General features: G+C 46.0%; 1 protein-coding gene across 2 annotated transcripts; it reads left to right on the top strand.

Annotated features, from left to right (window-relative positions):
* The first annotated feature begins 1,074 nt into the window (after window positions 1-1,074).
* LOC119186108 (2-Hydroxyacid oxidase 1-like) lies at window positions 1,075-51,922 on the top strand. Of its 2 annotated transcripts, none has more exons than XM_075869425.1 (12): window positions 1,075-1,146; window positions 1,270-1,430; window positions 3,709-3,812; window positions 18,796-18,915; window positions 19,812-19,989; window positions 20,687-20,838; window positions 22,573-22,828; window positions 39,766-39,929; window positions 42,580-42,671; window positions 45,841-45,999; window positions 47,153-47,222; window positions 51,155-51,922. In XM_075869425.1, the coding sequence occupies exons 4-12, from the start codon at window positions 18,852-18,854 to the stop codon at window positions 51,283-51,285; spliced, it is 1,266 nt and encodes a 421-aa protein (XP_075725540.1). In that variant the 5' UTR covers window positions 1,075-1,146; window positions 1,270-1,430; window positions 3,709-3,812; window positions 18,796-18,851; the 3' UTR covers window positions 51,286-51,922. The 2 variants fall into 2 exon arrangements, with proteins under 2 accessions (XP_075725540.1, XP_075725539.1); XM_075869424.1 differs by having other exon boundaries at window positions 1,270-1,369.
* The last annotated feature ends 11,647 nt before the right edge of the window (window positions 51,923-63,569 follow it).

The following is a 63,569-nucleotide window of genomic DNA, read 5'->3' on the forward strand; positions in this document are numbered from 1 at the left end:
TTTTGCGTGGCTATACAGTTACACAGTTACATATATGATTCCACGGTTACAACGCAATGCCCGACGCATCATATTTGATACACAAAGCTCGAAGATGCACCCACTGCTACCAATTGAGCCTGAAGGCACAAAAGCCCATTATTGGGGCTTAGGCAAAGGGAACGTTAAAGATGCTTTCAAGTCTCGATAATGTTGTAGTTCCTGCCGCTGATACTTCAGTTTGCAAGACGACAGCCTAGCGTACTGCACGTCATACGGTATTTCACCTGGATTGTTATACTCGAAAAATATACATACAGCATTTATTATCAATAATTACTGTGAGCTTTTTTGCCTACATTTCCCGAGGAGGCATAGTTTTATGACAATGAAATTGTAAGGTATATACTTGAGCGTATCCTTGGGAATGACGAAAATGTCTTGAACAAATAGGGTAGGGTACCTATGACTACCTAGCAGACAACAAAAATAACCCTCATGTTACACGAGATTTCCGCCTTTGCAGCAAATGTATGAAATCTTTATTACCTATCAGTTGTCAGTCTGCCAAACTGTTTTTATGTGAGCGTAGTGCATATATCGCGGTCCTGTCATGGCACCTGATTGTGCCTGCAAAAAAAAGAAAAAAGAAAAAAGACAGCCACCTATCTTTGTCATCACTTCCACAAAAAGAAAAAAAGTGCTCTACTGACCTATCCCAGTGTGGAAGTAAGGAAATTTGCAAGCTATATACACACTATACTATCGATACAATCAAGACCAACGATACACACAAATATGTACCATGAGTTCCACTATACAACCTTCTGTTAATATATTCACTTGGGTCTCATGAGTCAACAAATAAAATGTGCGGCTTTTTGTATAGCAGTTGATGAAGGTGACCATTGTGGGGTTACTCTGAAGCAAAAAATCCAACTGGTGGCAGCGGCGGTAGAAAAGGGACGTTCATATATTCTGCCTTTTTTTTTGCGTACCGAGACTATCTGAGAACTACTGCCATAACTGCGGAAACACATCCTCACATAACTCAACCCGCGGAGGTGTTTTCGTGTTTCCGGCGCCGGTATCACACCTCGACACACTGGTGGAAGCGGTGGTAGTGAATGAACGTTTGCCTAATCCATTCCTTCTTTGCTTACCCAGGTTCGTGTCGTGCGTCTGGGTCGGGGGTGCTTCGCGGCTTCAGCGTTGCTTAAATTGATGCACTTGGTCCTATTTTACTAAGCGATGCTCTTTCTCAACATTCTGTTTTTCTTCACTCATCAGACTATACCTGAAACCTGGTGCCGTGGCTGAGGAACCACATCTTGGTGTCACTGACAGCGCAGAAGAGTTGTGGCTCGACGCCGATATTTTACTCAGACAGGTGAGCAGGAGTGGTGGTGGGGAAAGCACATTCACCTAATCCGCCTATTTATGCCTACCAGGTTGGTAAGTTTTTGTATTTTCTTAATAATGATGCTTCACGGCTTCCGCTGTAGTCACCGTGGCTCAGTGCGCTGCTCAGTACTGTGTGATAAACGTGATTTTCGCGGAGCTCATTACCACCAAACCGAGTAGGAATTAAATGCTTGGATGTCAAGTTCATTTCTGGACCACGCATTATGGTAAACATCTGTCATTCCGTTCATTAACTCTGCCATGGTGATAGACCCATTTTTAAATAATACTAATTTGAGTTCTCTGTAATATTGGTGTTATACGCAATTAACCGAATCGGCAAAAACTTTAAATAAATCAGGGTATATTACTTCTTTCGTAGTTGACTGATTCGCACTTATATTAGAAGGAACCAAAGGGTATGAACAATAGATTTTTTCTGTTGAAGGGATGCGAGCCCACGAAGTTAGAATTACGCGCCCGATGCTCTACCACTTGAGCTACGACCGACGGAACTTCCGTGTCCCCCGTTTGTAGACTATTTATGTGTGCCTAATATCTGGGACTGTTACCTAGCGCCACTCGTTGCCCTGACGGCGAGTGTGGAGCACCATTTTTGCCAGAGGGCATCGCGAGGCACTTGGTCTTCGCTAGAGGTGGCGGCGTACCAATACACCATCGCATGCTACCTACGACCTCGAATCTTCTTGAACGAAGCCCTCGCTATAAAGCTACAAAAATGGGAATGACCTGAGGGTTTCGCTTTCTCATGAAACCGACAGACAATTAGGCAATGGAAATCATAGAAGTCATTTTTGTGGCCCCTAATCGTTGTTAAATAAGTTTCACTCGAGTTGAAAAGAAATAAAAAGAATAAAAAATCAAATTCATGTTTGTGGGATCCCTAACAGCACCTTTCTAATTGCACTAAAAGCTCTCTAATAAAGTTTGGTCTGCCAGAGGTGCTGGCTGAGATACATAGGTAATAAAGACACATGTATTCCCTACATAAAAGTGCACAAAGAAGCACACTCAGTGCAAGTTGAAATGGCAGAGCATCGGATGCGGAATTCGATTAATGCGTGTTCGCATCCCATTGATTCTAAGTATTGCTCAAGTTCCTCTTCATTTCATTTCTATTAAAGTGAAAGGCATTGATTACACTACACGTAACAAACCACGATACAGTGTCCCCAATAGTTTCCCTGGCCTAATTCTCTATCAGGTTTATTAGTTGTGCATAGTATAGAAGACGACGTCCTCGGAAAATATTCCTTCCTTCGCACTACGATGTTGTTAGTTGTTCTGGCTGGTGGGAGTCAATATACAAAGCTAAAGGCGAGAGCAGACGCAAGGCGTGGCGATGGTCCCCGTTCATCAAAAGCGAAAGGTGTGGAGAAAACTAGCTAACATGCATACGTTTATTTAACCGTTTGCTTGGCCGATACACCTAGCATGATTGGTGTTTTTGCACGGCTTCTTGCTATGGCTGAGGACATATACGGACTCAATTCAGCAATTGCCACAGAGTTACGGTGAAATGATGAGCTGACAAGTTTAGCGAAAAAATCATAAGTTATTTAAGCAGATGCGCAGGGGTATTAGAGACGGACTCCATCTCGGGTTACGTATACAGCAACTGAAGGCGTCAGTGAATATTTTCGAGTTCCAAAGCAGGAGATTAAACATATGACAGGATGACGAACCCGTCAGTGTGGACGGATAATGGCATGAGCGCTACAGAAAGAATTCCATCAAATACAACCCAAACAACTGAAAGCGGCCACGATTTGTCCAGCAGTGAACTAGTCATGAGTGGCTGAAAAACGGAAAGCCCTACGGCATTGATCATGAGATTTTATTTTTTTAGAACAAACGTCTGCATAACCGAAAGCTGCTATGCTGCACAGACGACAGCATAAAAGAATGTCTATCATTTGCCATGGCAATACAACGGCGAGATTCGCGCCAGGAAAAGCGTCGATTTTAGGAGCTTCTCAGGAGTTTCAGGTGCTTCTGGAGAGTCAAAGAAAGCATGATGACGTTATCGAGATAAACTAGGCAAACGTGCCACTTAATACTAGTAAGAACAGTGACCACTATTCTCTGAAAAGTTTCGGTTGCAGAATACAGGTCGAAGGCAAGCACTTTTACTCACGCAGGCCATCCGGTGTAACAAAGGCAATTTTTTTCGCGATGTCTTTCAACAGCATCAATTTCCAGGGCCCGCTTTTTCATCCAATAGATGAAAAATACTTCACCTGTCGCTGTCCAAGGAGCCCATCGTAGATGCGGGACAGTAGATAAATGACTGCTTTCTTTCAGAAAACAACCAGTGACGACCAGGAGTTCTTCGAGGGTTTTATGAGGACATCTTGAAGCATCTTTTCTACAACAAGCTTTATCACGTCACGTTCCTCGGAAACTCGGTAAAGTTGTTGCTTTATGTGTGCAGCGTCTGTGTACGTAATTATTCGGTATATGCTCATTGAGATCTATTGTGCTTTAAAGGATGATGTGAAGCACGATTTGAACTGAAGTAAAAGTTGATGCAGTGTTAGTTGCTAATCCTTGAAGTTTTATTTATTCTTAAAATTGCCGAGTGGTGGAGTCATGTTTCTTAATTTTGATAGAAGGGCATCGTCTGATAGTGTAGACCTGAAACACTCGGCAACGTGTGCTACAGGGTAGTCAAAAGTTATGGCCATGTGACAAAAACTGTGCTGGTTCTCGTTACTCAAAATTCGTCACGATCATCACAGTATGTCCGTCATACAGCGTGAAGCACACAATGGGGGGGGGGGGGCGCACAAGCGTTCCCTTCAAATCACAACCGCTGCAACACGCTCTAATGATACGTTCTACTATGGCTCACTTGCATATATTGTAGTGATGCTGAGGTAGACAGGCTAAAAAAAACAAGCGTCTTTATTAGGGCAAACTTGTACCCACGAGTCTAATGACTATGGTCGTCGAAGTCCGAGTAGTCGAGTTGCACAGATCCAACTGTCTTCCTCTTCCTCGTAGCCCGAGTGCATGAGCGCGTGGCGCATGCCCGCCGGGTCTTGCCTGGTACTCGTGCCACGATGATTGCGGCGGGCTACTTGAACGTGGCCAACTTGCCGCGGCATTATCCCCCTCCTCAGACGCATCGTCCCGATGCGTGAGACAGTGAAAAGATACATGCACACTCTGACTCGTTTTCCGACGATCTGTCATGATAGGGCTTCATGCGGACTACGTGTAGCACTTCCGTGGGATTGTGGCGTCTTGAGTTCACGTGTACAGTGGATCTGACTTTATAAGTGACGTCGCTGATATGGTGGAGTACTTCATAAGGGCCAAAGTGTCGGCAAAGAAATCTGTGGCGGTGCACTGGGATCTATATGCACACTTTGTCATCGGGCTGATAAAGTGCATCACTGCGTCACTTGTTGTACCGACTAGAATCGGCACGCCGTTGGCGACGTATTCGGTATCTTGCCATTTGTCGTGCTTCCTCGGCTCTTTGCAAGAAGTCATCTAAATCAGGTGGATAGCTGCTTTCGCCCCGTAGTGGTTACATTGCATCCAGCGGGTTGGTAACTGTCCGACCGAATACTTGTTCGAAAGGGGCAACGCGGGTTGTTTCTTGAACGGCTGTATTATATGCGAATGTTATGTTGGGTAATATTTCATGCCACTGTTTATGTCCAACATCAACAAACAGTGACAGCATGTCAGTCAGAGTTTTGTTTAGGCGTTCGGTTAAGCCATTTGACTGCGGGTGATACGCCGTTGTGCTTCTGTGATTGGTATTTGTCATGCGCATCAGGCATTGCATTATGTTTGCAGTAAATGCAGTGACCCGATCCGTAATAATGACGATGGGCGCCCAATGTCTGAGCACTATGTTGTTCACAAAGAAATTGGCGACTTCAGCAGCGGTCGCGCTGTACAGAGAGTCAGTCTCAGCATATCGGGTCAGATAGTTTGTGGCTACTTCTACCAATTTCTCGCCTGCACACGATGCCGGGAAAAATCCTGGGAAGTCCATGCCGAGTTGCTGGAATGGGGCATCCAGTCTATTGGCTGGAGAAGGCCGGCTGGTTTTACAGGTGGAATTTTGCACCATTGACATTGACGACAAGTTCACGTCGCACTGCGCTGATGCGAGAGACTTAGGCCAATAGTACTTCAAGCGAATCCTGGCGAATGTTCGGCTCACACCCATGTGTCCAGATGTTGGCTTGTCATGCCATGCATGCAGAATTTCCTCTTGCATGACTGCGGGTACGACTAGTAAAAACGTTTCGCCAATAGGTTCAAAGTTCCTCCTGTAGAGAAGACTTTCTCGAAGGCAGAACACGGAGAGCCCTCTGGAGATTATGCGAGGGACTTGAACGTCGAGACCCTGCAGGTGTTGTATAAGCGCCAGTAAATCTGGGTCATCTTGTTGTTGTTGAGCGATTTTGGATGCGTCGACAACGCCTCAATAAGGGAAGTCTTGCTCTTCAGATACATTCAGATCGACGGGCAAGTATTGGTGAGTATTGGTGAACCCTGTAGCCGTTTTTTAAATTCATCAAAAGCTTTCTGTTGTTCTCGTTCCCATGTGAAGGGCACGTCGTCTTTTGTCAGTTTTGTAAAAGGTTCCGCAATCTTTGAGAAGTTTTGCACAAATCGCCTATAGTAGGCACATAAACCCAAAAATCGATGCCCTGACTTTTTGCCTCTGGGTGTAGGGAACCTCTGAATACGGGCTGTCTTTTCGGGATCCGGAAGAAGGCTATCAGAACTGATGACATGTCCTAAGAATCGCAGCTTTTCTAAGCTGAAGTTTCAATTTTCGGGTTTGATTGTCAAGGTTGCTGACTGGATGGCTTCCAATACTGTGCGTAGTGGCTCTAGATGTTAGACGAACGTTGCAGAAAATACCACCACGTCATCCAAATACACTACGCATGACTGCCATTCCAATCCCGCAAGGACAGTGTCCGTCATTCGCTGGAACGTCGCTAGCACGGAACAGAGGCCGAATGGAAGGATCGCCGCCATCCTGGCCCATTTTCATACCATGTTTCATAGTGGGTGCATATTGTGCGGAATGGGGGAAACGGTGATTTGCTCAATTTGTCGTATTGTCAATCCCTGTTAATTGTCGTCCGCCATGTCCGACGGGATGGCCACATCTGTCATGACTGACCTCCCAGCCTTTGTGCTTAGAGAGGCTTGTGACCTGTGCCCTCTCCTGTGCCTATGAAATCTCCTCAAGTGTATTGTGTATCCTTAGCTGGAGGCGTCATTTCATTTCCGTGTGGTTTGTGATACTGCGAGCACTCTTGATGCCTTTCCACATCATGGCGTTTCGTTTACCTCGCTCAGCCCTCAACCAGATATGCATGGTCGCAACATAGGTTAAGTTGCGCATTAAGAACACACGAATAAGCCTAGCCAGGTTGCCTTCTGCAACACCACTTCACTTGTTGGCGAACCTCCTGATAAGGCCGATGCTGCTGTCGGTATTTTTTGCAAGTTGGAGTAACGTTCGGTTATTGGTCTCCCCTGATTCGATGCAGATCAACGCGACCCTAGAGATTGCATCCCCACTTTGTGTTCAGGTTAATGTCAGTCTCTGCCAGGGACTTGCTTGGCTTATGTTCTCCCCTGATGTTCACAATAGCAGCTCCATTTTTCTCGGTGAGCCCCAGAGGCCCGTGTGCTACAGAAAAAAGTCTGTGTAGTTGGCAGCTTTCTGTAGGACAGATTCAATGTGCGCATCGCTGCCCCCAGCACGCCAGATTGCTATGTCGCCCACGGTTGTCCGATGCCTTGAATCTTTCCCAGACCTTTCAATAGACCAACCACTATAATATTGAAGAAGAGCGGTGAAATCGTGGATCCTTGTGGAGTGCTTGATTTGGGGTACACTGCAAAGGACATGATTTAATTTCAATGCTCAAATCTATTTTCTCCTTTCCATCTCGCCGACCTTGATGAGCAGGGCTCTGGGTCCCCCAAGGAAATATCGAACGAAAGCATGAAAGGCCACACCTAGGCCTAGGTTCGAGATTGCGTTGAAAATGACTGATTTGCTTATGTTATCAAACGCTTTCTCCAGGTCAAAACTGAAAATGACCATCGTGCACCTGGTGTTAATGTCAAGTATCCAGGTCTTGCTGAGCCTCATAGCATGCTGTATTGAAATACTGGGCCTAAATCTCACCATGCTATGACAAAACATCTCGCCTTCTTCGACAAACCCTGTGAGTCTGCAGTGGATGGCAATGTCCTGCCACATTCACCACACAGAATGTAAGAGAGATGGTCCGTAGAGTTTCAAAGATCGGTGACTTGCCTGGTTTAGGAATGAGGATGACCAGCGCTATCTTCAGCTGCCCAAGGACTGTGCCCTCCTTCCATATGCAATTGATTTCGCCAGTGAAAAGCCCACCCGACTGATCTCGAAGTTTCTGAGGGCCTTGTTTGTCATGAATGTCATGATTTACCTTTCATGGTCCTGCAGCTCTTGCGGTGGTTTCGTTCACATGGCATGTTGCAAAACCGGAATAGTATTGCATGATTGCATGGCAAACACAAGCGACAAACCCTAACATAAAAATCATGACATGCGTGTCATGTAACAACATGACTGCATGCCACGCTCATGCTGTGCTCGCGGCCGTTTCGCTAGCGTCACATATACAAAATTTGGTATCACGCTACGTGAATGAATTGCGAAGGTATGTGACTGGTACAAACATGATAATCTCGAGATGTGTGTTATGTAACAACATGATTAAATGTCACGCTCATGATGCACTGGGTGTCCTTTCGCGAGCTTGAATTATACCAAATTTGGTATTACGGGACGTGAATGGATGACATAGGTAAAGGACACACACAAACATGATAATCACGACATGCATGCCATGTAACAACATGACTACATGCCACCCTCATAATCCGCTCGCGGCGCTTTCACTAGCTTTACATATACCAAATTTGGTATTGTGTGACGTCAATGCAAGACGAAAATATGTGACTAGTGCAAGCATGATAATCATGGTATGCGTGTCATGTCAGAACATGCCTACATGTCACAGTCAAGGCGCCAATACATTTCGACTTGACGCGGTGCGCGTGCTCACCAGCGTTCATTTCGTCGGGTCACGCCGACGTTTTCACGCCAGGCAACGGTCCTGCCTTATACTCGCAGGCGCGGGCCGTGCTACGTTGCTTTGACGCATCCGTGTTCCAGCGCGTCCAGCGCCCCTCCATCGCGAAACGAGCGAGGCCCAGTGATGTCTGGGTAACGCATCGGCGCGAAATGGAGCATGTCGCATTTCGCGCCGGATGCCATCTGGCCGCGCCGACAGAAGCTGGTGGCGCCGGTTGCGCCTGGCGTCAGACTATAGAGTGCTCGCGTTTTGCGAACGTAGCGTCGCTGCGCCGAGCGTGCGCGTGCGTCGACGCTACATTGGAGTATATTGAGCCCTTCATGATGCGCTCGCGGCTGTTTTGCTAGCTCCACATATACCAAGTTTGGTGGTACGTGAAGTCAATGACGACGAAATATATGACTGGTGAAAACATGATAATGCTGACTGGCGTGTCATGTGAGAACATGACAGCATACCAGGCTCATAGCCTGTTTGCGGCCGTTTCGCTAGCTCCACATATACTAAATTTGGTATGACTTGATGTGAATAGATGACGAAGGTAAACGAGACATCCGAACCAGATAATCATGACACGAAAGTCATGTACGGCATCGTTTACTTCCACCTCGTAACGTTCTGATGATTTTAAAGTGACATATCAGCATTTCTCATTCGTGCTTCGCATATCATCGATTCTCACCGTACGCGGCATCTGCCCATTCTTTTCTGTTTTCTTTCTTTGGTTGTCATTACTATATATATATATATATATATATATATATATATATATATATATATATATATATATATATATTTTTATATATATATATATATGGTATTCTGCTCGGCAATACGAATTGTTTGTGATAAAAGCCTAAAGAATGTTTACGGTCGTTATGTGTGAGGTTGTCGTGATTTGTCCCTGTATACAATCCGGCGTGTTTCGAAATAACCTTGGTTTGAAGTCAGCGCTTGCGCTTTCAACGTCTCTTTCTTTTGCCCCAGTAGCTAATAGGCTACCCAGTCGAAGCTATGCATCTCTATTAACAAGTCTAACTTTTAGCACGTATTAGGCTTTTCACCATTATCCACTGGGTTTTCCTGTTTCACTACCCTAACTACCGCACCACGCTGTTGGCAATGACCAGCTGCCATATAACTTAGAATAAATTACACAACTTTCCTCGAATACATTGCAGGTACTACGACTACTGCCGTGCTGCAATATAAGATTAAAAGGCAGAACAGTAGTAAATGATAACAATATGCTCGTAGTTTGTAATCTGCATCTTCATTCATAGTTCTGCAGCGGCCACATCCACTTGGCATGTCAAGCGAAACTTCAAAGCTGCTACATAATGTTTTCAGTTATGTTAGTATGCATGAAGGTGCGTTTGCAGCATTATTTTCTTGGTGTGACTGTGCGTGCACGATATATATATATATATATATATATATATATATATATATATATATATATATATATATATATATATATATATATATATATATATGCCCCACACCGAACCGCCAGTGCCCGGAGGGGCCGTCTGATCGGGAGGAATGCGCTAGTGAACGAAAACATACACAGACCGCTGACATCAGAAAGGTGAAGGGGAGAGGGGGGAGAGAGATGAGGGGGGAAGTGGAAGGAAAAGTGGAAAGAGGGCACCCGAGGGGCATCCACCGTATATCATTTTTCTCTTTTTTCTTTTTTTTCCTTTTCTTTTCTTTTTTTCAATTCCTTTTTTTTCCTTCTTTCCTTGCCCTGTAATTTGAGATTGTATAAAGCTGAGCAACGACAAACTGTATCTTTATTCCTGATGAAGGTCAGACTCTAGGCCGAAACGTCGAAATAAACCACGTTGTGACCGCTCACGGAGGATCTACTAGACTATATATATATATATATATATATATATATATATATATATATATATATATATATATATATATATATATATATATATATTGTGAAGTGATCACAGAACGTCCACAACGTCTGTTCACAGGAGCAGCTCTGGACGTCGAGCCGAACCAAACGTTAGAGCACGAGCACACCAACCGTCCTCTTCTTCTTTCACACCATGGCACATACTCGCAGTGGCATGGCTAAACCTCCTTCCATGCCTGTGGCATTACCCCTCCCCCCCCCCTTCGAAAAGAAATGTACGACCCCGATGACCAATGCCGATTAAAAGTTAAAGTAGTCACGTACACGCACAACGACGCATGATGAAGCAGTGTCAGGTGACTCGGGGGTAGTGTGGCTTCATCCGTGGCACATGAACAATGTCGGCCTGCTGGGAACATCGAGATCGCTGAGCTGTGTCTTCAAGCAGAATTTCGTAGTTGACATCTGTGAGGCACCGTAGTACTCTATAGGGACCGAAGTAGCGGTGAAGTAACTTTTCCGAGTGGCCCCTTTTGCGAACGGGGATCCACAGCCAGACCAGATCACCGGGTCGGTAAATGACATGGCGATGACGGAAGTTGTACCTCTGCGCGTCGATTCGTTGTTGTTTTTGGATCCGCTCGAGTGCTAGCTGGCGGGCCGCGTCGGCGAGACGGTTAAGGTCATTCGCATCAGTAGTAATATCGGTCGTGTCCGGCAACAGCATGGCATCAAGCATCGTAATTGCTTCTCGGGCGTGAAGCAACCGGAATGGTGTGAAACCCGTAGTCTCTTGAACCGCAGTGTTGTAAGCGAACGTTACGTATGGCAAAATTGCATCCCAGTTTTTCTGATAACGGTCGACGTACATAGATAGCATGTCAGCGAGCGTCTTGTTTAATCTCTCCGTCAGATCGTTGGTTTGTGGATGGAATGTGGTTGTTTTGCGATGAGCTGTTCCACTAGGTCTCGTGACGTCTTGCATCAATTGGGCTGTAAAGGCTGTTCCACGGTCAGTGATAAGAACTGTTGGCGCTCCATGGCGGAGGACGATGTTGTTGATGAAAAAATACGCAACCTCATTGGCGGTGCCTCGTTGTAGGGCTTTCGTTTCGCAGTACCTCGTTAAATAGTCAGTAGCGACTACGATCCAGCGGTTGCTATCATATGACTTCGGGAAGGGCCCAAGCAAGTCCATGCCGATTCGTTCAAACGGTTGTGACGCGGGTGCAACAGGCTGCAATAAACCAGCAGGGCGCACAGGTGGGGCTTTACGGCGCTGGCAGTGATTGCACGTTTTAACGTAATGCTTGACATCCTGGGTGAGCTTTGGCCAGTAGTAGCGAGTCCGAATCCGGGCAAGGGTATGTGCGAATCCTAGGTGGCCGGAGGAAGGCTCGTCGTGGCAGGCCGAAAAAATGTGAGCACGTAGCTCTGGTGGAACGACGAGGAGGTACTCAGTCGCATAAGGTTCGAAGTTCTTTTTGTAGACGATGTCGTTTCGGAGACAAAATGACCCTGAACGTGCGAATGCCGATGGTGGACTCGAGCTGTCACCTTGAAGGTATTTGATAAGTTGTTGAATCTCTGAATCATTCCTCTGTTGTTGGGTCAAGTGAGATTCACTGACTGCACAAAGAAAATGGCCATCGGTATCATCGTCCCTCGATGTCGTCGCGAAGGGTGCACGCGAAAGGCAATCAGCATCAGTGTTCCTGCGGCCCGACTTGTAGACGACTGTAACCTCAAATTCTTGAAGGCGTAAGCTCCACCTCGCGAGGCGCCCTGAAGAGTCCTTGAGATTGGCCAGCCAACAGAGGGCATCATGGTCCGTAACTACTCTGAATAGACGGCCATGCAGATACGGTCGGAACTTTGTTATCGCCCAAATAACAGCAAGACATTCCTTCTCCGTGGTCGAATAGTTAGTTTCCGCAGATGACAAAATGCGGCTAGCATAAGCGATGGGACGTTCAGCGCCGTCTTGCCACTGGACGAGTACTGCACCAAGACCGATGTTGCTTGCGTCAGTGTGAAGTTCGGCGGTTACATCTTCATCAAAATGCCCTAGTAAGGGTTCACTCTGAAGGCACTGCTGAAGCTGTGAAAAAGCGGTTCTCTGCTCTGGACCCCGCATAAAAGGAGTATCCTCCTTCGTTAAATGGGTAAGGGGTTCAGCGATGTTGGCAAAGCTCTGGACAAAGCGCCTGTAGTAGGCGCAGAGACCCCAGAACTTGCGCAAATCCCGTTTGTTCGAAGGTGGAGGAAATGCAGCAACAGTCATGGTCTTTTCTGGGTCTGGTCTAATGCCATCGTGACTGATAAGGTGGCCGAGAAACTTTAGTTCTTCGTAGCCGAAATGACACTTCTCCGGTTTTAGCGATAGGCCTGCGGATCGAATAGCGACCAAGACGGAATGAAGTCGTTGTAAATGTTGCTCAAATGTTTTGGAAAAAACAACGACGTCGTCTAAATACACGAGGCAGGATTCCCACCTCAGACCGGACAGGACGGTGTCCATCATTCTTTGGAACCTTGCCGGTGCAGAGCACAATCCAAATGGTAACACTTTGAATTCGTACAGGCCATCGGGAGTTATGAATGCTGTTTTTCCCTGTCACGTTCATCAACCTCGATCTGCCAGTAGCCGCTGCGTAAATCCATTGAGGAAAAATATCGGGCATGTCGAAGTCGATCCAGTGAATTATCTTTGCGTGGGAGAGCGTAGACGTCTCTCTTCGTCGCTTTGTTGAGCTTCCGGTAATCGACGCAAAATCGAAAAGTGCTGTCTTTCTTTTTAACAAGTACGACGGGTGACGCCCATGGACTGTTCGAGGGTTGGATGACGTCGTCGTCGAGCATCTGTTTCACTTGAAAACGTATTGCATCTTGTTCTTTTTGCGACACGCGGTAGGCGTGCTGTCGTACAGGCCGTTCGGTAAGGTCCGTTATAATGCGGTGCTTCACGGTTGGGGTCTGCTTGATTTTGGAGGTGGAGGCAAAGCAATCACTATACGTACGTAAAATCATGCGTATCTGCTGTTGCTGCACACATGACAGCTGGCAATTCACGTCAACTGTACTGGCTAATGCAGTGTTACCTTCGGTAGCAGTGGCAATCGGAGTGATAGTGGAACATTCTTCGTCATCGATGGCTTCAAAGTTCGCGATTGCTGTTCGCTTTGCCAAGTGTTGGTACTGGCCGCCGAAATTCGTGATCAGAAGCTGGGTTCTTCGATGTTTCAGTTTGACGATAGCACGCGCGACACAAATCTGCCGAGGCAAGAGCACCGAGAGGTTAATTTCTGTGATGCCACTACTCTTGTTGTCACAGTAGCTCTCCACAGTTACCAACATACTGGCTCGCGGCGGCAGTGCGATGGTGTCGTCAGCAATTCGAAGTGCTGTGGTCGACGCAACTACATCCTTTCGTAGGGCTGTATGGTCGTTAGATAACGTTATGAGCAGGTCGCGAAGGTTAATAATGGCTCCCTGCTCGCGGAGAAAATCCATTCCGAGAATCAGGTTTTGCGAGCATTCACGCAATACAATGAAGGAAACAATGTACGTCGACTCACGAATTCGGAGGCGTGCAGTGCACATTCCTAGCGGTGTCAATAGGTGACCTTCCGCAGTCCGGAGGTAGGTTCCATGTCCCCAAGGTGTCGTTACCTTTCTTAGCTGTGCAGCGAGGTCAGCGCTTTTAACAGAATAATCGGCACCCGTATCTACCAGAGCGGTCAGCGGGTGGTTGTCGACAAGGACAGAGATATGAGCAGAGACCCGTTTGTCGTCGATGGCACACGTCGGTGAAAGAATGTCGTCGGATGTCGGCAGGCAAATCGGGTGAGGGTCTTGTAACGGTCGACCAACAGCGGCCTCACCCCCAGAGGTCGCTATTCTTAGTTTCTCCGGCGCGGGCTTGTGGATCTAGGCGATGTTCCTGTAAGGACGTCCGCAAAGGTCGATTGTTGGCCAGGTGAGGTGGAACGCCGTGGAGATGGTGAGCGGGATTAGCGACGCGGAAGGGTTGAGGATCGTTGGCTTTCCAAGTATTCAGCGATAGCATGGGGCCGCTTACCTTCTCTGGGTCGACGAGCATCCGGACGAAAGCCAGGAAGACCCATGTGCCTGTAGGCGCACTCACGGTAGATGTGACCTGGTTCACCACAGTGATAACATAGAGGCCGGTTGTCGGGAGCACGCCATACACTGAATTTCCGTGTAAGGGGTGGGTTGCCGTACTGCGGTGGTCCCGAGTAGAACGACGGTGCCGTCTGCAGGGTGGACGGACGGGACGGATAGCCAACAGCCGGTGCAGGAGTACGTAGTGCTTCCGCGTACGTTAACAGCGGAGCTTCGGCTGGACGCGGAGCCGTCATGGGTTGGACTTCGGCTGCACGCAGAGTCGTCATGGGGTGCACCAGCTGCCGGATTTCTTCGCGAACGACATCCGTTAGAGCAGCAACATGGGGCGGAGAAAACACCACGTGCAGCTTTTGCAGCTCCTCGCGCACAATACCGCGCACGAGCTCCGTCAGGTCTTTTACAGTCGTGACGTCAGGTGTTGGCAGGGCCGACGACACTGACGAAAGACTGCCAGGATGCTCATACTGGTATGAACGCTGCCTTAGCATTCTCTTCATTGTCGTAGCTTCGCGGAGGAAATCCTCTACAGCGCTGGGAGGGTTCCGCACTAGCCCCGCGAACAGCTGCTCTTTCACTCCGCGCATTAGGAGGGGAACCTTCTTCTTTTCCGTCATTGAGGAGTCGGCTCGCCTGAACAGCCGCGACATGTCCTCAACGAACATGGCAACACTCTCGTTCGGACGCTGGTTTCGGGAATTGAGGAGCCGTTCCGCTTGCTCCTTTCGATCAGAGCTTCGGAAGGTATTTCGCAACTGGTTGCAAAACTCTGGACAGGTTGTCATAGTGGCTCCATGGTTTTCGAACCAAGTGCACGCAGAGTCCTCGAGATAAAAGTAGACATACCGAAGCCTTCGCTGCTCGTTCCACTCGTTGACGCTGCCGCAACGGTTGTAGTCGTCAAGCCAGTCGTCGAAGTCCTCGTAAGGGTCACCGTGGAACGGCTTCGGAGTTCGCGGGAAGTTGAAGAACCATGGAGGAGGCAGCGTTGATGTTTCTTGGGTTTGCGTTCCCGCACTAGCCAGGAAATGGTCCGAATTCAGGAGGTAGGCCAAGTTGTCGCCTGCTACGCCGTAGGTCAGCTGGTTCTTCCAAGTCGCGACTAGTGTCGGGACCTTGCTGCAGATTGCAGTGCATACAACACTACCCAGCACCTCCACCAGAAAATGTCACGTGATCACAGAACGACCACAACGTCTGTTCACAGGAGCAGCACTGGACGTCAAGCCAAACCGAACGCTAGAGCAGGAGCACACCAACCGTCCTCTTCTTCTTTCACACTATGGCACATACTCGCATTGGCATGGCTAAACCTCCTTCCTTGCCTGTGGCAATATTGTCATGACCAAGAAAGACGCTGGCGCTTCGGCGCGCGGGTAACTAGAGCAAAGAAGAGAAGAGAGAAGAACGAAGTCAGAATGACTTCGTTGTTTTGACTTCGTTTTTAAGAACAGCTGGCCCAGGATCGGGTGTTGTCTCTTGTTCTCTCCGTCACAATGGCGCAGTCGACGAAGAAGAAGTCTTACGTCCTATATTCGTCATGCAGGACAGCCGCGATAAGCGCTGCTTGAGGACGGCGTCAAAGCCTCCTCGGCAGCTGTTCACCTGCCGCCACTGCCACCACCATTCGGGGACGGCGTCAAGGCCTCCTCGTCGGCTGCAGTACACGTTACCGGTACCATTTCACAAGGGACGCCATCCACGCATCCTTGGCTATGGATTCTGCTGTCAGCGCAAGCCGACAAGTGAACCCTCTGCGGGAAGCCACCGGTACGTGTCTTCGTGGTTCGTCGGCAGTGCGAGCTTCTCCATCCAGGAACGACGTTCACGCTTCTTTGGCGATGGAGTCAACAACCCGGCCGCCGCTTCAGCTGCCCATCGGACCATCAGTGGACGGTGCCCATGCCTCCTCTGTGGTACCAGGGCATCACCCAATGGACACTATGCTACCACATCGAGGCCGTAATACACATGGGCTCCTGTCCTTTGGGAATGCTGTTCAAGCTTTTCACGGCCTGAATTCCCTGTCCGGAACTCTTCCAACACTTGAGCTGCGAAGAAACGCTGTTCATGCTTCCTTGGACGTGCGTGTCACCACCGTGAGTACTACTACAACCACGTACATCATGGACGCGAACCAAAGTGGTTCAGAAGCCTCGTGCGACAGTGCCGTGGAGCTGAGGCGTACCATCACACTGCTCCGCGCTGAGACTACCAAACTGACAGCGTTGATCGCCGAGCGAGCTCCTACAATGTTGCCAGCATTGTGTGACATTAACGCAGTGTTGGATGTAGCTGCCTCCTACGACCTTGAGGCAAGCACACCGGGGCAACGCAGTGAGCTTCGGTCTTCTCTGATCGATCTCTCAACCAGCTCGACTGCTTCGCGTCGGTGATCTCTGCGTTGCCACCTGCCAATTACCAGCCGTCTACGAACTACTGGAATTCCACGGGGTACGGAACGACGCCGACAGCTGGGTGGCAACCGTCAATGCGATAGCAATGCGCGAGGCCTGGACGGAATCGCAGAAATAGACCGTGGCTGTAGAGCGTCTTCGGGAAGGTGCAGCGGCGTGGCACCGGTATGAAGGCTGGAAGCAGCAGTCATGGGCGGAGTGGAGCTCCGAGCTCATAGCTGCTTTTGGTTCTAATCCTTACCACCTCTGCATCGACGCACCCCCATTTGCACACCGAGCTGAAGTGGAGCAACACCTCGAAGGTTCCTCGGAGACCTCCAGCCGCGCGGCAGAGTGCTTCTCCGCCTGTCCTACGAACGACGTCAGACGCAGGGGCGACACGCCACTGCTGCTCTCAGTACCCGCGCCGGTACGCGACGCCATCATGTCAGTGGAACAGGCTGATACCAGTCCTCATACAGCTCAGTTAGAGAAGCCAGCCCCAATATCATCTTTACTAAGGCAAGTGGAAACACCAGCATCACCTATGCTTGAACCGCCTACGGTCGAGGCACTGGTAGAGCCCAAGGTAACCACTGCTGGTCTCGCTGACCAAGATCATGAGGAGAAAGTTGGCGCTCAAGATGCAGACAGCAGCCAATACAATGACAGCTTCACAGAATGTCCTGCCGCAGATGCAAAGACCGACCGTGAATTATGTTTTCTGCCACACATCACAGAATTTGCGTACCCACTCTCGACACCAGTCAAGGCACCTAGCGCGTCTTTTGGGATACGCTTTCGGCAATCCTCGTCCGGCATTTTACGTCAGCCGCTGATTTTGCGGCCCGTCCAGAACGCGCTGTCAGGTGCATGTTTGGCTGCTTCCCACAGAGAGCCTCTGCATGGCCGAGACCTACCAAAACGATGCAGCCAGTCTCGACCTCCCGATAGACTTGTGGCAGACTCCGGCACCCAGTTTCCAGAGTGGCCGAGGCCGACCTCCGAGATGCAGCCAGTATCGACCACCAGATCTACTTCTGGCAGATACCCGAACCAAATCGCAGCATGGCCGAGAGCGTCGGCCGCAACGGGGCAGCCAGTGCCGGCCGTCTGAGTCCACAGCGCTTTTTCAAGAGACATCGTGGCGTGCAAAAGAGCGAGCGGCTCGAGGCAGCCAGTGCCGTCCACCAGAGACGCTTTTCCCAGACCGTCGCTCCCTGTTGCATTGTGGACCGGGCTGACCACCACGATGCAGCCAAGCCCGGCCACCAAAAACTTTGCCGCCAGATCCGTGCGCGCGCAGTCATGGCCGAGTGTCATGACCAAGAAAGACGCTGGCGCTTCGGCGCGCGGGTAGCTAGAGCAAAGAGAAGAACGAAGTCAGAATAAGAACAGCTGGCCCAGGATCGGATGTTGTCTCTTGTTCTGTCCGTCACAATATATATATCTATATATATATATATATATATATATATATATATATATATATATATATATATATATATATTATAAGTACTTCACATAATACTACTGTTGCACCTTCTTTTCCTGGTAGACAGCACGGAACTGTTGTTTACTTCCCACCTTTCAGAGCCAAAACGAAGTCTGAAAGCACCTCGCAGGCAGCTTGTCAGTGGAATGGCTTTCATCCTTCCTGATCGAAGTTGTAGTTTTATAAGAAACTTACGCAAAAGCGCTCAACACTTTAGGGCAGTGCTTCTTGTACTCGTCGAGTAAGCAGTTCTAACAATACAAAAGGTGTGCTGATAATTCCCGAGTGGGCTGCCTACTTTGTACATTCATTGTTTTGCTACCCTCTTTCGTTTCATAGAACCTGCGTGACGTCGAGGAGGGTATGCCTAAAGTACCCTGCGCGGTTGAAGAAAAATGCTGCCAGACACTCAAAGTCGTGTTGTCATCGCTCTGCTGATTCCCGTCTGCCTATTAAAACGTGAGTGTACTGACTCCTGCACCAAAAGCATGTACTGCTTCCAGCCAACTCTAGATTGATCGTGTTAATATGCACTGTTATATAATGAGAATAGTACCTAGGAAGCAACCCGTTGTGAACGAATAAATGAGTAAGTTCGTTTTGAAGATGTGACTGCGTTATTCAAGCGACGCAGGATAGGTCTCGGAGAGAAGATATCTGTCACTCTCTTTCACACCGCATATTGAATTATTTTCAGAGCGCAGTGCATGCGAGTACATTTACAGATAGTTAGTTGGAGGTTAATAGAGACTATATTGCTTGTCGCTATTTACCACTACGAATTGAGCACATGATGGTATACAATTAGCACGATTGGCTTATTTCAAATAAAAACCATAGCGTTGGATATAATGATAAACACCAAAATTATCTCTCACTACTGAAATTTAACGTAATAAAGCATGAAGATTAGTCAAACCATTACACTAGAACTGATATAATGCGCTCAGATATAACGAGTGTATGCAAAATCACTGTGCCCTGATAACCACGCATACGGAAATAAACTGACACGTAAACAATAAAAACGGCCAAAAGTAATACAAACAGATTGTGCAGCCGCCGCATCTGCTCATGCATCTAGTCTATCAGCTCTGTTTTACATTTATGGTTTGAAGCCTTCTATTACTCTTTAGCTTAAGATATTGACAAACTTGCGGTGCATTATGATTTCATAGTGAATAACGTAAGTTTAATGTAACAATTGGGCAAAAAAAAAACATTACCATTAAGATGGCGTAGCACACGCATGAGCCGTATTGCTGAAACGTGATTGAACATCCTCAAATGTACATTTTTCTTGCTCTAACCTGCGAATGCTTTTAGGGCACTCCTTCAATAAAGTATTATTGCAGTGAACTTCAAGAATGTCGACGCAGTGCCCACGAAAGATGATATAGACGCAACAGCGGTTACCATAATCGACATTCAGCGTTTAGGTGAGGCCAACCTGGATGATGCCACCCGGGGATACATCGGCAGTGGAGCGGGCCAGGAGCAGACATTGAACGAAAACACCGCTGCATTCAGAAGGTACGCGTTTGCGAAGCAATATATTTTTAGCCATACTATATATTGTTTTCAAGTGGTGGACAAATGTCTAACCCTGATACGTACAAGAAACGGATAAATTGGTTATTAAGTTGAAAACGAGGAGTGTTCTGTCTGTTCTCAGGTCAAGCAAATGACTTTAATGACCTACATGTATACAGGTAATCATCGCGTAACTTCAACGCGGCAAAATAGGCGCCTAATTGGTGTATACGTACAAGCTACAATACAAAACGTGTACGTACATGCTGAAAACTCTTCTGCGAGGAAAGTGGTGGTAATAAACATTAGCAATCTTGCCGCAATGAGGACTGCGAGACCACTGAGAGATTGCTTTTGCCCTTTTCTGTGCCTTTGACTATGGTGTAAATACATGCATGTAATTTGTACATTGCAGATGTATAATTCTCTCCACCTTTTATAAAGCTTTACTGTGTTGTACAAAGAAATAAAGCTCGCCCGCTCTTCACAGCCTATATTAATGCAGCATTGACTACAATGTAAAAGTCATAGCACGAGCCACTTTTACCCTACCAAACAAACTCGTAATGTCTACCTAAACTACAGCAAATAATTGATGTTTAATGTGCTATGAGTCAAATATTTTGCTACTTTGATGTTGTTGGGGGTGAAGAAATAACTCTTGTGATACAAAATAGGTCTAATTACTTCAATGCAGGCTTCGCTTCAGGCCACGGTCTCTTGTGGATGTGGCGAAGATTCAGACGGCCACTACTGTGTTAGGTCGAAAAATATCTTTTCCTCTTGGCTTCTCCCCTTCCGCTGCACATATGATAGCACACGAGGACGGAGAATTTGGAACTGCAAAAGGTAGGCTCACCAGAATCGTTCACACATCCTTGTCGACAATTGTGGAGAATTTTGAGCAGAACTTCGCTCCTAATCTAGAGACGATTGCCCGCCCGCTTCGATGGGTGGCAAAACAACTAGAAGCCTGCTGGGAAGTTCATCGGGGAGCAGAAGCGTTGCCGACTATGTCACTGATGTTCATTGTAGGCAAAAAGGTGGTTGGATATTCATTGATGAGTAGTTCACTGAGCAGTAGTGTATTGAGCAGCAATACCTTATACGAAACGGCTACCCTGAATATGACGCTTCGCATTAGAGTGTACCTTATTCGGCCTCTTCACCAACATATTGCAAAAGCCCTCATCCTGAATTTATGAATGGTGTTTACGGACGCACATATTGTTGCGTGAAAACACGCGGGAAACTATAGGCAATTGAAGATATATTTACACCGAGCCGAAGCGCAAGCCAAGATGGTGAACGGAAGTACGCCCCACAAACCAAAATCATGTCGTCTTTCTCGGCGCCTGTCTCACTGCTTAAGTGTGACATTGTCACATAACATTATCTTTCAATCAATGGGCAAACTGCATCTTTTGGGTCCCTATTTGTAACTGATCCCACCAAGAATGCTCATTCTTCACTTGCTTCTAGCTGTTGTTATTACAGTATCACGAATATTATCTTTTCGATAGTGTTGATGAAGTTGGAAGATTGCGCCAGCCACAAATATAAACAACTTTATACGCATTGTAATAGCAAAATTTGTCAGATACTGATTATTTATAACTCAAATAATATGAAACAAGTAAAACAAATTGAAATAGTTGTTTCAAATCAATCCCCTCTCGACACTGCTGGAAGAATTGACTTCGTGCGTAGGCACATTGTAAGATATACTTTAAATAGCTAGGCCTCGCCTCTCGTGCACCCACGTACTTTCACGTCGATTCATTTACTTAGTCTAGAACGTGTAAGAAACCAAAAGTGAATTACGACTGAGTTACATAATACCATTCAGAGATACCCTGATCAATTTATATGTAGGGTTTAACGTCCTAAAACCACCATATGAGAGACGCCCTAGTAGAGGGCTCCGAAGATTTCGACCACCTGGGGTTCTTTAACGTGCACCCAAATCTGAGCACACGAGCCTGCAACATTTCCGCCTCCGTCGGAAATGCAGCTGCCGCAGTCGGTATTCGATCGTGCGACCTGCAAGTCAGCAGCAGAGTACCTTAGCCACTAGACCACTGCGGTGGGGCAAGAGACAACCCTGTATACACAGCATTGAACCAGTGGATACGATTATAACGCATGTGCTACGTGCCATCATTGACCTGCACCTGTCACTCTGGATGTGCGTAACTAAATGATAGCCGCATTCGCCATGCGACTTTGACTTTGTCGCTATTTATCTAGCATGCATGCTGACACTGCAAAGTTCGTCCTGGACCGCCTCTCGCAAGTTCGTGGCCTGCACATCCACGTTTGGCAAGAGTGCATACTGTTGACAAGGTGCAAAAAGTACTTCAAGCTTGGCACTCAATCTGAGTGGTTCTTCTTTCACTCATCAAGCTACTCGACTCACTAGAATAAATTTCATGCTCTATTCTTTGAATTCTTCATGACACTGCCACGCAAGCAGTAAAAAATGTCCATTCATAAAACCATTGCAGTAGAATATGGCGAGCTTCCATAGTGCAAGTACCGAAAAATTCAAAAGCCAGCCCATTGTGACTTCGTATCCTGCAGCGGCTCGGGACGCCGGCACCTTGATGATTGTGAGCGCCGTGAGCACAGCCTCGTTGGAAGACATCAGGGCTAGCGCACCGGACTGCCTTCTGTGGCAGCAGATATACTTATTCAAGAACCGCTCTTTGACCGAGTCCATCGTCAGGAGGGCGGAGCGCCAAGGTTTTGCTGCCATTGTGGTCACCGTTGACTCACCCGTCGCTGGACAGTCTGCATTCATCACCAAGAGTATGTTCGAGCTTCCGAAAGGCCTCAGGTGAGAACTTCCTGCATAACGCACGAGGGTTACAGGGAAAGGTACAAGCGTAAAAAATTCATTAAAGGTAAATTCGTGGTCATGTTCGGAAACAAGTCACACGTTTCCATAGGCATTCGCCTATGGTAACTCGAACGCGAAAGTCATTTTCTCTTTTTCTTCCCATTAGGATCTATTAATCCCCCTCCTATGACAGCTTTATCAAACGCACATGCCCTTGCGCTCTATAGTGTATCGACGCACCCTTCTCCAAACGACAATATCATGCTGTCACGTCAGCATCTGGCATCACGTCACGTCACCTCATGTTCACGCAACCATAACATCGCAAATTGTGGCGGCCTGTGGCGCTGCCACTGCGATTACCCATGGTTAGAACACACGAGGGAGCATACAACAGTCCATTAGTGAATGCGTAGAAACGCCCAAGTTCTTTTAAATAGGGATAAGTGTATTGATACTGTGAGTATTCCCTAATAACAGGGGGTGACATTAAGGTCACCAAAGGAAAGAAAAAAACACTTTTCTGCTTATTCTTTGGTTATTTCTTGCTGTTGTTGTTTGAAGTTGGCTTATGGCCTTGTCTTATTCTAATAAAGCTATCTTACTGTAGAAAAAAAAACTAAGTTCCGGTCTCTGCCTCTTACGGCAGACCATCCTTACTTTTCCCGCTATCAATTTTTCGGTCTTTCTTTTTCTCTCCTCGGTGAAGTTTGCTGACTGCGTAGACGTTTAGCCGCCACATGTCACACTCTTGCCACTGGAGTAGCAGCTCACTGTCGGCATTGTTGCTTTGCCTTACCCGGCCGAGAGAGCTTTCACGGTCATTTTGATCCATGCCTGGAAAACAATGTGTGGTCTTGAATATTCGTATTGTTCATCCTGATCAACGTGATAGCAATCATCATGACGTGAAGTGGGTACTATGTGTGAGTTGTGCCGTGATAGCCATGTTATTGTCACCAAACATGCCTATTCTTCATCGTCACCATCATAGCGTGTAGTGGGTGCCTTACATGTGTTGCGCCAGACAGCGTACAAACCTAAACTATAAGGTGCTTCGCCCCTAAAAAAGGTGTGCTAGGTGCAACTTTACAACTTATTTTATCTGCCCGCGTCATATACCAGGTTTGGATTTTACTTCTCTTTGGAGACCAAGATAAGGGAGCATTTGAAAGTGCATAGAACTATGTCTTCTTAAATGAAGCGAAGCACCAGACATGTTCACCTCCCACTGGTTCAATGGTTAGCAATTCACAGCACATTGCCAATCAAGTGGTTTGTTGGAGCTCATGCAATATTATTGGAAGTTCCGTAAATAAAAATGTGCCAACTGAAGGCTTCTCAAGTTTCTTATACATGAAGCTATATTCATTAACGAGTGAATCAAAGTATGACACACGAAATTTTTCAGCTTCGCTGGCTATGTTTATGGTGGGGCAAACTCTTTTTATAATAACTAGGTTGGGAGCAGAAAATTATGTCACTCTGAATCGCAATACCCTATGTATGAAAAGTAGTATGAATAATTTTCACGAGTATTATGGTCGCACATGTGACGCAAGTGAGTGACACTGAGTTTTACAAGTATCACATATCCGAGTGTAGTACACGTTTCTTTAAAACAGAAACGAAAGTTTGTTCCTCGTCCCCTCCCAATTTTGAGACGAGTTGCCGCTACAAGTTACTTTTAATGCGAAAGTAATTCTTTGCGATCATAAAATACCGTTATTTTAAAGAAGGCTATAGTGTCGAACAATTCTGAAGTGAAGTAAAGGGGAAACTCACATGGGGGCACATATATTAAACAAATTTATCATCGCCGACAGCACGATATACGAAGTTAAAAGGAATCGAAATAGGCGTTCCTAGAAGAATTTCTTGCGAGATCACCGGCCGTACCTGCTAGCCCCTCTAACTGCAATTTTAGAGATGGTCGATCTCAAGTGGCACTCACAGGCACCTTCTCAATCAACCTTCAATGGCGCAGTCGGGACTCTGCTCTTGAAGCATTCAAACTGAAATCTCCACTCATGAACTAATAGAACGAAATTTCTGGCATTAGAAACGGCATCGAAAAGGCCAATATCTAGGCGTCAATTGAGAGCTCATTCAATATATCAGTGTGAGTAGAAAATTACGCCCAAGTTACAAACTCGTGCATTACTGAAGTTGCCTGCTCGCCTGCAGCTGACATAGTTCTATCTATTTTTCTTCCTATCTCGTTTTCTATTTTTTTCCTTTCTGTCTCTCTTTCTGTACTCCTTTTCTCCTGCCCTTTTTGTCCTCCTCACCCATAGTACATTTTTCTACTCCTTTGCTATACTATATACTATACAAAACTATGCAATCCTCTGCTAGAATGCGTTCATGTTGCAGAGAAATGGTTAGCCAATAAGTTTCTTAGCACTCCACTTCACTACGATGGCCACTCAGTTGAGTGCTGTTACGAGCGAATGAAAGTTCAGTGCCAGAGATTACCGAGTACTCGGTGTAAGATATCCGCACTCTCCATTTGGAGGTGGTTAGCAAACAACGAATGCACCCCGCATGCTAAAGTGGTTCGACCACAGACTGGTGATAGGTTCATGCCTCATCGAACTCGGACAAAGGACAAGAGTCGGGGGACAGTGAATATAAAAACAAATACACACGCATACTTTACTATACCAAGAGTAAAAACAAACGAGACTAATCAAGATATACATACTACGCCTGACATTCCTCCATGCGACACACAGCGCACACCACGCGGTGACCATATCTCTCTTAAAATACCTCTACACAGCCCACTCACATAAAAAATATACTGGACGTTATACATGAAAACTCGACGCTAACAGGTCAACATAAAACGTGACTTGCTAACATTCAATAAACACTCGATTGAACACGATTATGAAAGTTCCAGCGAGAGAGAAGAGCCGTTGATTGCGGTGCTTCTTCGAGGTTGGTACGCCGTCAAGGGCCCGAGCTGGTGGACGCCGGTCTGCTGTTTCGTTGGCTTAAGTCACTGGTCATGGGGCAGACCTTCGGGGTACACACCGCTGCCATAAGTTCCACATCCTCACGCCATGGGCTCGACCACGAAGGCAAGCTGCCGGCTACCACATTGCCTGGCCTATGACGTTTTGTAGACCGCACGCTTCCACAGCTTTACCAACTATGTTGAGCCCCCCCCCCCTTTCTGCTGTCTATCTGGAGCCATCGAACCGGTATTTTGGTGCGCAAGAGAGCCGTCGCTGACCACCCTATTCCATCTTTGACCACCACATTCTTCTGTCAGTCGAGGCACTGACTCAGACGGGGCCCGTGCACAATACATCTCAATTTGCCTCGTACGCGCATTTTGTGACACTTAGCCATAATAATATTTGCAGTGGTGAAGTGCTTATCCCTACGGCATTTGAATGGTTTGAATCAGAAATTGCTTTAATAAATATATTCGTTAGAGATTATGAAATGAAAAACTTTGTGTTTTACAGGGTGCGCTTAGCGCGTAGCGGCCGTCTCCCACGCGGATACAGACTCTTTATTGCTTTGTTCATCGTGGGCCTCGATTTCAAGCAAAATGAACATATCGGATATGTGTCTTCATTTCCTTGCCCATGATGAATAGATACCATAAAAAACTGGACAGCTCAGTCGTTATGATGCTCGCTTTCGGATCGTGAATAGGGGCTGTCAAATCTCACCGTGAAAAGAATTATCTTCGCCGAGAATGTCCTTCTATTTCCTCCTCTATATCTCTTTCTTTTGCTCTCTTTCTCTTTCTTTGCGGTTTTTTCGCGCATCCATAGGTCGGCAAAGTCTGGGAGCTCAGTCAGACTCATTGATGAAATATATTTCTAGCTTTGGACTCACTCGGACTCAGACTCACAAAAAATTTTTTTCTGAGCCAGAATCACTCGGACTCACACTCAAGAAAACACTACTCACCTGGACTCGAATATAAACAATCGACGGATGTCTGTCTGGTTTGGCAAGAAAGCTGGGAGATGATTAAACTCCAACAAAAACTCATTAACTGCCCCCGGGGGCTTTCAAGACACCGCTGCTACATAGTCCCACTTTTCCCTTGAGGAAGGAACCAAGTTGGTTCTAAAACGTCGAGTTTCTTCCCAAAGTTTTTCATTCCATTCATTCAGAAACTTTCGGTACGAGTTTAAATCATTTACCAGTTTTCATACCCACCAGACAGACATCTGTCGAATGTTTACACTGGAGTCAATCAGCCAAAACTTCAGACACGATACCATGCAGCTCGTCACGCGCTACATACACATCAAGGAAGACATCTCAGTCTTCAAGACTCATCTCGACTTCAACCGCAACTGCAAAGAAAGGAAAGCCGTTCCTCAAAGTCTGCATCTAAAACGACCTCGACCACTGAAGGCTTGGAAGTTGTCATGAGAGCCGAACAACGACCTATAAACGCCCGCCTTCATGAAATTAGTGCCTCCCCAAAGAAAAAAATTGGACCTGTTCTTCTCCAAGTGTCATGTTGAACGCCTCACCCCTGAGTTGATGGCTGTAGTCGACACGTTCGCAGACTCCGTTGTGGTATCGACCACGAAAAAGCACCGGACCACGCAGGATAAGAAACTTTTCTACGTGCTGGACCAGAGTTCCCCACAAGGCATCCAAAATAGCAGGTTTGTCACGAATCTTTCCTCTGGTCCACTCACTGATCGAGAAACTTCTCTTCTGGCAAAGGGACTTGGCTATAACATATCAACGACGCCCAGTGTATACCGAAACTTGTCGTGGCTGTAGAGGAAGCCGTCCAGACCATGAGGCCGAGCGCGAGAGAATAAACTAGGCTGAAATGAAATGGAATCCTTTCAAAATCACCTATACAAAGAACAAATAACTTGACCCCAAAGGAGAACCAGGCACTTCAGGAACTCCGACAGGATCAGAGCATTGTCATCTTACGCGCCGACAAAGACAATTTGATGGTGGTGTTGAACGGTTGGGACTACAAACGGAAGATTTTAGCTCCTTTAGAAGGAGACGCATACACACAGCTAGAAAAACACGCAACGAAGCGAACCCAGACACAGCTAAACAAGCTACTCACGGAAATTTTCAAGCACAACCCAGATTGCAGAACACTTTACCTGTGACTAATCTGCCATAACAGAACCGCACCGGGTTTCTATGGACTACGGTAAATTCACAAGCCTGACGTCCCCCTTCGACCAATTGTAGACTTCACTTCCTTTCCACGCCTAGCTATTTCGAATTTTCTACACCCAATCTTCGCCCCTCCTAACCCAGAAAACTGTAGCTCATGCCCATGACTCCAGCCACTTCGTGAAGCTAACGTCAGAGGTGAGCATCGACGATGACCTGAGCCTGGTCTTGTTCGACGTCGTTTCATTGTTCACCTATGTGCCAGTGCCCTTAGCTGTGTCCTCTACCCGGACTGCACTTGAGGGTAACACACGCCTGAGTGAAAAGACTCCTTTGGCTGTTGACGAGCTCTTACGTCTACTGGAATTCTGCCTGTCTAGGACGTACTTCTCTTACAAAAGAACAATTTTCAAGCAGAACGGTGGAACCGCGATGGGAGCTTTTATCTCCGTCATGATGGCAAACCTACAGCATCGAGCACACGGAAGAGAAAGCACTCAGCTCCTTTTCGCCATGACCAAACATTTTCTTCGTTAAATGGACGATTACTTCTGCGCCATGAAGACGTCTGAAATTGAAAACTTCAGACAGACTCTGAATTCAGTGCACCGAGCCATGCAATTCACAGCCGAGTGTGAAAGCGGCCGCTTCCTGCCCTTTTTCCACGTCGAGGTGGCAAGAAAGTACAACGGTCTGGAGTTCCCTGTTCACAGGAAGCGAACGCACACCAACCGCTACCTTCAGTATGATTCATCCCATTACGCCTGGCACAAGGCTCCGGTTGTGACCACGCTACTTTAGAGAGCTAAGAACGGGTCCTCCAATGACAAGGAGTGAAAGAAAGAAGAAGTCCGCGTAATTGCGAACCCCAAAAAAACAGATACCCCAAAAGCTTCATTCGAGCCACCACCCACCGTGTACAGCAATGGAGGACACGAAAAATTCAATCAGCATTAATTGGCTGCCCTCCGAAACGCGTACCGGTACCATACGTTCAGGAAACCAGTGAAATGTTGGGGCCGATCTTAAAAAAAGAAGGTGTTTGCATCGCGGACGTGCCTTTCTGTACGCTCGGCCATCTACTCCCCCAACCAGAAGAACGGCCAACTATGGACAGCACCCCGGTGTCGTTTACAAGAACCCGTGCGCCGAGTGCCCTTCTTCGTATATAGGCGAGACAAGAAAAAATTGACCCCGTATCTGTTTGTTTCACTGCAAACGTCGTCGAAAGACGATAGTCTTGCGTGTGTAGAGAGTGAACAAAACATTTATTTGATGTTTTGCGCGAGAAAATCGGTGAATTGTATTCTGGAAGCGCTGTGTTAGAGAGTCTCGATCCGTGCAGCGAAGGCTAGTTAGCGCGTCCAGGCACGTTGGACCCGAGCGCCATCTGGCAGTTATCTTCGAAAACAAAAGAAGGCGTGCGTGCCTTCGGATGTAGATGGATGGATAAATGGTAAAACTTTATTTCGTCAGAAAGCAACTGAGGATGATTCCGTGTTACATGGCCATCAACCCAAGGTTGGCAGCGACCTGTGTGGCCCACTCCACGACCCTTAACTGGACGGCTGGGTCTGAGCTGGTCAACACGGCCTCCCAGTGCTCAAGAGAGGGATCACGCATAATATCCACAGGTACGCGCCTGTGGAGAAATATGCGTGCCTTTCACGGAGGCGATAAGGAGTACAACGCAAAGTGACGAGCACGTGTCACCACCGTCCGCCTTAGCAAAGCATTGCAAACGCGTTATTTAGCGTCGCGTTGCACTGTCAGTGCAACGTGATAAACGCTATATGGTCCTCAGAATTACTTGTGCGTGCTTTCTCTAGTATAAAGGCACACATACAAAACATCGACGTGTTGTTATAGTGTCTCAGATATGCGCAATAACTGCTTTTTTTTTAATTGACAATCGCACAAGTATGAACGCTGAAACTTGAGCAATATTGGTGGGCGCTGCGGATGGGATTGGCTGTTTGACAATGATTTGGTGACTTTGGCGCCATAAAGAGGATCGTTAACAATGACCAGAGCTGCCAACTTTAGGGAAAGTTCCCTATATCCAGGAGATTTCGGTTGTACTTAATGGAAAAGAAAAATTTGTTGACATCTGCGGAAATTTTTCGCTCTCACGTGAAGCAAGCTGATCGACAGAGGGAACTCCGACCTGCAACCTCTTTTCTGTTCCTTTTTCCACTTTTTCTCTTTCACATCCCCTCTACGCTCCCCCAAAAGCACTGTGCCATGCACTGTAAAAGGGGCCGTCATTTTGACAACCATCTCTTCATCAATTTAGACAAGTCGTCGGCGTCAAACGCAAAAGACGGGTGCTCCACCGTCATTTACCGAGCGGAGAGAAGCAGGGATAGGAAACAGAAAGGAAGTAAAGCTTCCAGTGGGCTTCGGTTGGCTACCACCCTTCATGTGATACCTCATTCTCTCTCGTTCCCCTTTGAGGTCACCCCTTCACGAGACAGTGGAAAGGAGGCCACCGCTACTGTGCCAGAGAGAAAGAGAGGGCAGCCGAAAGATCTGGTGCATGCATTGCCAACCTGTTTCTTCGACCTGATGGTGGTGGTGAAACTTTATTGCCAAAAAAAGGGGGTCCTGAAGAACACGGCTAGATGCCAGGTGTAGAGGGCATCTCCCACGTCGGAACAGAGAGCCCGAAGCTCTTCGCCGCCTGGCGGGCCTTTTGAGCAGCCCGATGTTGGTCTGCTAGTGAAGCATTTCTTAGCAGTTCGGCCCACTGTTGCTTGTTCTTGGCGTAAGTGTCACTCGATGTACAACCACAGAGCATGTGGTTCAAATCTACACGTTCACGACACTGTTCACACACATGTTGTCCGTCGTAGTCTGGGTTGATATGCTTCAGGCGCCAGGGGCTGGGGTACGAGTTAGTCTGGAGCAAGCGTAACGTGACCAACTGTTTGTGTGTTGCTTTCTTATCCGGGAGAGGGAACTCTCGCCGATCTAGATAAAAGTGCTTCGTAATTTCGTCGAAAGTGAATGACTGATCCCTGTACTCTATGTGCAGTGCAGGGGGGAAACCGGAGTGACGCGGTCGATGAGTCCTCGCGCCACCTCGTGTGCGGTCTCGTTGAGAATCCGCAGGTTGCCCCCTAAGCTGCCCATGTGTGCCGGGAACCATACGTTGGAGTGTTCGGTGATGTTATGTCCACTTAATATTCGCAGTGTCGTCTTGTCTTTGCCGCCTTTTGCGAAAGCTCGAGTGGCTGCTGTAGAGTCAGTGTATATTGTTGTGAAGCTCGAGTCTGTTAGAGCTAGAGCTATCGCTGCTTGTTCAACTACATCCAGCCTCTTTGTGTAAACAGTGTGTGAGCTGCGTGTTCGTTCATGTCCGTCAATTACTACGACCGAGTAGACATACTTTCCCGGGATGTCCGCTGCATCCACGAAAGCTGTCTGGTCGAGAAATCTTGCGGCGTCTGCCGCAAGCGCTCTGGCGCGGGCGAGTCTTCTTCCATAATTGTGGACCGTGTGTACGTTTCTTTGGAAGGGGAGCAGTGTAATTGATTTTAAAAAGACATTGGATAACTTTTGTACGTTGTCCCTTTCCGCTATGGTGTGCAAACCGAGCTTCACAATAATATCTCTGCCCGCTTCGGGGCTGGAGAGGCGTGCGATCTGTGCTGTGTGCTGGGCCTCGATGATTTCCGCAAGGGGATTTTACACTCCTAGCTGTAAGAGGAGAGCAGTTGAGGCTCTTCGACCTTTCCGCTGGCTTTTTTTTTTCGCGTCGGAAAGAATCTTGCAGCTTGGTGCGCCATTTTGCCTTATTTCTCGCCTGGTGTGCTGGAAAGACCAAGGGCCCGTGTAACGCACGTTCTGCTTGACGCTCCAGCCTAAACCCCGGTGCAAGGTGAGTGTGCTTATGTGCTTCTTTCGTCTGTTTAGATCCTTCGGCTGTCCATATTTTTAACACGTCACCTAGTTTGCGAGTAGTGAAGAAGCAAACGCTGGTTTTCGCGGGATGTGGAGTTGACTTCTTTCGCGCGTCTGTGCGAATTGTCTACTTGCAGTATGCATTCGAGCAAAGTGCATGCACCGTTGGAGTTAGCCCGACACCACCGCCTTTGGAGGTGCTTTCTCGCCGAGGCTGAACCACGTGCAGCAATTTTCAGGCGTCAGTTTGTTTATAGATAAGAGAAAAAAAAAGAAGATACTTCTTTCTGCAAACAAAGAAAAAGAAAACATGCGCGAACGAGGAGCACTAAGGCGTGTTTATTGCAGTTATCGCGCACTTTTGATCGCGATTGAAAGTGGTTAACGGTGCACGGATCGGAATCGATTGGTCGAGCGCGTTATCATCTTATGTACTGCTGAATACGTTCAGAGTACTTGATGAAGATGTTTCGTAAGCACTTTTTGATTTTCCTTTTCATCTGCTTGTTATAATACCTGCGCTATAAGTCCATGATGATCCCCACTTTTCTGATGAACTAAATAATGTGGACGATACAGCCGTGAACTCGTAAATTATACGTCAACCAGAAATAGTTTTTTGTCTAGTACTGTGGCTGAAAACTGCGCCTTTTCAGCAATTTCTTACTCTGGTTCTCGACCTCCAGCCGACATAAAAGGCAGACGTTGGTTTCTGATTGCGATCGGGCCATTCTACCCTGATTCGCGAATCGCAGTCAAAAATGACCTTTGCTTGTAAATGCACGCGGAAGCCTCAATGCGTCGCTGAAAAAAAGACCAAGATGGGAAAAACCAAGTGTATTTTGAGAAACATTGTACCAAGAGTACTCATGCGTGTAGGCTGACTGAATTATTTAAAAGAAAAGTTACTGCTTACGAAACCAGCAGATATCATTTCGTAAAAATTGACAAACTGGAGTTAAGTGCAGCGTTATCGACATGTGCAAGCACTTAAAACGCAGTAGGTTTAGGACTACTCTAGGAGATGTGTCAAGTGCTTCCAAGTGTTTATGTAAGTTACTGCATGCAACTGCTTAATAGACATCATTCACTGACTGCTAATAGCTTCAATCGTATTTGGTTCACAGGCCTGGTCTGAAGGGTCAACAGACACCTTCTGGCGTAGACGGGTCAAATTCAAGCATATTTGGTCATCGATGTTACTGCGACTTTCACACTGCAAAGCGAGGTATGTACTCAATATCTCACAATTTTTTATTTAGTCTACTTGTTTCACCATTATTGGTTGCACGTGAATTGCATCTTTAAGGACAGACAAGATACTATATTATGTCTTCTAAACTAATACCTTAAATTTGATGTCCAGGCCAACTCTCCCCATGCACCCAAGCCACAGTTGCTTGGTCTCATTGTGAAGAAGACCTTTATGGATGTCGAAATGCCGTTTTCTTTTTATCTTATATTTTGTCATGTATTTTCTCCTCTTGAACAGTGTGTAGGCTTGTAATATTAACTCTATTATCAGCTGCTTATGTAAAACAATGTGGGGTGGCCCTTAGAAGTTTGGTTATGATGTCTGATTTAGATAGGTATGTCTGATTATTACAATTTATCTCTCGAGTCTAACTAATTTTTCGCTTGTGAATTCTCAGCATGCAGGTGAAGAGAGCCTGGAAAGGATGCCAGCAGCACCTCATCTAGTCGTCATTGGTGAATATGTCATACAGAAATTTTTCGCTCAAAACATGACTTGTGTAGCTTACCTTATTGTTCAAGGCAAAAGTTTTTGGAAAAATAGAGATGGAAAATTCGAGACTGTGGAGTGTCACTGGAGCAAACTTTTTGACAAGTAAACTTGTTTTCTTCAAGACTGCAGCCTTCAAGAAGACAAGTAATGTTGTGGAAGGGCCGTCTCAAGCGACACTGCATGATCATGAAGTTTCCAACCGAAATATTGTTTTTCCATGGCCTGACTTGATCTGTAAACTGTGTTATATATAGATGGTAAAAGGTACTTCCGGCAGTCCCAACCTGCTCCACTAATGTATTACAAGTAGAATGCACTTAAAATTTGAGAATGAGACTACCTCAAAATACAAAACGTCAGTGTTTTTCCATTTATATGAATAATTAGGTTCACTAGCCACTTTAGGTCTGAAAACCCAGCCACACAGATTTCTGTCGAATACGCTCACCTTTAAATTGTGCCAATTAACGCATGAATGGCTTGTTTCGTAACATTGTGCCTATGCCAGCAAACTTGAACTACATTCGGCATTCCTATTTCCTTTCCTAATAAGGATGTCTTCTTCAAGAAGCATATGATAGTTTGTTGCTGTGCAATGTTGCTTTCTTTTTATTCCTCGTGCGATATCTGTTTGTAAAGCTATTTCCACTGACAGGTGTTTCGTGTTTATCTAAGGGTAACACCTGGGTCATTCTAAGCCAAGTGTCCCAACGATTTTGGTGGCCATGTCAAGTGTATTTGGTCATTTCATTTCAAGCGTACCTGGTCGATTTTCGACCATCACCAATCATGCTAAAAAAAGAATCGTGCAGGTATATGTGAATGTGAGTAGTAGTTATTGAGCAATTATATTTTGAAAAGAATATTGTGTTGCCTTGGATGGCACTTAACACTTAAGGCACCCAAGTGCAACTGTGTCACACTAAATAATTCATATAATATTGCTGGTTCGATCAGTTGTATTGATACAGTGTTTTCGTTAATGTCAAGGTGCTACTGTTCCAAGACTCTGATAGGTTACTCATTTTATCTTTATTTTTCGCCTTGTCAAAAAGTTGCAATATGCTGCATGTTTAGCGGTTTTTATAAAAAGCACAACTTCTTCGCAATATTGTTATGTATTAATGTTTTATGTTTTATATGTTTTCCTATTTTCAGAATAAGACAAAAACCATTACATTTGCTGCACAAAATTTCTGTCTGGTGTTCTTTATTTCCTAATGCAGTGTCTAAATCACACAAGTTAGTGCAGTTGACACAATTCCGGCGTTTCACATCTAAAGCCCAAGTATGTGATTGGCACAATTTATGGAGCATGGATTTATTTTGTCATTCTATTTTCGTTCCCAGGTACAAGGGGCAGATCATCCCGACTAAACGCTTTGGTAAAGGCAGAGTAAGCGGAGTAGCCCGAAGGTTGCTGAGCCTTCTCAAAATATTTTGAAGAATAAATGTTCAAAAATTCACAAAAGCTTTCGTTGCATATTTTATGCAGTGCTACCCATGTCAAATCACAGTGGCATGGCGACGTATACTCCACTACAATTCATAATGACACAGAATACACTTGTTCTCATGAGCCATTATCGACAATGCATTGAGAACCTGCTGTCACCTTACGAAAAAAAGGCTACATTAATGGTTTAATAATAGTTTTATAAGCCCAGAAGGCGTTAAATGACACTAATTAGTAATTACTTTCATCCAAAATTAGCAACTTTTGATGGTCAATGGCTGTAAATCAGACAGTTAAGTTGTGTATAAAGTTCACTAAAAAAACGTCAATATGATGAAAAAATGCCAGCATTTGCAAATGACGGCCTTTAGTTATTTTGACGTAAATGTTATCAACTTGATGATTTGCTTGTATTTTGAAATAAGGAGAAATAATTCAAAATAATGAAATTGTGCCTTCATTTGAAAATGACGGCCTGTCGTTATTTTGATGTAAATGTTGTCAATTTGACAGCTTGCTTGTATTTCGAAATAGCACGAAAAACATCAAAATAATAAAACTGTGCTGGCATTTGAAAATGACGGCCTGTCGTCATTTTGACGGCCATAAGCTTGGATATAGAGCCACCGGTATATTGGCCGTCGTTTTGATAAATTTTTTTACAGTGTGCCCAGTAGCGATTCCGAGGGGTGCAAAGGGGCGACAGGGCTGATCACCGTTCCCAACGCAGTGTCAGCTCTCTCCTCTCCGCCACTTCATTACGGCTCATTCTGTGCCATGCGTGTTCGACGTCGTTTGCCCGAATCCTGGTTCAAACCAAATAAAAAGTGCTCTCTCTCGAGCCCGCCAAATATATGCTTTCCTTCACACCAACCTCCCATTTTCTCGCCTTTCACCAGCGGCGTTATTTCTTTGGTTTGTTGACTTTTTTATCGGTTTCACTTCTTTGCGAACGCTTTCACGCTGCTAGTGAGCTGCCCCATGGAGCCATGTGGCCTCGCCAAGGTCACTAAGGTTTCTGTGAAAAGTGCGGCCAGAACAGTAGGCTGCATGTATTCGGTTATTTGCACAGCTGAAAAAAAGAAGTTGAAAAAAAGTGGCTAGTGGAAGTCTGCAAGGATATATTTGAAAAGAATATATGGCAGACAACATTTCAAATAAACATATCTTTTCGTAACCATTCAGCAGGTTGCAAGGAATGAACTGCCACCCGGCATATATGCTATCATGGTTAAACTATTTTTCGTCAAAATATCCTGCATCAGATATCATGACAAAGGTTGAGAGTGCATTTTTCAAAAGGTTGTTTATAAGTTATGCAAGCATGTGTCACTTCATGTTCTTTATGAGCAAATTGCGAATTATTAACAGAAATTTCAAATAACAGAGTTAATGAATTTTTTGAAGCTTGCTCGCCAGAACATTTCACGTACAGCGCTCTGTATGCTCCTACTGGTTATCATAATTATTATTATTATTATTATTATTATTATTATCATTATTATTATTATTATCATTATTATTATTATTATTATTATTATTATTATTATTATTATTATTATTATTATTATTATTATTATTATTATTATTATTATTATTATTATTATTATTATTATTATTATTATTATTATTATTATTATTATTATTATTATTATTATTATTATTATTCAACTTGCATGCTATTACAAGTGCAGTGTGAGATTTCCGTGTTTCGCATTGAACAGCTAGCAGTGTTTGTAAACAATGTTTTGATAATTTATCCCTTCTTCGACCTATATGCAAGGCTTCTTTATTGGTAATTTGTATAAATACAGCAATACGACATATCCTGCCCCCCTCGCCACGTGATGACCCTTCACCTTCGTGATCTTATGGAAGTAATTGTTGTTTAAAGCTTTTCAATTTGTACTGCGACCTTTTTTCACCTTCAGCATCGTGAGTTTAGTGAATATTTTCTAAAGAATGCACCATTATATCATAAAATTGAATTTAGGAATGGTTTTCCAAAGCACAAACGCATTAGTCTTCAAAACACCGCTCTCCATGAAAATCTAGAGAAATCTAGAGAATTTTTTCCTTCCAGGGAGAGAAAGAGTGGCCCCGCAGGTTGGCAGCACTGCCGCGGACAAATAGACAACTGTACAGACAGACATACATACAGACAGACAGACAGACAGACAGACAGACAGACAGACAGACAGACGCGCGGACGGACAGACAGACAGACAGACAGACAGACAGACCAAAGTTTCGGCGTCGAAGGTCCCCAAGAAAGACTATCGTCATTAAAACAAACCGGAACGACTGAAACAACACGCCAACGACGTGCGGAAGCTCTACAAAGAGCGCAGCGCAGTCGCCGAGCATACTGAGACGTTAGATCCTTATATAAATTTCGACGCAACGACCACCCTTTAGAGCGAGACTAACTGGAGGAGAATGTCGAGTCGAGAAAACGGCTCAAAGTATCAACCAGGCTCTCTAAATCCTTCCCCCAGTGTATACACATGGATTGCGCTCCACGGCAGAACAAGAGGGGGGGGGGGGGTCATGAATCACCCCGCAAGTGCTTTGAAGACGCCGCTGCTACCTAGTCCCAGTCCCCCCTGAGGAAGGCACCAAGTGGGTTCCGAAACATCGGGCTTCATCACAAAGGTTGGAATTTAAACCATTTCCCAGTTACTTATTTACTTACTGAGAATCATACTCACGGCTCGATCTTGGTCTGGGTGAGTCCGAGTGAGTTTACTCATGAGTTCTTTTCCTTATAGTTAGCTTCTTTGACCTTGGTGTCAGTGCTCTTTAACAACGTGTCAAGTAATCAGTGCTGTTTTTGGCGCCATTTGATATCGTATCTTCAAGAACAATCTCTGAGCGCTTTCAAACCTGAAAGGTAATTTTTCTCGAATGGGATGACGGCATAAGTCATATTTGTCAAAAACTACCTTGGAAGGGTTGGAAGGAAAGAGGAGGGTCACATCCCCACCCCACTCCTACGTAGTTCAAAACACTGATCAACAAATATTGAAACGGCATATGAACGATATGGCTTTTGGAATATTAGTGAGTAGACGTGAGTTTAACGTAAATCCAAATAAGGCTCATACTAATGCTGAAGATCGCTAGATATGACCTTATGTCGGCATAAGAAACCAGAATTCACTCAAGAAACACATTGTGCTTTGGGCTCACTTGGCCCTCAGATTCACCAAAATTTTCCTCGGGTGAACACACTCGGACTAGCATACAGGGACCTTTTCTTCAACCGCACTCACTCGGACTCACACTCACGACAATATTACTCGCCTGGACTCACTCAGCCTCAGACTCACAGCTCGATCTGAGTCTGACTGCAGTTTGAGTCAGTCGACTCATGAGTGAGTTCGCCGACCTATGCACCCATCCGCAATCGCATTCTCCACTGGATACATCAGCACACGTGTTCTGCAGGAACGAATACGCAGACGAAGAGGATGAAGAAAGCGTGTGCTTGTTCTTTCTACGAAAAGCGGCAAACTTTGAGCATTACAGCCTTGCAGTAAAAGAATGGCAGCATATCCGCGGAGTGAATGATGGAGAGTGGGGCGAAGCACTCGTCCGTTCAATCGTTCTTGCTTCCGTCCATGCGTCCGTCTGTGTGACCGTCCATGCGTCCATCCGCCCGTCCGTGCGTGCGTCTGTTAGTGCGTCCGTCCCTGCATTTGTCCAAGCATCCGCCCCTGGGTGCGTTCATGCGTCCATCCATGAATCTGTCTGTGTGTCTCTTCGTCCATCTATTCAACACTCCAAGTACACCATCTCGCATCTTTCCATCATGTATTCCCCATATAGAAGCACCGCCATCCAGCGGACATTCCAAGGACTAAACGAAAGGTGGCACACGCACACTTTCTTACGGCTTGCGCTTCTAGTCTACTTCCCACCTTTAACCACCTCGAGTTCATGGTATATACTATAGTTCACTGTATTCATGGCACTGTGGCCCAACGCTCGCTAAACCTTTCTAAAACCAAGGAGGTTACGCCCAGCGAGTATAACGTAGCAACCCTTTCTTGTCTTCTGTGCGTTGTTAAACAATAAAAAATTCGCAGCGTGCGCGTTAACTAAAAGTCAAATTCTCCTGTCTCTCAATCCCCCTTAGCAGCCATTGGCACGTACATTGAGCACTATATTTTATTGTTCAACAACCCACAGTAAAAATCTCTCACCGGCATTACCTTGGAGGTCAAAATTTTATACTTGTTACACACTACAACGGCTACGAGGGATGAAGAGGTGCCGCTATAAGAGGCTTTGCCCCAAAAAAGAACTACATCTTTTCATGTAGTTGGTCTCAGCGTTCTCCACAGCGTTCATCCGTTTCTTCAAAAAAAAATCGTTCCTGAAAAGTCAATGCTTGGAACGCCGTTCTATAGAATACTGATATATATATATATATATATATATATATATATATATATATATATATATATATATATATATATATATATATATATATATATACGATTCCAGGAATTCGTACCACACAATCTTCTTAGAGCCTATGCAGCACTGTATGAAAGCATTTTGGATCAAATCTTTTATTGCTACCAATACTGACGCACCTTCTGGCACACAGTTACATGCAGCCGATCGTTATTCTTTTGTGATGCGGTGTCGATAAAACAAGTTGCCTGTTATGTTTCGCAGGTTTGCTAACCTGGAAGCTTCGTGGCCTGGTAGGTCATTCACGTTCGATGATTCCAAAGAAGGCTCCATAGGCAAACTTCTGTCCTCATCGGTGACATGGGAGGATTTCCGATGGTTGGGTTCCATCACGACACTTCCACTTGTTGCAAAGGGTATCCTAACCGGTAAGTATTATCCCATGGAGGTGCTGCCCTTTTCGAGTAGCCTTCGGTGACAGCACTCCTTTTATGGCAACAAAGAAATCGCCAATAATTCTTAAGCCCTAATTCGCATAACAGTAGGCATTGAAAGTGAAAGGAAATTCTCGAAGTAGTTATTCTGGTATCAGTATGCTGCATTTTCATTTCCTTCTTTATTTCGCGCGAACTTAGTTATTTTAAGACCATCGCAGTCCAGTACGCTCCAAAGCGGACAACCTGTCTCTCTGAAAGTACAAGTTTATTGCGCAAAACAACCAATGCAGCACATATCATGCGGCAATACATGATACGACTCGCTACCTGTACGCATACTTTCTGCATGCCCGACGCTGCATCGCGTATATAAAATCCCGTAAGGCCAGGTCAAAGGTCGGGTTACAAGCCTAATACATGGTATAGAGAGAAAATACGCAAAAGATAAAATCTAGTGTGAAATTGGTTAATAGGAAGCGTCCCCATCAGCCGTTGTCATATACCTAATGAAAATCTTCATAAAGACTTCAGCAACGAACATGGTTTACTCAGCGACTCATACGAAGCACTCAAATCAGTGTTGTTCGGGACGCGAGCGCGGCTGGAAATCAGCGTAGAAAAGCGAGTAGATCATTCTTTCGACGACTTTCCTTACTTCCCCTGTCATTACTGTTAGGATGTCGAATTCCTCAGAGCTATTATTGTTGCTTCTTACGATATCAATCTGTGTCTCTGTACAGCTCTCCGTAAAACTCTATACTATGTTATGTTATCTCTATTGGTTATTACATTGCCTTCCTTGTCCCTTAATGCACACATCCGATTTTTGCCTATGCACAAGATTCCCTTTGCAGCTTCTAGGCTTCTGGCACTTTTTACAGTCTGCTTAGTTCTCTCCGTGTTCTACTTTCTGATGTCGGCCACCTTGTACCTATTGATTAACTTCAAAAACCTCCACTTGTTCTATATTCCCAGTTGCAGTTTGCCAGTGTCTTGTCTAGTGAGCCTACCTCCCACTATCATTGCACACTCTTTGGTGATATTAGTGAGATTATCGTTCATTGTGTCAACGCTAACGTCGGTTACTTCGTTTAGAGCTTGGCATCTATTCTGAAGGCAAACCCCGAACTCCTGTACTTTCCCTCTCACTGCCAGCTCATTGATTGGCCTCTTGCGTATCAGTTTATGTCTTTGACTTTTTTTTTAAATTAGGTGAATACGAACTCTTATCATTCTACGGTCACTGCATCATATTGCCAACTATATACATATATTGCCATCATACATATATTGCCATCATATATTTCCAACTACTTGTACATCCTCTACATGCCTGAGTGCCCACTCAGTATAAAGTCTTTTTCGCTCCTACTTTCGCCATTAGGGCTCCTCCATGTCAACTTGCGGTTCACTCGTTTTCAGTAGAAGGTATTCAAGATTCGTAGACTATTGTGTTCTGCAAAATTTACTAATAACTCCCATCTAAAATTTCTAGCACTGATGTCATCGTCCCCTACTTCCTGGTCTCCAGCCCGCTCCTTCTCTACCCTGGCATTTAAGTCGCTCATAAGTATAGTATACTCTGTTTTTACCTTACACATTGCCGCTTCTACGTGTTCATAGAAGCCTTCAAATTATACATGATCATCGCTCTTCGTAGACGCATAGGTGTGTAGCACCTTCTTCTTGTATTACCTGCCACCCTTTCAATATTGCTATAGTATCCGTCTATGTTATCAGCTTTATTTATGTGAATAAAAAACCACACATCCGTTCTCTTCTGTCCGCCAAGCCACGATAGCAAAATGCGTGCCCATGTTGTAGCACTGTATAGTCTATAAATGTCTTCCTAACCTCACTGAGCCCTGTTAAATTTCATTCATATGACATCCCTCGAGTTCCTCAAATAGCACAGCTAGACTTGCCTCTCTAGATAAGGTTCTAGCTGTAATCGTTGCCAAGTTCCAATGACATATTAGTCCGTACCGAGGAATTCTTAGCATAATCTGCTGCGTGGCATATCTGACCTCCGCCGTGGTCAGTTGGTTCGCTGCCGCTGTGAACTGGGGGCCGAAGGTTAGTTGGTGTATCCACAAGACAAGTAATGGCCAGGTACTACACCAGAGAGGCCAATCCTTCTCTAGTGAGGGAGTGCGTTACCGGCGGTGGTCACTGGTGAGGCCACATCCCAGGCCTTTTACTGAAATTCTATCATAACGGGGATAACTTTTTTTAATCCACTGGAAAATCGCGTGGCATCGAGATTCGAATCAAGGACCTCTTGCACGCGAGACGAAGCACTACGCCATCGCTGCACCTTTATCAATATAGTGTTAAAACTTATGGGTGGTCCTTGCTGGCGCATGAAGCGTCTACTCGCTGCAAGGGTTGTATTGCTGACAGTGCGCTAGAGCAGTTCCTCAAATCAGTGCAAAATAAGGTTCGATCTAGTGTTAAACTGGCGATTTTACAACATTTACTGTTTGCTTTTTTTAGGTAGGCATTCAGGCATGCCAGAGTATCAGTTTCACCATGTGCTAAGAATTTCTTTTATTTTCTATTGTGATTTTTCTTTAAATGCAAAGTATATTTTTCACAACCCTCAAACAGACACTAATATAAACAATCTTGTTTTTTTCAGCTGAATCGGCCCTCGCAGCTTATAAGAATGGCGCTACAGCAGTTATTGTTTCAAACCACGGAGGAAGGCTGCTCGACGGAGACCCTGCGACGGTGAGGGCCTCGTGGGAGTTCATTTTTATGCTTTGCCTGCGTGTCAAAAAGCAAAGACCGACGCTTGCGTAAGCTGCATAGCAGTTGTGTAGCAGCACGTTTTTTGGCTAAGAAAAAATAAACAAAATTGGTTCTTCCTCGTGTCTTTGGAATTGCTAAGCCCCGAATTCGAAACCTGTGTTCACAGGAGTAGAGTTATTTTTTACATTGATGTATGCAAATCTCCATGATGGCATAGCACCGTCTGAGGTGAAGCATCCTCGTATGCGCCGAGTGGAAAATGTGTATACAGACCAATACCATCAATCATCATGATTAACCATCATGATTTGAATCTTTCCACGGGAAGGCTAACATTTTGGCTGCTTTGAAAGTAAATCCTTGGTTTTATCAGATTATTAGCCAAGACTTTCCGTTTCATCATGCCCTTGACTACATAGTTTGTAGATTTTGTGATATTTACGATTCCCTTGTTCATGCCATTCTGCGCAACGCACGTTATGGTCCCTACCATTCTTACACATAGTGAACTCGAGGGCTTGATCAGGAACGCCCTCAAGTGTAGTGGTTGCAACGCACATGAACATGCAACCCTGATATACGGGAGAAGCTAGACTTGTTTTGTTCTGCTGCACAATCCACATTCGGAATAATATAATCGCGATGCAAGATGCCTCTCTCAAACGGTTACATTCACAGTAGATTAAGCTATTCACAATCGGTGCCCCTTACAAGACAGCCTTTAAATGGGCCCTGCAGCACTTTCTCAAGCAGCCATTATTGCATTTACTAAAGGAGCCTGTTGCCCCACGAATTCAATGCCATTTTTTAATTCATTGAGTATGAGATGAGTTACAAAGATTCGTCCCACCCTGATCCTGTTGAAAGTGCTGGAAGCTAAGCATGGAAGAATTACATGAAAAAGAAAATACGCCACACGTGCATTGGGAACTTGAGCGCTTTTTTTTAACACGCGGCGTGAGCACGAGTGAACAAGTCCTGGCCTCCCGCGGCTGCCCCGGTAACGACCCAGAGTGCCATGCTCAAATCAGCCAATGGCTGATAAACTAGCTGGCTATGATGATTGATTTTTTAAGTCTATATCGTCGTTAGTCGAAAGAAGAGAAAGCAATGTATAGCTTAATTTGAGAATTTATTGCGAATTCTACGCCACGCACTGCACTATAAAATTTGGCTTGCATGTTGTCGGGGGCCTAGACTACAGATCGGCAGCGTTTTCTGACCATGCTCACAACGTGTTTCAGGACCCCTTTAACGACTTCGCTCGCCCATAGAACCTCCGCCGATACGGAATCCAAATGGCACATTGACCGAGACTACCCTTGGGTCCTTGTCATGTAATGAGCACTCAAGTGTTAAAGGCGCGGTGTTTGCGCAACTTCGAATATTTGCTTAAAAAGGCACCCTTTTGCTCACATTTTGAAGTCTTGTGACTGGTGTGAAAAAATTGAGGTGATATCACTATGCTTAGCAAAAAGAAATGGATGCAATGAATTGGCTGCGCCTACATTTGAAGCAAAGATACATAACCCAGGCCAATGTTTACCAATGTCTATGCACTTGATTTTATTTCTAACACCTTTGTAATAGTAGTTTCAATTGTTTAGTTGAAAATAAACAAATAGGTTGTACAAAAACCAAATTTGTAAGCATTCTCGGGCAAAGGTCCATGTAGTTCTTGTTTTTGTTATTCTTATATTAACAGCTGCGCTGTATATAAATAACAATAGATAGTCGGATTGTGTTCATAAACACTAAGTGAAACTCTCATCACAGAAATATACATTGTTTCTGTGCACCGTACGGAAACATGAATTTGCGTATTCATATATGTTACAGCAGCAGAGAAACAGGTTACACGTAATAAACACCCATCCTAACTTAAAAGTATTTCCATTCGCGTTTCTATAAACTTCTTTAACTTTGCCGCTATGTTGTAGGCTTCTGTCAAGTGGCACCTTTGTTTGATTTTGTGGCATAGCCGCTGAATAGAGTTATTATCAGGATGAACTCGATACAACAATAGATGGAACTCACCCCATGAAATGCGAATCAGCAGAGAGATGCCGTAACAGCTAATTCAAGGATATTGCGTACCAAAAAATGTAGTTGGATGGAGTTGTGGCTTCAACGTGTTATTCTATATTAACATCGTTGCACAGCGCCTCTTCAAGGAGGACAGAGGCGAGCTCACATCACAATTGGTGATTTCGCGAAGACATCAATGCCTGTGTTGTGTCGCCACTACTTTCCTCGCTTGATTCACGCTCTTTAAACATACATGAAGTGTAACAGCACAACGGCATAATATGAAATGTGTACCCCAACATTCATATTACCACCAGAAAAATGTTACATGAAGATAACGGTTTGCATAAACGCGTTCTAGTTCACGAGCTCCGAGATTCACCAGTTTTAGGCACGAAGGACCCTAGGGTCCAGGCTTGTCTGCTGTCTGTCTGCGTGTCCACCTCGCTACAGCACATCCAAGGTATCCACTATGCACCTACCATAGTTCTTATGATAGAAGTACCCATTAGGCCACTGTATGATTCGTCGTTGTGCTTAAAAGCGAGGCAGCCGCTACGGATATGCAAGGCATTATGTACAGGTTGTGTTGTGTTTGATGATGAGGAAGAATAAGCACATTCCTGACCACACATTTTATTTCGGCTATGACTGAAAACGAACGCGAAAGTGCTCTCACCTGCAGAAAACAACACCAACGCCGACAACAAGCTACCCCGGAGACGAAAGCTTGCAAAGCAGTGGCAAAGCTGCAACTCTCACAACAAACGGCTACTATACGAAGACGACCGTGCGGCAAGGCGTAGCTCAGCGTCTACGCAGGCAGCGAAGCCAGGTACCCTGAGGTGAAAGTTCGGAAAGCAGCGGCACAACGGTAACGCCGAATACAAAGTGTTATAATCAAGGGTGTCGGAAGCGGCCGGTGATTGAATTCTCCAGTGTTTCACTGACTCGTCATAATTCACTTCATTAAGATGCACGAGCTTTTTTTTTGTTTTTCGCGATAGAAATAGCTGAGCGTATTGATCGTGTCCTTTCACCTCAGCATATTTCTATCATTCTTCACATAGGGAACTTTACATGCAAGGGTGCATGCTTTGTCCGCCTACTTGATTCGTAGATCGAGGCACTGCCGGAGGTGGTGGCTGCTGTCGGTGACCGGATGGAAGTCTACCTTGACGGCGGGGTGCGATCTGGAGCTGACGCTGTGAAGGCGCTGAGCATTGGTGCCCGTGCAGTGTTCGTCGGCAGACCTGTTCTTTGGGGGCTCGCTTACAGCGTAGGCATTCTATCTTCTCGTTGTCGAGTATCTGATAAAGTGACGTGAGCTGCGGGCCACCTGTTGACAGTTGTCGAACATGTGTGTGCTTTCACCACTGGTCCTACGAAACAGTCGCTTTGTTATATCAGTGAAATCCACCACAAATGAAAGGAAACACGTATCCACAGCATCTCTGCCTAGCAAACGGATTGAACGTGAGAACAACGTGAAAAAAAAGCTTTCAACATAATAACATAGTTTCCAAAAGCAATATGCGCTATGCAGTAGTAAACATTGCAAGGCATTCTTTTGCATGGGCATCCAGGCTGTTTTCTTCTTTTTTTTTCAGTGGTCTCGCGTATGTCGAGTCACTTGTCAACGCAGCTACGACGAGACTGTTTGTTCAACAGTATTGTTGCGCTTGCGGTGATCATGCAATACTGCTGTTTATATTCGCTGTTATTCAAAAATATCTTATAGAACACACGCACATTTTACGTATGACTATGTAGGTGAGGAGAACCTCACATCTTCTGTAGCTCCGTGGCTGTAGCATGTCGTCCCCCTTTCGCTTTTTTGTCTACGAATAGTTGGTAATAGCCTCAATTCTTTTGTATCTATTCAATAACATCGAATATAGAATATGTGCGCTTGGAAAGATTTAACCAGTTTGAAAATGTGCGCGAATGCACGAGCGTTCTGACACCCCCCTTATTCCTATAGAACCCGGCAGCGACGCAGCTGTGGAAGCATTTTGCAGCTACGCAGACCAAATGCCCCTTGAAACACGTAATAAGATAATCATCGATTACAATGACTTCCAGCGATGCATAACCATTTGTATTACGCCATTTCGCGCCCAGATCTCGCTTCTTAATCACTCTATCTCCTGCCACGTAACTAAACAATATAATTTTCCACAAAACATATTCTTAACAGCAGCACTTGTTCGTGATTCTTATGTTCTTGTCCTTTTGTATTAAGATTTGCTACGCCAACTTTTTAAGAAGCAGAACCGCAGGGCTCAGCGCTTAACTACGGCAAAATTTAGCCACACCACCACACAACACGCCTAACCCTAATGCTAAGCCAAACAACATTTATTCGTAATATGAACTGCAGCTTTCACAACGTCAATTGTATTGAAACCATTTTCTTCTTTAAATCATAGGGAAAAGCTGGTGTGGACAAGGTGCTGGACATCTTGAGGAGCGAATTTAACCGCACTATTCAGCTACTTGGTGAGTGATTCTCCTACACATAACTGTAAAAATTGCTCTGCGCTTTGAACGCCCGTAAGATATTTTTCGTTGTTTGCGTGGTTAATTCCAATTCAGTTCAGTATTGACGCGTTGTAGCACTGCTTGCGTTGCATCACCGTTAGAATCACGCACGGAAGGATGCCATGTTTTTCATAGAGTGCCATGGTTTCTACGGAACTTCTGCACATGCGCACTACTTGAAGCGAAGTATTCATGTAAGGAACGTGTTGACGACGCAGCATCCGCAGGACTAAAGCTTTCTGTCGTTACGAAAGACTTTAGACAAAGACAAAGACAAACACCATACAAAGTATCGTTAACAGAGGTACGCAGTAACGCTTAAGGGGAACGTAAAACTGTTGCAAAGTGAACTCGTACACAGTGTTTGTGCCTGTGTGAACACTCTGTCATTACAAATATTCTGCTGAGTACTCCCAGCGGCTGCTATTTTCGGGTGCGTAGGCTTTATTCCTTCCTGTCTGATACTAAAGTTTGTATGTAAGATGACTGTGATAACATAAAGTGGACGATTGTTAAGAGAATTAAAAATATAAGGGCTGCAGACACATATGCAAGTACAGAAAACAGAAGTGTCATAGTTGCTAGAGTATTAAAGAGAAGTAACAGACAGTAAATCCAAGAAAAGTATACTGGATGTTAATAATGGTGATGTAAAGGTGAAGGAAGAACAGTGGACGAAAAGATACCTTCCCACCGGCAGAGACCCAACCTGCGACCTTGGAATAGCTCGTCCAATGCTCTACCCCTCAGCTACGGGGGAGGTCATTTCTCCGTTCACTTTATAGGGTATATATGTGCTGTTTACACGATAGAGTGTCTTTTTTAACAATTACATTACAATCGAATATAAATGAAAATTGGAGATACTATACGAAATTCTGACAGAAACTTAGTTTTCCGTAAATAGGCAGAGCGTAATGAGGTCTGAACGTTTCACAGGTGATACCGGCGTCAAGTACAGGCACCATAGAGGGCCTGAAAAAAATGCTAATTTTTCCGACGGGCGTGAACGGGGTTTTCTAAATGCGCTGACGTTCTCGCTTTTGCTTTGCTTGGCAGGTGTCAATGCGCCTCAATGGTGCATTGACGCCTACCGAGAAAAAGAAAACACTGGAATTCCGAAAAAACATGTTCGCGGGTTTGGAAAGCGTTCACAATTGATTGGCTCTACTTGCAAGCTGCCATCGCAGTCATCACATCATCAATTAATTAGGGTTTGCCCGTTGTTTTCTGAGCTATAAATTACGCATGCAATTCAAGTTAAGCATCCAAAGCACTGCATACGAACAGTTTTTGCCTTTTCCAACGTTGCCTCGCCGTGGTGGTCTCGACGCTAAGATACTCGGCTGCTGACCCACGAGTCACGGAATCAAATCCCGGCTGCGGCGGCTGCATTTCCGATGGAGGCGGAAATGTGGGCCCGTATGCTCAGATTTGGGTACACGTTAAAAAACGCCAGGTGGTTGAAATTTCCGGAGCCCTCCACTATGGCGTCTCTTATAATCATATGGTGCTTTTGGGACGTTAAAACCCACTTATCAATCAATCAATCAAGCTTTTTCCAACGTTGTTCCGGGAGCGGAAACACCAGCAGCGGTGGCAGTGAATCGAGCCAGTATTTCAAAAGCAAGACGTGGTTGAGCACTCCCATCTACGCTGACGCTTCACGTACTGCGAATTGCATCTTCTTGGCAAGATTAGTTAAAATTAAGGTCTTGAAGGACGCGCCCCTGTAGAGCCTGCGAGCAAAGTCGCGCTGCGCCAGTAGTTCGCGATCGAGCCGATAGCAACCACCGCTGATGTCTGGGCCGCCATGTAGAGTTTGCGACCGTATTCTTACAACGCATAGTTTATTAGTGCAGCCTAACCGTTCCTTCACGTGAAGCGGAAAAGCATCCCAATATAGACATTTTCAAAAGAAAGGAGGAATCCTCGCTTTCAGCCCGTTGCGCGGGAGCACAAAAGCGAACGTCACAGCCTCCAATGCAGGCTTTTTTTTTTAGGGCGGGGGAAGGAGGTGAAAGGGTTTTGACTATCAACAACAGCTCATAGATGGATGGATCAATGTATCCGTCCAGCTGTGCCCTTTAGAAGGGCGGCGTCTCACGCCACCTAGCCATAAAATCTATAACTATCACTATATGTTGAAGGATTGAATTTCACTCGCGCCTTGAATGTAACCGCCAACAAGTTAGCCTCCTCTTGGTTATTTCTACCTGTTTAAAGTCTATTTTGCCTTCACTGCTCCAAAACCACAATGCTTTGAAACATTCCGCACCATTCTCTTGGACTATAGGGTGGAGCCCTTTACATCACATTATCACGCGTTCAGTCGTTACCTTCCCCTTTCCACACGCACTACATAATGTGTCTGTACCTTCGTAATTGGCTCGGTACGTCTTGGTCCACAATATTCCCAATCTGGCCTCGAGCAGCAGAGAACTACCCCGCGAATTATCGTAGATATTTTCTTTTGTAATTTCTAGCTTGAAAGTTCGGTAGGTTTCCAGTGCTGATATCGTAAACATTCTAATCTTCCACACGGCCCCTTCTGTTTCCATCACGTCAAATAAAGGACTATGGCGACGCGCACGGAACCTTCAGATTTTTTCGCATTAAACTCGCCACGTGATTTTTCCGCCAAAGGGGCTGCGAAGGAAGCGGAACTGGAAAATTTTAACTCTTATACCCCCTTCAAGGCGAAGTGTTAACGCGCCCTTACTTCGAGCCATATCAGCTCCGCTCTTGAAAAAGAGACTTTGGAGCGTTATTCCTAAGGGGAAAGTGGGGGCAAGCGAAGCTTCATGTGTGACAGAGTGAGCTACCTCATTTCTTTCTTTCTTTATTTGTTTATGTTTTGCTTTTTTCCTTCCCTTCTTCCTTTCTTTCATTCTTTCTTCCTTTCATGCTTTCACTGTTTCTTTCTATTCTTGTTTCTGTTTTCTTTTTATTTTTTGTTTTTTTTTTTAATTCTTTTTCTTTCTTCCTTTCTGTCACACTTCACAATGCTACATTTTACCGTTTCCCTTTCCCCTCGCCAAACTTTTGACCTTCACCAACGTGTTCGACGTCACATCGCATCCATTGCCATAGGCAACAAAGACGATAATCCGTGAAACATTGAAGTGCTTCTGCGAAAGTCAAGAGTGAATCGGGGCAACGTGAAATGACGAGTGACCTCCATAGCTCAATTGACGATGAGTTCACGATCGATAAAGCATCACCTATGCTTGGAAAGAGCGGGTACAAATACACAAAGCAGCGCACCTTCAAGAGGCTTTTCGAGACACGCTATAGCGTTTGCGCGTACTTGCCATTGTTGTATTTTTTTTTTGCGAATTTCCAACTGCCACCACCGAAATCTGAAACTCACAGAAGCTTTACTCGAAGAGCGACCGCAGCCGAGCAGACAGAGCTTGAACGGCAGCTGGCAAACTGGGCGCATTGGTTGACTTGAGTGCGGCTCTTAGAGTAATCCCAAGTCCGCGAACAGTTACCAAGCCCACAATTATCTGCTCAACAAAAAATGTTGCTGTAATTAGGTACCACTAAAATTGGAAGAAATTCACTGCTCATCACTGGTTAACTAAACTTAAAAGGGATTTTAAATGAATATATGATCGATGACCAAATGAAGAAATAAGTGAGTAAGATAATAACTAAAAAAACATTCATAAATATATTTACCGCTGCACATCCGGTTTACGCAAATTGAGATGGAAGTTCTTTAACAGAAGAGACGCTGAATAACGAAAATGCGAAAAAAAATTATGAATAATTGGCTGAATAAAACAGATAAATAAACTAGTGTGTTTCACTAATCATCCGCCTTTAAAGAACCCTATACTGTTCGCCAGTTTTTCTACAGAGAACATCGTTCTTACTTGCAGGAGTGCCGGATGCAAAGAACTTGTGCACTGACTTTGTCTCACGGGAGCCGTACTACACAGAGCCCCTGCCCCGAAATGACCCACCGAGACATCTTTGGGGTGATATGGTTGAGTACAAGATTAACAAGTAGCCCTGATGATGAGTTACGAGGAAATGAGATGAAATAACTTTTCAAGGGCTTGAGCCTTTTCCTATAAAACATTTTTTAGCTGCTTCAGTGTTTTCGATTGTTGTTGAAACATTTATAGCAAATAAACTTTTTGTCGTGTTGGGCATTGATGACCTAAGCGCACAGAACAATGTTTTCCTATCGTGAGCACATCTTTTTCATTCCAGGTGCCAGAATGGTTATTTTAAAACAACATCATGTGTACTACGACTCTGAAACAATGTCTTGAAACAAATTGCATGGTGTAGTTCCAATTCTAAGCTTTTGCCACGCGACAATGCATAAGCTACGTGGATCCCTCGTCCTGCGTGACGAATGCCTTATCTTCTTTTCGACACGTTGCGAGCCCTCGTGTAGCTCTGTGGTGCAACACACGCATGATGCATGGGTTAATAAATGTCTCAGACCCCGCCTTCTCTCGTGGAACGCGATAGCGGCAATGCACGCCGGTGGTGGCGGCGGAGAACGACGCCACCGAATTCGGCTCCCGTTGTGATCTCAAACAGGTTACATTGTAAAACATTCGAACTCCTTGTGTATGCATGGAACTTCCACCCGTCATTGTCGTTGGAAATAAAATATTGTAATATGTTTTAAATATTCTTTCTTTATCATCTCTGAAGAACGTTTTATGAGATTTTATGAAAAATCGAAAATGTAGTTTTTAAAGTTTAGATTTTTTCAATAGGCTTTACTGTCGACGAATTTGAAAGTTTGAGGCCATTTATAAAACTATTTGTTTGAGATTAAGCCACCATGTGGACAGGCAATATTGTAAACGTTATTTTGTAATAGGTCACCGAGTTACGAAACACTATCTTTTATAGCTTATAAGAAAAAATTCTAAAATCAAGCAACTTTCAAAAAATGTCACCTGTCCAGACATTTTTCAGAAGAACTCTGCTTCAGCACACAAGCTTCAGACAATTCTGCTCCACTCTTTATTAAACGTACGTGTTTTTATATTGTCATTAACTTTCGAAAATGACAAGGGACAAATTTCGCCCTCTGTACAAAAGCAATTCAATATTTTTTTCTTCTCCTGAACTATGCAGTTAATAAAAAGAACGAAGTTCACTTTCAGGCTACTGGGTGGTATGTGAACAAAATATAAAATAAGCAATCAAATCTAGATATCAACTTTTCGACCCGCGTCGATCTCTCGTGGAATCAATCACCCGTATATTTATCTATATATTCTGCATAACTCCCAGGAATTCAAATCTGATACGCCTCTGCTACTAACTGAATTTGAAGACATAAAATCCAGTTGCCAGCGCCTTGGGAAACGCTGAAGAATGTTTTCGAGTCTCGATATTTGAAGTTACTGCCACCACTACTTCACTTGCGACGCTGACACACTCGCGGACTAAAAACGTCTTGGTGTCTCACTGGGATCCCTGTTTTGAAAAGGTAAATACTGCAGATGTTTGTTCAACAATTCCTGTTAATCTTTTCCTTTTGCGAAGCACTTTTTGCTCACAACGTGCCATAATTATTCGGGATTTTAGTTGTCGTCCGGCTTTAAAGCAGCGTGGGTATTTCACCCAATGACAATTTCACCCAGTCACCCAATGACTGGCTCCAATGACTTCCACCGCGCACCCAGGCAGTTTTGCAGGCTCAGGTCAGGCTACCTCTCGAAGAACTTGTGGAGAGTGCTGATGGCATCGTCGAGGCCTCATTGCCGCAGCTGTCACCCACTATCCAGGTCGTGCACACACCGCTGAACTTCACCAGAGTATGCGCACCATATCGACAACATCTACCACCAGTTCTTCATTCAGCAACCAATAGGTGAACAAATTCTGATGCAAGAGCGCCACCATTCGCAAAGCCACGACCGCAACACTACCTTGTCACTGCAAATTGACATCAATGGTCCTTGCTACTACCACCAATGCTACGGTGACAAAGCCCGACAATGGCGCTGAGTGGGACATGCGGAAAACGACAATGGCTGCTCATAGAGACGGCCGCAAGCTACCAAGCCGGATTCCATCACCTCTTTGTCATCAACTAAATCACGAAGCAGCGTTATTTGGTTGACAGTAGTTCCTACAGTTACTGCTACCCGTGATCCCACCTTCAAAGTCACCCTGTCGCGGTGGTCAGGTAGGTAAGGTACTCGGCTGCTGACTCGCAGGTCGGGGGAAGGAATATCGGCTGCGGTGGCTGCATTTTCGATGGAGGCGAAAATTGTGTAGGCCCGTGCGGTCAGATTTCGGCGCATGTTGAAGAACTGCGGGTGGTCGCAATTTCCGGAGCCCTTCACTACAGTATCTCTTATATTCACATCGTACTTTTAGGACGTTAAACCCCACATATAAATCAATCAATCACCTTAAAAGTCCTCGCCCGCCTACATCTTTCGAGCTCAGCGTGGCAAACCGCTCCATGATGAAGACGTTTGGCGCAGTGTGCCTGCGTTCCCAACCTACGCCAGGACTTTCATTGGAACTTTGTCATCGCCGACGACGCCGAGCCAATAATTGGCTCAGGTTTTTTGGCTCGCTACAACCTCCTTCTGTAGTGCCGCAACGATCGGCTCACGAACGCGACAAGGGGACATTCCACACCAGGCCAGCTAACAACCTCTTAACAGCCAAGCATCAAGCTACTCAGTGTCGATAATTACTCGCCATACCATGCCATCCTCGGTGATTGCTCAACAAATTCTCCGCCTCGGCACGCAAAATGCAGCCCACTACCATGCACTACATCCCGACCACTTCAGGCACAACATTTTTCTTCTGTGCCCGTCACCTTGCCCCAGGCCGCATGTGCGTAGCCGAAGAAGAGTTCGAGGCTATGCTCTCGGAAGGAGTCATTTACCGCTCTAACAGCCTGTAGCGACGCGGCTGCCACCACGGCCCCCTCGGTCATAAAAACCTGAGGAACAGTATTCGAAGTAACGTGCTACTCTTCTCTCTGTTTCTCCTTCATCTCTTTCACTCTTGCCATTTCCGGTTCACTCGGTGCACCTGCTCTATTTTCGACTCTAGTTGTCAGAATAAAGTAGACGTTCTTATTCAAAAGACGTGTACATCTCGTACAACATGGCTTTACAAAGTGGTCACCATAGTTCTTCGTGGCACTGCCGAGGTATTGAGGAGTCTTGGAGAGCAACGAGACGCACCTAAACACGGAAGCTACTGGCACGACCGATCACGATGTGATCTCCCTCCGACTATCAGCTTACTGGGACCACAGCACTTCGATCTGGTTCAGTAAAGCTGAGCTACAATTCGTGCTTTCTGGCGTGCACATGAAACAACGCAATACCATCTTGTTGTTTCGGCGCTGCGACCTGCTGCTGCCGAAGAACTATCTGACCTGCTTTCCGGAGCCCCCTCCACCACAGCGTACAGCACTCTCAAGGCTGCTCTGCTGGAGCGAACGACGGCATCGCAGCATTCTCGCATAGAGCAATTGCTCTCCACGGAGAAATTAGGTGACCGCCGGCACAGCCAGCTTCTTCGTCATGTGCGCCAACTCATAATTGGCTACACTGCCACTACTGACGAGAACATGTCGCGAGAACTGTTTCTGCAGCGCTTTCTGGCAATGTGCACATGGTACTAGCCACTGCGTCCACGTTGGACCTCAGCGATTTAGCCAGCCTGACGAACAAGGTCTTGTAGGTGGCCACGCCGTCTGTGTGCGACGTCACGCCGTCATTGAACAACGTGAGTGCCACTCCACAAACATCACCTGACCCTGCTTCTCCCATCGACGCGCTTGGCGATAGCCTAGAAAAACTCAACTGGTTTATGCTGCGGAGCATCATGACACCACTCCCCGTCACCAAAACCACAGCCGAAGCTCCCCGCGTAATGAACGCGCACAACGCTCTCGTGTTCCCCACGCCACCTGGAATATGCTATCCCAGGTGGTGTGGGGGACCGCGTCGCCGCCTCAAACTTTGCTCGTGGCAGGGAAACAGGCACACCGACCATTGACGGCGATGACTGGTCAAGGCCAACCCAAAAGACGCCTGTTTCACATCATGGACAAACTCACAGGCCAGCGGTACCTGGTGGACACTGTTGCAGAGGTCAGCCTTATTCCGGCTCAAAAATCGGATCTACAATACCCCCAATCTCCTACCTACTAGTTGTCAACGATGGCAAGATCCCCATATACAAATCGCGGTCGCTCACTCCGAACCTAGGCTAGCGACACGTGTTTCGTTTGGTTTTCCTGGTCGGTGACGTACGCCATTCCCTCATTGGCGCCAACTTCTTAAACCACCATGAACTGCTGGTCTACATGAAAGGGCAACGCCTGCTAGACACTACTACACTGCTCTCTGCCCAAGGTGTTGTTTCCCATGACTCGAACATATTCACCCCAACTACAACAGTGGCCGATGACCGTTTCGCAGGACTTCATCGAGAATTCCGAAACATCACGCAACTGACTGACAGGACAAAATCTGTTCAACATGGTGTCCACCACCATATCATCACCACCTGTTTTCCACCTGTTTTCACTCGCCCATGGCGACTTGCTCCAGATAAGCTCATTGTAGCCAGGGCTAAGTTTAAACATATGTTGGAACTCCGAATAATACGGCCATCATCGAATAGCTGGGAGTCTCCTCTCCACCTCGTCTCCAAAAAGTAAGGTAACTGAAGACCCTGTGGCGACTACTGTTCCCTGAACGCATTAACTATTCCTGACTGGTATCCCCTGCCTAACATTCAGGATTTCACATCAGCTCTACATGGCACAACAATGTTCTCTAAAATCGACTTAGTCAAAGCTTTTCACCGAATTCCTGTTGCGGCAAAATATGTTCCGAAGATGGCAATCACCACCCCATTTAGTCTTTTTGAGTTTCCGAGAACACCATTCTGCCTCCTCAACGCCGCACAAACGTCCCAGCGGTTAATTGACACGGTCATACGTCGTCTGCCGTTTGTGTTCGCCTACGTCAACGACCTGCTGGTGACAAGCTCATCCCATGAGGAGCCCTTGCAACGTCTCCGTCATCTTTTCGAGCGCCTATCAGCCAGCGGAATTGTTGCGAACACTGCAAAAAGTGCGTTAGGAGTGTCATTTTTGATTTCCTGGGTCATCGCTTGGGCAGCCATGGAATTAGCCCCTTCCTGACAAGGTGCAAGCAATCGTCGAATTCCCCAAGCCGACATCAATAACCAAGCTGCGCCAGTTTCTAGGGCTCGTAAATTTCTACCGCCAATTCATTAGGAACTGTGCTCCACTGTTGGAGCCCCTTGACAATTTGCTCTGTGGCAAATCCTCGGAAACTGCACTACCATAGAACACCGCTGCGGAAGAAGCTTTCAAATTCATCAAGACAGCTTTGACTGAAGCCACACTGCTGACGAAACACAATCCCAGTTACCCCTTGGCGCCAATGACGGGTGCATCCTGTTCTGCACTTGGGGCCGTACTCCAACAAAACGTGAATGATCAGTGGCAGCACCTTGCCTTTTCCTACAAGCGTATGACTTATGCCCAAAAAAAACTACAGCGCTTTCGGCCGTGGGTTGCTCGCCGTCTTTCTTGCCGTGCGCTATTTTCGACACCTACTTGAAGGTCGCTTTTTTTTAAATTTTCCCAGATCACATATCTTTCACCTATTCAATCAGCCGCCCCACCACGATGGTCTAGTGGCTAAGGTACTCGGCTGCTGACCCACAGGTCGCGGGCTTGTATGCCGGCTGCGGTGGCTGCATTTCCGATGGAGGCGGAAATGTAGTAGGCCAATGTGCTAAGATTGGAGCGCTCGTTAAAGAACCCCAGGCGGTCGAAATTTCCGGGGCCCTCCACTACGGCGTTTCTCGTAATTATATGGTGATTGTGAAACGTTAAACCCCACATAACAATCAATTATTCAGTCGAACGACCTGACTCACTATACACAACGCACGAGGTGCGCCAGCACGCCTTCATCATGAACACCTACGCGAAACGTCCACATACCTTCGTCTCAAACCCGTCACCTTTGAAGATGTGCCAATTATTTGTGACACCTCCCCAGGCACGCGGAGAACATTCCTCACCAATTCTTTCCGTAAGAAAATATTCGATGCCTATCACAGCCTTTCTCACCCCGGAATTCACGCTTCCCAGAAGGTTTTTTCTTTACGCTTTGCGTAGCCCGGCATGAACGCCAACATCAAGGATTGGGTTCGTGAGTGTGCATCGTGTCAGCGCGCCAAAGTTCCACGGTACCCCGTTTCATCATGAAAGCACTTCTTGCAACACGACGAACGTTTCACCATTGTGCATATTGACATCGTTGGTCCATTACCCCCATGTCAAAGCTATCGCTACCTTCTGACATGCGTAGATCGTTTCACCCACTGGTCTGAAGAGACTCCTATGCCCGACATGTCTGCAGCTACTGTCGCAGCGGCTTTTGTTGCTACCTGGATATCTCGATTTGGCTGTCCGACAACGACTGCATCGGACTGGGGTCGCCACTTCAAATCTTCCCTCCTTTCGGAGCTCCTGAACCTTCTTGGCATTTCACACCTGCGTACAGCGTCATACCATCCGCAAACGGCCTCGTCGAAACATTCCACCGGCACCTCAAAGCAGCACTCAAAGCAGAACGTTGCCCCGACAGGTTGCTCGACCACCTTCCGCTCACGCTACTCAGAATTTCATCTCCATTCAAGGAGGACCTCTCCTGCTCCACTTCCGAGCTTGTTTATAGCACTTCGCTTTGCCTGCCTGCCGATTTCTTCGAAGAAAGCGGAAGTGCCACCCGGCTAGCGGCAACAGAGTACGTCGACCAGCTGTGCGACGTCTTTCAACACATTTGTCCGCAGCCTACACGCAGCCAGCCACGTACGGCGTACATAGCTCAGGAGCTAAAACAGCGACACACGTGTTCGTGCGGTAGGACACTGTGCGTACCTTGCTTCAATCACACTACCTTGGCCCCTTCCGTGTGTTATGGCGCTGGCCTGCTAACTTCGTCGTCGAGATCAATGGGGCACGCGACACAATCGAGCTCGAGCGGCTCAAGCCAGCGTTCTGTCAAGCAATAATGTGAAGCGCCCAATATTAATTGCCTCGCCGGGCTCCCTCCGCTGGACACGAAGGCCCCTCCTCGCCAGTGATCTTCCCGTCAATACCTCTGCGCTGCGTTCACTGGGATGACAATTCAACCGAGAATCGTTCGTCACACCAGCTTTCTCTATAAGGGGGGAGCAATCTGTAGAGACGCGGCCGCGCCGCGCACCCCGTGGTCATAAAAACCTGTGGAGCAGCATTCCAAGCAGCGTGCTGCTCTCCTCCCTGTTTCTCCTTCGTCTCTTTCACTCTTGCCACTTCCGGTATACTGGGTGCACCTGCTCTACTTTCGACTCTCTGGTTATGAGAATAAAGTAGACGTTGTTACTGAAAAGACGTGTCTGTCTCGTACAACCTAACTCTACATCTCCATGGGCCTCGCCTTTCCATCTTGTTCCAAAGAACAGTGAAGGCTGGTGGTCCTATGGGGACTATCCCGCCCTCAACGCGCACGCCATCTGGTAGAGGTCCCCGGTCAACCACATACAGGACTTCACCCACTGCTGCCATGCCACGTGTTCTCCGTGCTAGACTTGGTTATGGCCTACACAGAGATACCGGGAATCCGGATAACGTCCTGAAGATTGCTATTCTCAGACCCAGTGGACTGTTAGAGTGTCCCTTCATGATCTTCGGCTTGTGGAAAGCTGTGAAAACTATTCAGCGCTCCATGGACAATATCGTACGCGGTCGAGACTTTTGCTTCGTATACCTTGATGTCTTCATGGTATTTTCCAGCAACGCTGAAGAACACCACAGGCACATTCGACTGCTGTTCGAACGCCTACGTACCTACTCCGCATCTTCTACTAGGAAAAAGTAATGAAACTAATATGCGAACCAACTTCACACTCACGAAGCGGGGGGAGGAGGACAGCAATCAAATGTATTTAAGCTTTACAGAGCAGCCATTATGGAAGAAAAGTTTAAATCAACTGGAAACTCGTACTCTCACAACAAATAAGAAAAGCAAGAACACCAAGACAGCACCGTTAAGCCGCGCATCGCGAAGATTCATCACTGAAGATAAAACTCGGTCAAACGTGTTAGGAGCAAAAACAACAGTCTACTACAGATAACTTCTGGCGATGTGCGAAGTAGTGGAACAATATTGCCATATTCTCAAAACACAGAACCACGCCATTCATTCCAACAACAGGCCTCTTACCTACGCCTTTCGTTCATCGCATAGTTCACCACCTACATCCAACATGCCAGCGGGAAAGACAACGTGGTCGCCAACATGACCTCCACGTCGCGAATGTGAGGCGTTAACCACTGAACCACCGAGAGGTACCACCTTCAACGTCCAAATGGCAAGCCATTCATATCTACCACTTACCGCTGTCAGCGGGCATCTCGGGGGGGGGGGAGGGGGAACTATCATGATTTCAGCATTATTAGCAAGATAATGAGTTAGCGCGTGGCGGCTCTCATCTCTCATACGTACTTTGGCCAACGTAGAGAATAAGAGGGTGTTCGCTCGATCGCGCGCCCTTACAGTGGGGAGAATCGTACGTCTTGGCTAGCCTTTGAGTTTCGTCGGAACGATTTTGTTGTAGTTACCGGGCGCAAAAAGGTCACTGCAATCGTTGCACAACCTCCGTTTGCAAGAAGGGCGCTCTTTTCAGACAAAGCGAAGTAATCACTCAGACGCTTATTCGCATTCATCTTTACCTGTGAGTACGCTTCGTACGTCCTTTGTGCGTGAGAAACATGGGGCACGTTTCGATCTGCTTGTCATTCTGCTGGTGACCTTCCAATTTGTTGCTAACGTGCTCATTCCTTCGCCTTTGCGGCAAAGCTGTTACTTTTTCTTTTTCTGAGATTTTTTTTCTTTCGTTTTTATGTATATAGATACGTATACAAATACGGTGCATTACATAGACGCCCACGTGGACAATGACGCTGTGACGAAATTCTGCTGAGTGTGTCCATATAATTGCTACGCAATAAAATTATGTCTGACACAGGATGGGTGAGGATTATGGGGGTGCAGAGGGTGGCTTGGCATTTGTCAAAGCTTTTCGCTAACGTCGGTGTCCACGTGAAGGATTGGTTTCCTTGTAGCCCAGTCAAAGCTTCTTTGAGCTGAGCCTAGTGTTCGGCTGTGTAGGAAAAAAAGATCTGGAGAAGTTCAGCATGCCGAGAAAACAAAGAAGGTATTTGGCGGTGGTGGTTCGAAGATAATTTTGCACGTCCGAATTACATTGGGTCAAAAGCCGAGTTCCCTGAGAAGAAACTTTGAGGCAAGGAACGGACAGCGGAAGCCACTGGCATGCTTTTTTGGATATTGACGAGTAGACCATGATCATCGAGGCGTTTGAACAGCACACGAACGTACCTGTTGTGCTCTTCGGCACTGTGCAGAAAGACCACTATGACATGAAAGACCACTATGACATGAAGGATGTACATCGATAGCATCTCTGCTGGTGTCCGATGAAATCTCTCTATTAGCCCATTAGTTTAGGGGTGGTAGGCTGACGTCGTCTTATGTACTGTGCCACAGGTTGTGAGCAGGGTTTCGATTATGGTGGACAGGAACGTCTTCCCGTGATCACTCGGGAGGACGCGAGGTGCACCGTTATGCAATACAATGGTGTTGAGAAAGAAGTCTGTGACCTCTGAAGCAGAACTTGTGCGTAGTGCAGCAGTCAATGCGTACCGTGTCAGGTGATCGACAGCAGTCACAATACAACGATTACCTGCTGGAGTGATGGGGAAAGGTCCGAGTGATGGTGAGCGGCGTTGGTACAGTTGGTATGGGTGACGATGTTGTGGAGCAGGGGCAAACTCATCCCTCTCGAAGTAACCATATCCGCGCCTTTCATCTTGTTGACGTCGACGACAGAACCATGAGATGTGGCCGCGTATTCCGCTATAATAGCAAATAGGTCTAGATGGACGCCAGGCATGGAAACAAGGAGGCGTTGCCCTTGGGGCGAGGAATTTCAGTGAAGGCTGCGTAGTTGACCCGGACTGCAGTGATTGCTGGGAAGGTGACGCTGCAACTGCCTGAGCACACGTCGGCTTTGGAGTGGTATGGACTTGCTCACACTTTATGAACGCTAGTTCTTCCCTCACGATGTTTCGGAGGCTACCTGCAGAAGGCGTCATGTGGAGCTCATAAGACGACGAGGTGGCCTGGAGTTGCAGCTCCTCGCGGATCATTGACCGTATCGACGCACGGAGCTCATGTCATGCATCGGACTGAGATCTGCTGAGTCAGGTTGTCAACGTATAAATTGAAGGTCGTCAAGTCGCTGACACGTACTGAACATATCCGCGACCACGGTGGGGTTCTTTGCCGCTAAAGCGTTGAATGCGACGGTGCCTATGCCCTTGAGCAGGTGGCGAAATCAGTCATGCTTCATCATCGAGCTGTCGACGCGACGGCAGAGGGCGAGAATATCTTCAATGTCAGAGGTATAAGACTCGCTGGAGTGATGAACACGTTCAGCAAGCTTCTGTTTGTCTATGTCTGCGTGGACAGAACGGTTGGCAAATGTCTGACGGAGCTGCTGCTTGAAGGTAGGCAAGTCAGGGAAATCCAGTTGATGGTGGAGAAACCATGTCTTAGCGACCCCCGTCAGATAGAATGGTACGCGGGACAGCTTCCCAGAATCATGCCAATAGTTAAGCGCACTCACACAGCCGTACTCATCCAAGCAGTCTTCAATGTCTTCACCGCGAAGGCCGGCGAGCATCGGGGGATCTTTTTGAGGGGTGGTGACAGTCCATGAAGGCATGCCAAGGGGTGCAGGCGGGGTGGATGGAGCTGTCTTGTTGTGCTCGTCTTGCGACATGACCGTGGGCTGACTGCGCAGACGGTGACTCGACTGGAGCTCCAGGAATGGTTTGTAGTCGAAGATAACGAAAAAGCGCTGCAGGGAACCTCTGCCCCACAACACAGGTCAGACTGATGATGACGAGTATGTACATATGATAAGATGGCGCGTATGAATAACGCTCAAAATATATCTACGAGCTGTTGTTAGCAAAAAGGACAATTCCACCTTGACAACTTTGTAGATTGCTTCAGAGTACTTTATTTGGCGTTAATTTCCATGGATGAATTGGGTGGATGAGTGGTCTTGCGCACACATGTACAGCGTAAAGGCAACGGCAGCTGTTTTATGAGGCATCTGGGTGAGCTAAGATGTATCATTTAAATTTCAGAGCGTCACCAAAAACCTCTCCAAGATTTTAACCTAAATTACCTAACCGAAACGTAGAAAGAATCAGAAATCGCTGTTTAATAATATTTTTGCAGCCTAAACACACAATCCTGAACGCCCTTTCCGTGTTATAGTCAAGAAAAATACATGGTCTAATTTGTCACCCCATTTTTGCACAAATATTTAAGAATATCGTCATACGATGATCCTTCTGTCGTTGAGAGCTCTCAGAAGGTTGCTAAACATTTCAGTTACCAACACGCGGATACACTAAGTGTATTCTCAATCGACAATAAGTTGCCTTAAGAAAAATTGTGAGAAAAGTTACGGTGATGGCAATTTTTGTAAGTTAATTTCAAGAAAAGTGTCAGTTTTTATTTTAAGCGTAACATAATTAGTTTGAGTAAAGATAACTAATCATTTTGAATAATTGTGTACCTATGTTCTACACATCATAATTATTAAGTATGTATTATTGCTTTTCAAAACAATTTGACAGGAGTCTGATGTTTTAAGGCAATATATAGAACAAATACGATATACTTTGCATGGCTACACAGTTACACAATTATGTATACGATTGCCTAGTTACAGCAGAACTCCCAACGCATCATATTTGATACACAAAGCTCGATGCTGCACCCACTGCTACCTATTTGGCCTAAAGGCACAAAAGCCTATTATCGGTGCTTAGAGAAAAGGAACGTTAAAGGTGCTTTCAAGTCTCGATAATGTTGTAGCTCCTGACACTGATACTTCCGTTTGCAAGATGGCAGCCTCGCGTACTGCAAGTCATTTAGTATTTCACCTGGATCGTTATACTCTGAAAATATACATACAGCATTTATTATCAAAAATTACTGTGAGCTTTTTTTGCGTACAATTTCTGAGGAGACATAGCTTTATGACAATGAAAATGTAGGGTCTATACTTGAGCGTATCCTTCGGAATGACGAAAAATACTTGAAGAAATAGGACAGGGTACCTATGACTACCGCGCAGACAACAAAA

Source organism: Rhipicephalus microplus, chromosome 7 (assembly GCF_043290135.1).
Source record: "Rhipicephalus microplus isolate Deutch F79 chromosome 7, USDA_Rmic, whole genome shotgun sequence".
Taxonomy (NCBI): Eukaryota; Metazoa; Arthropoda; class Arachnida; order Ixodida; family Ixodidae; genus Rhipicephalus; species Rhipicephalus microplus.

Excerpts from the sequence above, each read along its gene's own strand:
- LOC119186108 (XM_075869425.1), top strand. The coding sequence starts at position 18,852 with ATGCTGCCAGACACTCAAAGTCGTGTTGTCATCGCTCTGCTGATTCCC. Across the intron at positions 39,930-42,579 it reads TGCAAAGGGTATCCTAACCG|CTGAATCGGCCCTCGCAGCT; the intron begins GTAAGTATTATC and ends TGTTTTTTTCAG. Across the intron at positions 42,672-45,840 it reads TCGACGGAGACCCTGCGACG|ATCGAGGCACTGCCGGAGGT; the intron begins GTGAGGGCCTCG and ends CTTGATTCGTAG.